The sequence below is a fragment of the Equus quagga genome, chromosome 8 (assembly GCF_021613505.1).
Source record: "Equus quagga isolate Etosha38 chromosome 8, UCLA_HA_Equagga_1.0, whole genome shotgun sequence".
NCBI classification, from domain to species: Eukaryota; Metazoa; Chordata; class Mammalia; order Perissodactyla; family Equidae; genus Equus; species Equus quagga.
Window position 1 is genome coordinate 79,108,801 of NC_060274.1, and position 72,089 is coordinate 79,180,889.

Sequence of the window (72,089 nt, forward strand, 5' to 3'; positions counted from 1 at the left end):
GGTTGAAATGGGGTGAAAAGGAGGACTTGTCAGCCCCATGTATTCCACTCCACTTCTACTTGGCCTCAATACCATTTGAGTACTAGGTTTTTTCAGCGTGTGATCCTAAATCCTTCTTCCAATTCTAACTTCTTGGAGCTCAAGTTCAGACTAGACTTTGTGTAGGAGCCCATGCAAGTCCAGATGGCCAACCCTGGTCATTCATCTATTTAATAAATGTTGGTAGATTCCCTACTGTGTCCCACGACTATACAAATGACTGGTGATATGTTAGTGAATAAGACAGACTGGGCTCCATCTACTCAAAGCGGGCATTTTAAGGGATGACTGAAAGATAAGGTAGCTGAGAGTGCCAAGGTGCCAAGGAGGTTGCCTAGAAGAACAGCTTCTGGGTGTGAAATGGAGCTCACAGCTCTCCCAGTTAAGTCCAGACTAGACTCTGTGGTGTGCCTCAGAGCGCCCCTGTATCCTCAAAGGTCCTTCAGCCTTCCATCAGCCAGAGACTAGACCACATTTCCTGCCATAATCACCTTTTGTAGATAATAAAACCTCACATTTGTATGGTACTCTGAGGAAAGATAATAGCCAGCATCTATTGGTGTCAACCAGGTACCGTGAAGGGCACCCAACAGCATCTCATTCTTACTCATCCTCCCAATTAACTTGGAAGGTGGGGAGCTATTGTCCCTATTTTACAGTTAAAAACCAGAAGCTCACAGAGGTTCAATGATTTGGCACACAGTTAACATAGGGTAGACAGAACTCATATCTGCTTGACTCCAAAACTTATGCATTTTCCTTAAGGCTGCATTGCTACCTATTAAAAATTACAATAAAATGAAATGCCCTGGGGTCAACACTTTTAAAAGTCCATGTCTATTATCTGGTTTTGTCATTATATTTCCTTTTGAGTCAGCAAAGTCAAGTCTTGTTATCCCCATTTTACAGAAGAGAAAATTCAATCTAATTAGACGAGTATAATGGAAGTCATTTAAGACTGCCATGCAGGACTAACTACGTATTCAAAAGTATTTCCCACATTGGCTGCCATTGTACCCAATGTTCTACCATAAGATTTATTTTTTTGGCTAATGATCTGTTTAAGTCTCTCATTGCTTCTTAATGTGGGTACTCTTAAAAGAGTTTTACCCCAAGCAAACTGTTAGGTACCATCTTGTCAGGGACTGTCTGAGAATTGGCAGAGAGGGTTACTGCTTTCAAAGTAAGGCATCCACGGGGAGCATTCTAGGCAGAAACTCTGTCTTCAGGAAACCACCTCGACTGGATCCTAACTGGAGCTGCTGCATGACTGGCAGTGGTCACACAACTATGTTAGCAAGTGAGCCAAGCACACCCAGAACCCCTGGCTTCCTGACTCCAGAGCTTCTGTCTCTATATGACTTGGCCACTGCCCTGAGCTCACTCTAGTCTGAACCCATCATCTTGGCACTCTTGGGGGACCCTTACAGTGCCTGAGAATGTACAGCAAACCAGGACAGACCCAGAGAAATAGCTAGACAGCTCTCAGATTCCATCTGGTACAAGGATTTGTGTTCTTTTGAAGTTTGTTCCCTTACTCTGTAAATACTTGGACTTTAATGTGTGTTACTGGGATGGAATCATTTGCAGTAAATAGGAGAACCACCAACAGAAGCTACTTAAGTCTCTCTGCTAGAAGTCAGAAGCACCAACCAAGAATGTGTTCCAAATCCCTGGGACAGACACATGTGCGGCTTGGGGGGTCCTTTCTTGGTAGTGATACCTAGATGACACTGGATGCAGCCAGCACACTTGCTGAGTGCCACATAACCTAGACTGCTTTGCCCACACACCACGAAGGCCCTGGGAAACCCTGTGTCAGAGCCAAACAGCTGTAACTCTTCAGGCCTTTCAAAGCATTTCTAAAGCCCCAAAGGGCAGTGTATTATCTGTATTTACCCAGCACAACGAAGGCAAAAACCACACTCATGAATATTTTCAGCAGTTGGGACTGTCAGAAGAGCAAGACACACGACTAAATATATCCAGGCGGCTTCCCTGCACTACTAGGCAGGGCTTGTTTTTGCTTCATTTTGTTTCTGTTTTTAAACCCTATTACCTTCAAACAGCAGTCATATTGAAGGAAATAAGCACTATGATGATAAACAACCCTTCTACGCCATGAATTATTATAGAAATTTTATATTTATTTTCTCTAGAATTCCTAAATTCCCCTGGAACACACTTCTAATACCATTTTCAGTTGGTGGGATCTTTTATGAAGATTCAGGGCTGTGGGTCACCAGCTCACATAAGAAAGTAGATGTAATTTCCCACAACCATTAAAGTCCTCTTTATACTTCTTACATATATTAGGTCCTCTAGCTAAACTCATCCATCATCTTCTTTTTCAAAAAGAATAAGGATCATTTAACAACATCTGACATGTATTAAATCCTCATTGCGTTAAGTCTTTACATGTATTATCTCATTGAATTCTCACAACAACCTTGACAGATAAACATCATCATCTCCGTTTTACAGATGAGGACACAAAGTACACAGTATGTTTTAGTAACTAGCCCAAGGTCCACAGCAGGTAACTAACTGTAGAATTGGGAATCAAATCAGAATCCATCTGACTGCAGAGGCAGCAAGCATAACCACTGCACTCTTTAAATTTGCTTCAGAGGTTGACATCACAATAGGCACAGTATCTGACAGCAAATAGGGGCAGTTCCCAACTTTTGGTTCTCCAACTTACTAATAACACGTATATGGACACTCAACTGCAGAACCTCCCTCCACCCTTATTTCCCCTACCCTTGAAGCTTCTGCAAAGGGAGCCCCCATTCCTCCTACCAGAGGATGGCCCCTCTCCTCTGATTCCCCTCCCTCCACCATGCCCCTCTCTCTAACCGCATCCCCGGGGTTGCCCTCTAGCGGCTGGTGAGGGAACTGCTAAAGTGGCGGTCAACTCCTGGATCTGCCCTAGCAGAGAACTGCAATGTTTATTACCAGCGCTGCAGATTACTGACATTAAGGGTCCCATTGTCCATCCTGAAATCTTCTCTCCAACAGTATGATTTTCCATAGAAAAAAAAGTGTTAGTTGCAAACAATCGACCTACAACTGAGCCCTACCCATTCGAACTGTCTGTTTAAGATTGTTTTGCAGCGAAAATTCCTATCTAACCACATCTCTCCAACCCTAATAGTGAAAACTGTGCTTTGAGGTATGTAAGAATGAAGTCAAAATTTCCTGTTTCACTTTTTACTGTACTTATGTAAATCGACCATTAGTGCACTGTTTCCTAATGCCAGATACTATTAGTCATTTCAGTGTTTAATGGCACATTTTGTGAAATCCTCTCCAGTGCAAAACCACACAGCATCTGGGTTATCTGTTCTGTAGTTCCTTCCAAACTTCACTATTTTGAAATGATCTGGTGCTTGTTTTCCACTTCTGTTCTTTATTGGCAGCATTTCCATTCATCCTTTTGTGTTTTTTTTAAAGATTGGCACCTGAGCTAACAACTGTTGCCAATCTTTTCTTTTCATTCTTCTCCCTAAAGCCCCCAAGTACATAGTTGTGTATTCTAGTTGTGAGTGCTTCTGGTTGTGCTATGTGGGACTCTGCCTCAGCGTGGCCTGATGAGCGGTGCCATGTCCATGACCAGGATCCAAACTGGTGAAAGCCTGGGCTGCCGAAGCAGAGTGCATGAACTTAACCACTAGGCCATGGGGCTGGCCCCCAGCATTTTCATTCCTCACCCTTTTCTTGTCCTTATATTCTTTTAGGCTAATCTTTGAAATGTCAGTCTTGGTCCACAGAAACGAAAATTTGAAAAAAGGAAAAAAGGGAACGCTATAATTTCTTTCAAGTTGTAAAAGTAATACACACATAAAAATTACTAACTTTTTTACCAATAAAAAATCATCTTTTGGCCTTCAATCTAACAAACTAATCAGAAAAGAAAATTGCGTCAGTCATTCTGAAAATGCCTTTTTTGCATAAAATGTTCCCCTCTTAGAATAATAATGCAGCAGTTCTCAAACTTGAGCACATTTCAGAATTACCTGGAAGGCTTGTAGAAGCACAAATTACTGGACCTCACCTCTGGAGTTTTTGATTTAATAGGTCTGGGGTGGGGCCCAAGAACTGGCATTTCTGACAAGTCCCCAAGTTGAAGTTGATGCTGCTAGTCATTGGACCAAATTTGAGAACCGCTGGTGAAATATTAGAGCTCAAAAAAAGACTTAAGGATCATTTCTGCCTTATTTAAAGCTCTATTGGTTGCAACTGACAAACTCCCACCTGAGAATAGACTTTATTGGAAGCAGCTGGGGTATCTGCCAGACTCCAAGATAAAGTTGGACAGTCAGGCCAGCCAACAAGCAGATTGAGGAGTGCAGCAACAACAGGGAGGGAGCCTCCTCTGTGTCTCTCCCTGTCTCTCTTTCTCTCCACTCCTCCTCTGTGTCTCTCCCTGTCTCTCTTTCTCTCCACTCCCAAATCGAAGCTTGGGGTTGCTTTGTTCAGATAATCAAGGAAGAGATCTGATTGGCAACTGGCCAGCTAATGAATGGACTCTTCCCATGGGGTCGAAGTTCTCCCCTGCTCAGGCCACAGGTGCAGAGTCTCTTAACCCAAATATGGTACCAGGAGGGAGAAGGGAGCAGTTCTCAGAGAAGAGTGGTGTAGACTTGGCAAAGACTTTAATCAGTGTCTACTGTATCATATGAACAATTTTTCAAAAGAGAGAACTGTGGTTTGGGGAAAGTAAAACACCTGCCAAGGAGCATGTGTCAAAGAAGTGGCAAAGCTGAAGCCCATCTTTTGTTGGAGGGGTGGGCATGTGGACCCAAAGCTGGCCCCGAAGTGGCAAGTAGAGATTTGTTTCTCAGTCAGTAGTAGGCTGGAGCTGCTGGTACCAGCTCCAGAGAGCTGAATGTTAAATATTCAGGAATTTTACCATCAGATCAACCATTGGGAGCTGGAAATTTGCCATAGTTGGAGTATTCACACCATGAAAATTGGCTAATATTACAAACCAGCACTTTTTTTTTTCTTTCCAAAGGGCCAGTTTACTAGCACACCATTGCCTAGAGCCATGTGGGGAGAATTTACGATTAATGTAGATGACACATTTCAGATGAGAGAAAATGTTTGCACTTTTTTCCAGTATTTGCCATTCCTAACCCTACCATTAGCTGATTGTACAGGGGCTGCCAGCTAGAACCCACTTTGCATGTCCAATCCCTTATCCTCTCTCCCATAGTGGCTGGCATTCTTTCTCTCTGATACTCATGTGCAAAATAAACTCACTGTCTCATTGACTTTGTGCCACTCTTGTTCCCAGATTCAAAGCTGGCTCCTTCCTAACTGTTGAACGGTAGAACTTCAATTACAAAAATAAGACAAGCCTGAGCAAGCATATAAGACAGAGAGAAGTGTCTTTAAGAGATTTACTTTAAAAAAAAAACAAAACTAGTAAGGCAGCCAATAAGCAAATGCCCCCAGGGATATTGACTTACTGTGTAGTTATTTAAAGAAGGAAATTCGTGTGCAAATTGCCCAAGACGTCTTTCTCCAGCTCCTGTTGTGTGGCTTGGCTGTCCACTACCTCATTCCCATCAGCAGACAAAGGCTGGGAGAGAAAGAAACCTCCGTGACTGTAAGTGATTCCCCAGGCCCCTGGCCTCTGCCACCTGTCACCGAGCCTGCTGACGCACCTCCACTGTCACATTGGCAGCGCTCCACGCAGCCTCCTGTCCCACATTTCTTAAGAGACACAAATGGCATTTACTTTACTGACCACAAGACAGCACTGGGAGCTGGGGGTGGGGTGGAGTGGTTCCATCCAATAATGCTTCCTGGGCCAGAGAGGCTAAAACAACATAAAGCAAAGCTCTGGCCTTCCAGAGGAATGTTGGGGGGAAAATATTGCTGCAGCGCCCGCTGCAGTGACTACAGCATAATTTCCTGGAACACGATGTCGTCGTGAGATTTCCCATGGCAGACCTGGAGTTACTGGTGTGCTTATTAGAAAAATATGAGGATGCCAAGACAAATTAAGTCCTGGCACTTACATCTATGGAGATGGAAGCACTTTACAAATTTTGATGCTCTATTGCCTTTCTTTCTTTTTCCTTTCTTCCTTCTTCTGTGTCCTCATCCCCCTCCTTTCCCCCACTCAACTGTACCTCTCCTCATTTGCTAAGTAGTCATTGAACCTCCACCGTGAATTTTCACAACATATTAAACTAGGTACTTTGAGAAACATAAATATGTGCATTGAGGTGACAAGAATGCAGTGCATGGATCCAGCCGCCTCCCTCTCTAAGAACAACCTGCCTCATCTTACTCCTTGTTTGCTCAACAATCCATGTTGAGTGCACTGTTCTTAGTGATTGTAAGCATAACATTCTCCCCGCCCCTATCATCTCCTGGAGGAACAGATACTTGGAAAATTAGGGAGAACCTGGAGAAATGCCTGCTACAAAGTGGTACATACAAAGCGCTAAGATCATTGCAGCTAGTTTTGAGTCACAAAGTGCTTTCACTAGTTTAGTGCATTATATAATATAATCTTTACAACAACCCTCAGATGTAGGCAGGGGAAGAACATTATTCGTTTTTTGGTCTATCTGCCCCTCCAGGACTGGGAGCTCCCCGTGGGAGGGACTTTGTTATGGAGTCAGAAAATCCCATAGTTGAAGGAACTATAGAAGAAAGACATCCAGCTCAGCACCTGCCTTATACACGCAAGGAAGCCGAGGTAGGAAGGCAGCATGAGGTAGTGACAAAAGCAGGGAATTTTACCTGGCCAGCTGGGTTCCTGTCCCAGCTCTCAGCCATATGCTAGACACGTGATTTTGCACATGATCTCATTATGCCTTGATATCCTCTTTTGTAAAATGGAATTGACACTATTTCTCTGCCCATCTTAGTGGGCCGTTATGAACATTAAATAAGGTAATGGATGTGAAAACACTTTGTGAAACATTAAACACTATTACAAATATGGTAGTTCTTTGTCCTTCTCTCTCTTAAAGCCTGTGTAACTCTATAACTAACTTACACTTAGTTTAAAATGTGGTTGTGTGGGATCAGAGGGTGAGCTCATTGGAGGCAGGGGACAAGTTGTACTGATGTTTGTATCACCAGCAGTTAGTACAGTGCCTGATAAAATTTGCTTTAAACATATTTGTTAAACAATGATTACTGGGTGGGTGGATAAAATGTAAATACATCTTGCATGAGGGCAGTTTTGAATGTCTCGAGAGTTATTTCAGGGATAACTCATGAACATGCCCTCTAAGGAATTTCTCTTCCATCTCTAATTCAGTTCCTATGATATGACTACATCAGGGCAAGACAATCACCGTGTCCCCACTTCAGCAGAAAGATCACTAGTGTTTCCTACCATAGTGTTAGCGAGGGTGAGAGTGAAGACTTGCCACTCCGAGACCTCACTCTCAAGAGGGCATTTTCCATTTTCCTTTTGTAAATTCCATTCCAATTATGTTGAGTGTTGACCAAAGACCTGAGGCTGGTGTCCTGTAGGCAGTGCCACTGGGATGGATTGACAGTCATGGGAATGGAGCCACGGGGTCTCCAAGAGGTAACAGAGCCACTGAGACAGTCTCTGCTCCAGGTTACGGATCCACTGTTGAGCACACATCCCTGCTCACATCCAGATGCAGATCTACTGGGAATTCTAGCTACTCCTATGAGACGCTCCCCGGAAATGATGTGCTCATCCTCATTAGCTACTTGATTAAATTAATTCAGAAGTGTTTGTCTGTAAAGCGTTTGCTCTGTCCTGTGCTTTAATTACTGATGTAGAAGTTCATCACGAGAGTGAATGCCCTCAGGGAGGGTGTGTGAGTAAACTGGAGTGACAGAGGAAACTTACAGTTGGTAATTGGGGTGAGGAAGAGGAAGTAGAAAAGGGAAAAGAGAGAAAGTGAGAGAAGGAGAGTGAGGGAGTGACAGTGGGAAAGGGACATATCCAATGGGTCATCAAAAAGAACTCTGCTGAAAGACTATTAGATGTGGCAATAAAGAGGTCATTAGTAAGATGTGGGAGAAAAGGTTCAGCTGTGTAGTGAGTCAGAAGAAAGCTAGGGAAGATATAGCTGCCCAGGAAAGTGATGCTGTGCTGGCAGTTCATGTATTCAAGGATGTGGACAGGAAAGAATTATTAATCTGTGATGAGGAAAGGTATAAGGATCAAATAAAGATCTTTTCAATTTGAGCAAATCTCAGCACACTTGATGATAGGAGGAAAAGAGTCAGAAGGGAGGATGTGAAATAATTAAATATCTCTGCCCCTGATTCCTGGCACAGATCTCCTAAAATCCTTGTAATTTCCTAAGTGATAAGAACACTAGGAACATCTTTTGTTTTAATATTTGGTCTTTGAGCCCAGTTCCTGACACAGAGCTCCTAAATCCCTTGGAATTTCCTGGGTGATAGGACTGTCTTTTGTTCTAATGAGGCAACTCTTCGTTGGCTTGTGGAGAGCTTCAGGATGGAGGCGGTCACCAGAAAGACCAAACCATGATAAGAATCTTGGAACATTCCACTCCATCTCCCAACCTCCAGGAAGGGAAGAGGGACTAGAGACCAGGTTAATGATCTATCATGCCTATGTGATGAAGCCTCCATAAAAATCCCAAAAGTATGGAGTCCAGAGAGCTTCCAGGCTGGTGGAAGTGCTAGGAGAGTGGTGTGCCCCTTCCCATTCACCTTGCCCCATGTATCTCTTCACTGGCTGTTCATCTGTATCCATTATTATATTCTTTGGAATAAACTAGGAAACATAAGTAAGCACTCGCCTGAATTCTGTGACCTATTTTAGCAAATTATCAAACCCACGTAAGGGGTTGTGGGAATTCCAATTTAAAGGCTGTTGGTCAGAAGTATAGGTGACAACTTGGAACTTGCAATTGGCATCTGAAGTGGAGGAAGTCTTGTGGGACTGAGCCCTTGACTTGTGGGATCTGTGCTATCTCCAGGTAGATAGAGTCAGAATTGAATTGAATTATAGGACACCCAGCTGGTGTTGTAGAAAATTGTTTGATGTGTGGAAAACCCACACATCTGGTGTCAGAAGTATTGTGAATGTGTGAGTAAAGGAAGACGGGAGAGGTTTTCCTAGACAGAAGGGAAGGTTCCAAAGGAGAGAATGACTAGGAGATCAGGATTTACAGGAAAGGAAAGGATGGGATTCATGTCACAGAGATCAGAAACCTCTTCCTCCTAACCTAAAGGAGTGAAATGAGGGTGCAGATAAAGGGCCAGTGAAGTTACATTATCAAAAGCCAACTCCCCTAAAAGACAACAGAAAAACTTGTTAATCAAGCAAAGCTAGGGGAAAGATACTTACAGAATTTGGATGTCTGAGATCAAATGATTTAAGGTGGGTCTTTTAAGGGGAGATCTGATTGGGACTGAGCAAAATTCATAACATAATAGTTTAGTATTGGTGAAGGTCAAGTCTTGGGTAAGTAAACAGTTGTTTGACAACTGAACTGTTTGCCCAGGTAAACAATGTATTGTCCTGAGAAGAGAGCTGTTGGGCCGGATGAGCAAACTATTTGCCTAGACAAAGCAAATAGGGAAGTTATTTATTGGTTTACAGCTTTTACTTCCTAGACAAGAATTTCCTGGAAAGAATAGTTGTCATGTTGACAAAGATGGTCTTAGGCTCAGTCCTGACATTTAACTTCTGTCAATGCTCAACATTGAAGGCCTCCTTAAGAGTGACCATGAACCAGAAACACTACAGTAGTGGTTCCAAACTCTGCTGAACATTGGAATCACCTGAAGATAAAAAAAAGTAATGATGTAGGGGGCTGGCCCAGTGGCATAATGGTAAAGTTTGCATGCTCCACTTCGGCGGCCCTGGGTTCATAGGTTTGGATCCCAGGCACGGACCTAGCTCTTCTCCTCAAGCCACGCTGTGGCAGCATCCCACATAAAATAGAGGAAGATTGGCACAGATGTTAGCTAAGTGACAATCTTCCTCAAGCACTAAGAGGAAGACTGACAACAGATGTTAGCTCAGGTCCAATCTTCCTCACACACACACACACACACAAATAGTGATGTCTGGTTCCCACCCCTAAACATTCTGATTTAGTTGGTATGTGGTGCAAGTTGGGCAGCAGGACTTCTAAACACCCCCAAGGTGATTTTAAAATGCAAGGCTTGGGAAACACTTCACTAGAGTTAAAGGATAAAAATAGGGATGAAATAATTATTTGAGTGATGCTCTGGGGATTTGAGAAAAGAAGAATCAAAAACTGATAAGCCATAGTATATGACGAGCTGAAATCAGACAGCACTACTCCAGAATAAGCCTGGTCTGTAGCTCCACCACAGAAGAGGTAGAAGGAGGTGATGATGAAGAAATGCCACAGGGGGAAGATCTGGGGCAGAGCTGAGTGTGGCAACCTCAATGGGAGGTTAGATGGAGGGGACTGAGGCCCTGAGCATTCTCTGTGGTGATCAGAGTGGGGAGCATAGACTTGAGCAAAGAGAAGAGCAGACAGCTGGGAGATGTGATGAGAGAGGGAGAAGCCTGAAGTGTGGATTTCAGAAGTGGGGGATTCCATAGGGGTCTTTAGAAGGAGGAGCCCCAGGGTGTGAGGGTGGTGCTTCCCTACTATGTGAAATAAATGTGGAGGCCTGAAGCATCATGGAGAAGAATAGAGTTGTGGAATGATGGAGGATGATGGGTGCCCTGCATGGGGAGAAGAAAGAACACTGTGAAGATGTGTGGAAGTGTCTGTGAGCAGACAGGAGCTACAGTATCTTGGATTTGAAGAGAACATCATGGATAGATGACATGGCATCCAAAAGATAAAATATAATGGAAGACACCTGTATTTTGACAGCCTAGAAATGGTGCCGGGGAATGAGGAAATCCTGCCCAACTCCCTTCACTGCTGAAGAGAAGAAGGGGTCTATGAGGAGGTGAGGACTGCCTGGGAAAGTGCAGCAGGGGACCCAGGAGACTGAGAGCCGGATTAACCATAGGACCAAGAGAGGGAGGGAAAGAAAAGCCTTTGGTTAGAATTAAGGCTTGTCTCTACAAAGCAGCAGTTTCACAGAACACAAAGCACATGGGAGGTGGTGGGAAGGACATGGGTGGGAAGATGTGTGTGAAGTTGGGAGGAGAATTGTAGGAGATAGTGGAGTGAGAGCAGAGAGTCAGAATGCTGGTTGTGGAGAGGAAGGAGCAGGCACAGGACAGCACTGGGCTGACTGACAGCTGCCTTCTCTTCAGGCCAGGAGATCAGTGAACTCAGGCAAGACTGAAGGCATCACCAGGAGCTACCTAGATATTTTTTTATTTCTTAAAAAATTATTTAATTTTCAATAGGCTATCAAGAAGGGTATTAAAAGGGATATAGTCAAAAACCTCCCTTCTACTTCTGCCCGTTAGTCCAGCTCCCACCTCTCCAATAGCTAACCGTTATTATTAGTTTCTCACCTGACATTCACAGAGTAAAGGTTGTATACACATATGTAAGCATTGATGAGTACCTGTTCCCCCTTCTATTTATATACTAATGGCATATTATCAGGGCAGCCATTGTTGCACAACTCTAGGGGCTGCCATTTACATAGAATACAATGTGAACAGTACCCCTGGAGTTGTTCAACATGGAAGAATTCCATGATATATACAGTTTTTTCATCCAGCAGTATGTCTTGGATATCTTTCCACATCAGTCCTGAAAACAAATATTTATCCCTTTCTACAGCCACTACTATGTGTTGGTGTGGATGTACCATAATTTCTTAAACGTTCTACCATGACATTTTGGTCATTCCTAAATTATTTATATGCTTTATAAACAGTGCTCAGAATTTCATTTTGCACATGTCCAAGTACATAAATAAATTGCTCAAACTGTAGTTACTGGTCAAAGGGTTTCTGCTAGAAGTAGATAGGCAAATGTTTTCTGTAAAGGGACAACTAGTAAATATTTTAGGTTTTACAGGCCATATGGTCTCTATCTCAACCTTAACTCTGCCACTGTAGTTGTGAAAGCAGCCATAGAAAATACAGAAATGAATGAGCATAGTTGCATTCCAATGAAACTTTACTCACGGACACTGGAATTTGAATTTCAAATCATTTTCATGTGTTATGAAATACCATTGTTCTCTTGATTTTTGCTTCAACCATTTTAAAATGTAAAAACCATTCTTATCTCATGAGCTATACAAAGATAGACAGCTGCCCATGTGCTTTAGTTTGTCCACTTTTGGCTTATGCAGTAGAAATTTTACGAAGTTCTACTGAATTAACCTTCATATAGGTTACATCACTTCATACTTCCAATAGCAATGCATAAGTTTCTATTTTCCCCTCAGCCTACTGTTCTCATGGTTGAAAATGTAAAGAAAATGTAAAGAAAAGAAAAAAGTATGACTCATAATCTCACTCCCAGGAATACTTACTTCTTTTACATTTATGTGTCTATTTTTTCAGACCATTTTCCAGACATTTGTATACAGACATGGTTTTAGAAAAACATGATTCATTCAACAAATATTTATTATGTTATGAGTATTACAAGGGTCATAGGACATATACCATTTTGTAACTTGCTTTTTTCACTTAACGATGGATCATGGAAATTTTGTTCTTAGCCTGTCAGTTCAGACAGTTGAGTAACAAAGTATAAAATACAATTCAACAAGCAATAATACAGTTTATCTCATCCTCTCTGGGCCACTGCATCTGCCTGTTCTGACAGAGAAGCTGATCGAACCGGTGACATGGATTGACAGAGTAGTGTTACAAAGCTAGATGGACCCCACCTCTTCGCTCAGCTAAACAGATGAAGCCACTTGCCCAACAAGTATTTATTGAGGACCTATTGTGTACCAGACTCTGTTCCAAACACTGGGAAAGTAACAGGAAAAAGGTTGGGCAAGTTCCTTGATCTCATGCGGCTCAGTGAAGGAGACAGGTAATAAGCAAGAGAATCTCAGAGTGAGATACGCGTTATGAAGAAAACAAAAGCCAGTGATGTGACAGAGATCAATGGGGAAGGTGCTTTAGGCTGGGTGGACAGAGAAGGTCGACTAGGGAGGAGACACATGAGTTGAGATCTGATTGACAAGAAGGAGCCAGTCACGTAAAGCTCTGGGGAAGAGAATTCTAGGTCAAGGGAATAGCATGTCCAATCAACTTGACTGGATCTAGGAACAGGAAGGGGGAGAGTGAGACTAGAAGAGTGAGAGAATGGTATGGCTAAGGCTGGAGAGGTAGACAGTGTCAGTCCATGGAAGCCTTGGCAGGCCAACCCATGGAGTTTGGCCTTTATTTAGAAAGCAATGGGAAGTCACTGGTGGATTGATGTGATCTGATCTACATTTTTAAAGAGATGATTCTATTTCAGTGTTGCCAGGTAAAATACAGGATACTCAGTTAAATTTGAATTTCGGGTAAACAATGAATAACTTTTAGTATTAAAAACAATTTTTAATAATATTTTATATAGCTAAAAAATTACTCATTGTTAATCTGAAATTCAGATTTAACTAGGTGTCCTGTATTTTTATTTGCTAAATCTAGCAACCCTATTCTAGCTGTTGCAGAGACATTTGTGAGGGTTGGGGAGATAGGAGCTGAGCAATCCTTAAGAGGCTTTTGAGAAGTCCAGGAAGCTAGAGTAGTGGCCCTGGAAACCGAGGAAAGTGGGTGGATACAGAATCTATTTTGGAGATAGAGCCAAAAGGCCTTACTGACAGATTGCTGTGGGGTAGGAAGGAAGGTGAGGCATCGAGGATGACTCCCAGGTTTTTGATACCTAGGTGGATAATTGCAGAGAGATTGTGATTTTCCCTGTGTTTGTTCTACAAAGTCTGCAGATAATAGAGTAAATGAGGAAACAAAATAAGAAGCAAAGTGGTTTGAAGCAAGAGTAAGGAACTTCTTTGTTAATTGAGAACCACGAACCCTCCTTCTCTGTCTCCCAAAATCAACTGAGATCAATACTCTTAAAGACAGCTCATTTATCCTCTTTGTTTCTTAGAAAGACAGCATTAAAATTTCTACTTGGATTAAGACAAAGAAGGAACATAAAATGTTATTCAATAAGTAGAATGAGTGCTAATTATATTTTGGCTCCATCAAAGCGACAGTTTCCTGCTATAAGTACAGCAAGGAGTAAATGATAGTGAGGAGAAAGGTGTGTGTGGAGTAGAAAGAACCAAGGCATGGTGGAGAGATGCTAAAAGGAACAAGATGACAGCAGAATAGATGAGCGAGTCAATGGGGTTGGCTTCTAAACTGCCTAGTGGAACATTTTCAGTTGGTTAATCCTAAAGTATCTAAATCAGAGGCTTAAATCAGCTCACAATAGCAGTTTACTAATCTAAGGAGTAGGAAAGAAGGACTGTTTCTTGAGCCCTTACTAGATACCAAGTGCTTTACATACGTTTTCTCAATTTTCGTAACAACCTGTGGTTTATAGGTAAGTTTATTCCTGTTTTACAGAAGTTGGTAATTTGCCCAAGGACACAGAGTAAATGGTTATTAGACTCAGATTTGAAGGCAGGTCTGTCAACTGCCTGAATCTCAAGCATGTGGTCTTTCCACTACTCCATCTTCCTTCACATGGTTTAAAGAGTTTGAATAATAATTATAAGAATTTCTTTGTTGGCTCTTTTCTCTTTTACAGATTCTCTAATTCCAGAGACAGCCATTCTTTTTTTTTTTTTTCTTGTCTCATTGAATATAATTAAGGACATTGTATGCAGCAGAGAAGTAAATATTTCAAAATGGTTTTTTTTTCAAACAAAAATCTGCCTACAGATTGTGGCTGTTGCTAAGTGGGAGTAGTAGATTCATCTTAGAGGAAAACACCTCTTTTTGTTAAAAAAAAGCTTTAAAGAAATTGTTGGTTGTCTAAGATAGGGTGTAGGCTAATTTGAAATGGGGAAAATTGTTAGAAAACTTTAACTTTGGCTTAATAAAGTAAAAAAGAGTCTTCCTTAAGCAGAGAGTTGTGGGTTGGGTTTCCAGGGAAGTGATTTTTGTTTTTGTTGCTAGTTTGCTTTAATTTATGGATTTTCATTTTCCTCTGCAGAGTTTGGGACCTGGGATTTGGGAGAAGAGCAAAGATGTGAGTGAAACAATAGTTCCAGCGACCAGCCAGAACCCAAGGAGAAACGGAGAAGAAAGGAGTCATTGTGAAATGGAATCGCTCAAGAGGACCATGATATTTGAGAGCTTCATGTTTTTCTCTGGTGCTTTGTAATTCTCTTTGCTATCTTCATCTTTAGGAAACTGATTAACCACTGCAATTTAGGTTGTGTTAGCAATGCCTTAGGAAATGAAGGAGGAACAATCTTCTTGGAGCAAAGCCAGGAGAGAGAAGCAGAAGCCTTCAGAAGCTGTTACAAGGTGGTAAGAAATCACTCTCTAGAGTCCTCTGCTGAAATACTCTGAAAGAGAAAGGATTTCCTGCCGTTGTGCAGGATGAGGGTTTGAGTAATTTAATTTAGTTATCAAAGGAAGGCTGGAAGATGGGGGGTGATCAGATTATAGCACGTCTGGGAAAATTCTCTTAGCACTATGTGTCCAAGGCAGGAAATTAGATACAAGATAAAATCCAAGAAGGTCCTGTGGTTGGGTTTCTCCCACAGAAAGAAGAGAAAATCCCTGCATCCCTAGTTATGCAAATACTATGCAAATTAGGGCAATTACATATTTGCTTAGAAACTTTCAGTTACCTCATTTTGGCTTTAAGAGGAGTTGGGACACCGAAAGGGAATGTTTGTCAACAGTCCGGAGTTGTTAGATTTCTTTCAGGGGAAAGAAAAGGGTAAATTTCTTATCAAACAAATGCCAAATTTTAAACAAGTTTTTCAAATGCCTTAATGTCTCTCTTCCACAAAGCATACCAAGAAATAGTTATGAAATGATCAGAATGTGAGGCACAAATGGGAAATTCTTTTCTCCCCCATTCATTTTACTGTATGGTACTTTTTCTCCTTTTCCTGGCTCAACAATGTGAAAAAAGGGCTTAAATTTTTCCCTGAAGAGGATTTCTGCTATCATTTCTAGCCGTTTCTCTAAGTCTGAGCTTCAAGTCTGCCACTTAGGAATGCTGTAGAATGCCCATCTGATGTGACGATGTGTGAGGCTGACAGCAACAAACAAACGAACCAGCTGCTTCCATAGCTGGATCTGTGACACACCCAGTGGTGCCCAGGCAGGACGGCAGAGACACACCTAAAAAAAGGTGGATGTCACTGCCCCAGGGGGCTTGGAAAGGAATCAGAACCACTGCCTCTCCAAAGACAATCTAAAATTGGGCAAAATCTGCCTTAGATCTAATTAAAAATCTTTTCTGAACATTAGCTGACCCGATTAGGAGTTAGGCATCCCTCCTTCTTTCAGCAGAAGACTCTAGAATACATCTTCCAGCGACAGGGATATTTTGCCATTTTAGAGTAGGACGTTCTCATAAAGGACACCTATTCTGCTGCCCACAGTCCTCCCAAAAACTACGAGAAAAGGGTCACAGTCAGAACAAACTTAGACGTTGGCCTTCAGTTTCAAAGCATGGTCCTAATAAGGCAACAATTCCAAGACCTGGATTAAGCTAACTAAACTGAGTTAACCAGATTTTTCTGAGTGTCTCCCTACTTCTATTAAAGGCAACACCATCACACCAGCTGCTGGCTTCAAAACCTTCGTATCATCTGTGTCTTCCTTCCCTCTCCTCTTTGCTCTGTCTCTCTGTTTCTCTGGCTCTGCTTCTGTCTAATCTCTTGCTCCTTCTCTGGTCCCTAATCCCTTTTCAACATCTGTCTTTCAACCTTGCTCTTTCCCTTCTTCATTCCTACCCCTGCAACCATCTCAGGTCAAGTGCTATCAGATCTACCCCTGCAGTCTCTCAAATCTTCCCTCTACCTCCACCCCCAGCCCTAGTTCCAGGTCCGGGTATTTCCTTACCCTTCCTGTGCACAATAAAGCTGGTTTTCTTGGCTCACATTTGTAGATTATATTAAATTTCTATTGCACAGAGCTACTCTGGAGCAGTGGTTTTCCAGAGCAGCAGCAGCAGCAGCACCAGAGAACTCCTTAGAAACGCAAATCCTCTGGCCCTACTCCAGACCTACTAGTGAGAAACGCTGGTAGGGCCCAGCAATCTGTATTTAACAAGCTCTCCAGGTGATCCTGATTCACACTGAAGTCTGAGTGCCACTGCTGAGGAATGTAATCTCCAAAAGATGGAAAATGAGATCTGGAGCACAATAGGATTTCCATAAATTTTGTTTAATGATTTAATCTCGATGGTACCTTTTAAGCTCAAAATTCTTCTGTAAGTCTGTCAGTCAATCAATGAGTAATAAAGTAAATAATAATATTTGCTCCTAACTGTGCAGAAACAGCTTGCCGACAACTTCGAAAGTTGCTACTACCAGGCAGGAAGAATTGCAAGTCATTATCAGGACATCTTTAAAAATTCCCAGAGGAAATGTAATGAATATAATAGATATGCCAGAAGCAAGAGACAGTCAGACATGAAATCAATGTAGAGAAAAATAAAAACATGCTAATTTATAATATAAAACAGCTCCGGGTGCTAAACCAGGCTGACTGTCCAAGATGCTTTGCAGTGGAGAAACTGGAGCTGAACACTTGCCTCCTCCCATACTTGTGCCTTGTTGGACAAAGATGGCCACAGCCTCAGTCCCTCTTGGACAGCCACCAACATGTCTTGATCACCTGGGATTTCTCTGGTACAGCTCTCAAGAGCCTGTAGTCCTTGCATATCTCAAATTGACCTGTTTAGGCATCCTGAAATTCACCACAAGAGTTTATCCCTCATAGCACGACATGCCATTATAAAGATTCATTAATTCATGACTGTGCTTGAAGAACACTACCATAACATATGCCAGTCACATGACAAAGCATATCTTACAGAAGTGCGAGTGATGATTAGAATGGAGCAGGAGGAAAACTGTTACAGCCAACTTGCTTTGGACACCCTCTAAGTGAAATAATGTTCACCCAGCAGTCTCTTAGGAACTGATACTATGCTTAACATATTTTGTGGTTTTATAAATATCATCTGCGTACTTATTAAATGTAATTCATGCCAATTTTTAAAAAAATTAAACAATACAGAAGTGGATAAAGTAGGATGAGAAAGTTCTCTTCCCTGATTCAATTCCATCCCTAAACTATTCTGGATTTGAAAATACAGATATTGATATTGATACATACAAGTAGATATACTTTTTACATGAGATCATATGAGCATCCAATTTTGTAACTTGCCTTTTTCACTCATCAGTATATTGTGGACACTTTCAATGTCATATGTGTAGATTTTCCTTTTTCCATTTAATAGTTGCACAGGATTCTATTGTATGAATAGTTTATTTAACCATAGTTTATTTTAACAGTAGTATCTGAAACATAGAAAGCTCTCAACAAATGTTTGCTATTATTACTTATATTCATACAAATTTTTCCATATCTCCTTATTTATACTTTCTCATTCCTAAAATTATTTATTTGTATTTTCTCTTCTTATTTTAATGTAAAAATTTCCAGAAATACGTATATTTTAAAGAATAAACTCTGGCTTTTATTTATCAAGCCAACATTTTAATTTTTGTCTTTATTACTATGTTCTATTTTCTTTGGTTTAATTTTGATGTTCTTAGTGCCTCCCTAGTGCAGTAGGCAGGACTTCAGTCTGTAATTTTGATGCTCTTCTTGTACCTTCTTAAGTATATAGTTATGTTTATTTTTTCTCCTGTTTTCTAAAAAGGCATTCTAAAACCATCTAAGGAAAGTATTTGAATGTGGCTTTGGCTGCATCCCTGTGTTTTAATACATAGTAGCCTCACTATCAGTTTATTTAAATAAATCTTAATTTCAGTTTTGAGTTTCTTTTAATTCAAGAATTATTTAGAATAGCGTTTTTATATTTCCAAATATAAATATTTTTTATTGTTATTGCTAAGTTCGAGTTTTATTGCATTGTGTTTGGGGAATGTGGACCATATGCTTTCTATTTTTAAGAAACCTCTGAGATTTTCTTTGTCATAGAAGGGGCATTTCTTCTACCACATGTGTTTTCATTGTGCTGATGAGATATAATGCAACCCATTAATCAGAGAACATGATGCAGTACACTCTGCTGTTATTTATAATGAGTTTGCCATCTGGAAGAGGCTCTGTGCATACAGGAAATGAACCATTGCTTGCTCCATGCTGGAATGCACACCTCCTTTGCTAGGTGAGTTGCTCAGCTAGAATCATAATCCAATGTTTACTGTTAATGTTCGCAAACTGTGATACCAGCAAACTGCAAGGTCAATAACAAAGATGATAGCTGTGACTGAGAAATTCCCACTGTGTAAACTGAAGGGCAAATGAGAACATGCCATGCTTTTTGGGCCAATTTTGATCAACCAAATTATTACTTTTTGCTAGCAATGATATCCTCAGCTGATCACCCTGCCTTATATCCTAGAGCTGTATGCCAATATAGTAGCCACTAGACATATATGGCTATTTAAATTTAAATTAATTAAAATTAAATAAAATTCAAAATTCAGTTCCTCAATTGCACTAGGCACCGTGTTCAACAGCCATATGTGCCTAGTGGTTGTTGTATTAGACAATGCAGCTATAAAATATTTCCATTGTGACAAAATTTTCTATTAGATAGCACAGCTCTAGAGGTAAAAATAGATAGTATGATGGCCTTTTCATGTGTGCACTTGGCTAGGCTACAGTCCTCAGCTGTTCAATCAAATACTAACCTAGGGGTTGCTATGAAGGTATTTAGTAGATGTGATTAAAATCCATAATCAGTTGACTTTTGCTAAGGGAGATTATCCTAGATATTTTGGGTGGGCTGATACAATCAGTAGGAAAGCCTTAAGAATAGAACTGAGGTTTGCTTGATTAAGAAGAAATTCTTCCCGTGGATGTTTCAGCCCATGCCCGAGAGTTCCTACTAGCCCTTCCCCATGGCCTGCCCTACAGATTTTGGAGTTGTTCTACATATATAAATACATATAAAATCTATTGAATCTGCTTCTCTGGTTGAACCCTGACTAACACAGATGGGAACTCTCTCATCTGCACAATCTAAAACTACATACAGACCTGCCCCCAAATCATCTTCACCTGTTCTCCTGTCTCAAAACACAGGAAATATCCTTCGTCCTTTATCAGCCTGTCTTTGCACAGTACTCTGAGTCCCACCTCCTCTCACCTTCTCAGCGGCCTTGCTCCATCAGTTCTCCCTTCCCTCTTCTGTGTCTTCATCTTTCCTTTTCTACTGGATCCTTCCCGCCGTGCTCTAGTATGAGTCGAAAGCTCGCATACAGGTAGGTGGTTTATCTAGCAGTGATCCTAGCACGGGGAAGAGAGGCAAAAGAGGGAAAGAAGTAAAGCCAATACATAGATGCAGATTTTCTTTTACCACCTTTAAAGGCACCTGATGTTCGTCCAATGGGTTCTTCTGAATAGACTTATGAAGTGTCTCAAAATCATCCACCCGAAGGAGGAAAGGTGAAAGTGTTTATCCATCAGCTCCCATTGCCCTCTCATCAAGGTTCGTCTTTGGATGTTATCTCCCCTGGTTTCTGAGTGGTACAGGCATGAGTGCTCAAAAAGTTCCCTCAGGTGTTCCCAGCCACAAAGCAAGGAAGCCCCAAAGTAGGGAAGTGCCCAAGGTAGGCACTGTCAAGTTAAACCTTTGGGAAGCTAATTGACTGCTGATCAGAGCTTATCAAGGCAGTGGCTGGCGTAAAAAGTGGAGCCAAGATTTAAAGTGACAGACAAGAGGTGTCTAATACAGTCCCTCTCCTTATGCTAACTTATCTTCCCATGTTCCCTCATAGTCACACTTCTTGGAAGATTTGTGTGCATATGTTACCTCCAGTCCTTCATCTTCTATTCACAATTAATTACCGTAAACTAGCTTTGTCCCTCCTTTCTCTCCCAAACTATATTCTCAAGGTCATAATGATCTTCATGTTGCCAAATCAATGGACCTTTCTCAGGCTTATTTTACTCAATATCTCAGCATCATTCAACACAGTTAGCAACCACTTTCTTCTCAAAACATTCTCTTCTCTTGACTTTAATGGCACCACACTTCTAGGATTTTCTCCTAGACTCTCCTTCTCAGTGTCCTTTTCTGGCTCTTCCTTTTCTAATGTTGAATGTCCGCAGGGTTTCATCCTGGTGCCTTTTCTCTTCCTACTATATACTCTCCCTCTTGGTTAATTCATTAGTTCTAATGAATTTAAATACGCTTTCTGTTCTTTATATTCCCACATTTGCTTGTCCAATCTTGATTGCTCTTTCACCTTGAGACCCATAGAACCAACCGTACACAATTACACAGGAATCTTTACATGTCCAAATGGGACTCCTGATCTTTTCTTGAAAATGTCATCTTCTGCCAGCCTGTCCCATTCAGTAAATGGTACCAACATTCACCTAGTTGCTCAAGGCAGAAACCTAGGAGTAATCCTTGATTTCACCTTTCTCTCATCATATCTAACATAACACCAAGTTCTTTTTATTCTACCACTAAAATATCTCTCAAATCCACCCACTTCTCTCCATTTCTACTGCCATTCCCTTGTTCAAGCCACCTCTCACTGAAATTCCTGAAAAATCTCTTAATGGTTCTTCCTGCATCCATTCTTGTTCCTATTCCAATCCTTTCTCCTTATAGCAGTCAAGGACATAGACTTATAATGTCAATCAAATCATTTTATTCTCTGGCTCAAAACTCTTCAACAAGGGTCAGCCCCCTGGCCAAGTGGTTAAGTTCGTGCACTCCACTTTGGTGGCCTGAGGTTTCGCAGGTTTGGATTCTGGGCACAGACATGGCACTGCTCGTCAGTCCATGCTGAGGTGGCATCCCACATAGCACAACCAGAGGCACTCACAACTAGAATATACAACTATGTACTAGAGGGCTTTGGGGAGAAGAAAAAAAAACAAGAAGATTGGCAACAGTTGTTAGCTCTGGTGCCAATCTTTAAAAAAAAAAAAAAACTCTTCAACAGATTCCATGGTCTGTGGGTTAACATCTAAGATTAGTAACAATACCTAAAGGGCCTATAATGGCTTGGCCTCCATGTGTTTCTCCAGTCCCATGTTGTACCCCAGTCCCCTTCCCTCATACGTCCACCCATATCAACCTCCTTTCATTTTCTCATAGATACCAGGCCCTTTTTTGCTATGGGTCTGTTGTACATGCTATTCCTGTACACTGAAATGCTCTTTTCCCAGCTTCCCCTGGGGAAATACGATTCTTTAGGTCTCAACTCAATTTGTTACTTTGTCAAAGAAGGCTGCCCTGGTCTACCTCTTTATAATTTAGTAACTTGCATTTTTTCTTCAAGGAATTCATCACAGTTAGTACCCATATATTTATTCATGTGCTTATTTGTTCTCGTCTGTCTCCCCATTCCACTGGAGGAGGAACAACATCTATGCTGTTCTTTACAGTGTCTTCGGTGCCCCAGCTCAGTGGCTGAGACTCAAAAAACGCTAACTGAATGAGTGAAGGGAAGGAAAGAGGGAAGAAGGAAGGAATAAATTACTGTATTAAAATCTTGTAAGGAAATTAAATTTTATTGTGAGTCTGAAATACTCTAGCTTCAACCCCATCTTCCCCATTGAAATACCTGTGTACTGAACACTGTTCTTGCCGTGTGGACATCCAGTCTCTTCCTTCCAACTTCTGTGTCCACCACATTTTGCCTTCCATTCTCCAGCAATGGATACTCAGATTGCTTCCAACTCTCTCATCATCATAAACAATAACCAAGGTTTAAAATGCTACTTTTGAAATGCCTCAATATGCTTTTAATAAACTTGAGTTAGAGTGAGTCATAAACTATCAGAGAGTTTTTAAGGATATCTTTCATAATGACTTAAGCACCTAAATTTGGTATTTCCTGCAATCCCCAAAATATGATATTTACAGGCCTTTAGAAAAAATACAAGCATAAAAAAAGGTATATCATCTCCAATATGGTGGATAACAAAAGAAATTGATTAAATAATGTAGGCTGAATCAGGAACTTGAACAATTGAAGCAAAACCATAAGCAGGATGGATCCTTCTCATTTAATAATCTATTCTCAAAGAGAAATAGAGGAGACAGCATAGGTAGTCACATTAAACATTTACCTAATTTCTCAAGCCAGAAACCTAGGAGTTATCCTTGATTCATATATAATATTATTTCATCATCTGGGGAAAATTCCAGCCATTTAACATTTTTTTCCTGATGTTATTACTACTCAATTCATACAACCTCTGAACTATGATGATTGGCAGGTTCAAAATGAAACTAGCCATAAAACTATCAGAGAATTTTGGCTTTCTGCCAGTTCTACAGATATGTGGGCATTTCACAACAGTTGTTTCCAGATTTCCTTTAATGTGTCCCTCATTTTGCCCACATCCTCCTCAATCCCTTCCAATTAATTTTTACACAGCAGCCAGAATGATCATTTTAAAACTTGAATTTGATTCTGTTACACTATAGCTTAAAAAGCCCTAGATGGCCTCTCAGACAAAATCTGTAACCTGCTCACAAGGGCCAGCCCTGCCTGCTGTCTCGTCTGCCTCCTACCCTGCTCCTCATCCATCTCTGCTCTCCCATGGCACACTAGATTTCCAGTTCCTCAAATGCACTGGAGCCCAGCATGCCCTGCTCTCTGCCTGGAAGCTTCTTCTTGATTTCTCCTCCCTGACACCCCCACTCTTAGCCTTCTGCTCTCAGAGCAAGCATCAGTTCCTCTGGGAAAGACTCCCCTGGCCTCCCATTAACTGTGCTCATAGACCCTCCCACCTCTTCTTTGGAGCACTTAAAACAATTGTAAATTACATACAGCTGTGTGAGGCCTTTTAATTAGTTTCCCATCATCCTTGAGAGACCAGAGGATCCAAGATCAGGGACTTTCTAATGTTGCTCACCATTGGGCTCATGGCCCCCAGAAGAAACCAGCAGAGAATCAGTACTCAGAAAATATTTTAAGTGAATAAATAAATGAATAATTAGGTAATTCATATTTTTAAGTAAACTGTCCTATTCACTGTGACCAAAGCTCAATTCCAGTTAAAAAATCTTTGTGAACTACTTGTAATGATGCCCTGAGCTTTACGTTTTCCGATTGGTTGGGTTCTCTTTCTCTTTACACAGAGATTTGGGTTTGTAAGATTGTTACTGGATGTGTGGTGTCAGGAGAGGATAGTGAGGGATTGGTGATAACAGCCAAACTGGAGGACCCAGAGACTCTTGTCTTGGTGAGAGTGAATCTCCTGAACAGTGGATGTTAGAGGGGAGATGAGAATTTCAGTCACAACTGTGTTCATCCAAGTGGGTCTATTGTCCAAAAGTCAGAAACCAGGACTGGACTGATATTTCAGGGTACAACTATTTGGGTTGCTGTGTAGTTTATGAACACTGACCTGAAGCGGTCTTGTCTGCATAATGCAATGCCACACCTCTATCCAGAGCTGACTGACCCACAGTTAGATCTGAGTTGGTCAAATTCTCTCTCCTGGGAATTTGAAATCAGAGATAGAAAAAAAGGAGATTGGGAATTACTGGTATTAAGTTCATGTATTGTTGGTGGACCCTAGAGCCATTTCTGGTCATGATAGTTCAACTCTTGATTCTGTGAGATATCTCTGTGAACTTCTAATAAATTTCCCCTTCTTTTTTGCATCCAGTCAGAGCTGGTTTCTGTTATTAGTAACTCAAAGAACCCCTTAACTACAAATATAGAGAAGATACCTCTGCACAGGTGGTAGCTGAAACTACGGCTGTGGTGAAGTCATTTTACAAATTACAGCAGAGAGAATAGGAGGGAGAAAGGGACACTGCATGTGAGAACGTGAGAATGAAAGAAAGAAAGAGGGAGAAAACGTGAGTAAATAAGAGAGAAGGGGCAAGGGCTAGATGAGAGTGAGAGCTGGAGTGTGAAAGGTGCGAAGAGCAAGCAGAGCAAGACAGAGACAGAGACTGAGACAGACAGAAAGACAGGGACATGAAGGGAGTGGGTGGAGGAGACTGGAGATTAGAATAAGAGAAAAGTACTGGGATTTGGGGATATCTAGCAAGGGCGGAGACTGAAAAGTGAAGTTCTGCTGGGAAAGTCACATAAAGGCCCAAACTTAGGAAATAAGTCAGGCTAAATAAATAAAATCAAACATTTAGTAGAAAAAAATCAATTAAAAATGGGGAGAAAATCAGCCTGTGTTAATACTGACACAGTTAGCAACCTCAGTTCCTATCTTGAGGAACTGAGAATGGGAAAACATCGAATGTGCTTCCTGAGGGGGTTGGGATTTATTTTTTCTGATGGGGTTTTATATTTTTTTTCCCCACTTTGGCTTAACCTAGCTTATGAAAGGACTTGCAGGGAAATGGGGGGTAGGGGAAGACAGAGGTGAGGAGGAAACACCTTTGTGACCACAGACGCGAATAAATTTGTTTGAAGACTAAGATGACAGAGGCTTCATCAATCCTGTGAAGCATGGCACAGGCGCATAAGTGCTCATTTGCTCATTTTCGGAGAGAGATGACGTCTGGTCTAGCGATTTCTTCACTGAAAAGTCTACTGGATTTACAGGAAGAGATGGCTTTGGTCATGTTTATAGTGTAGATTTATTGGGCCACTTTTGACTTCCCAAGCCTGACTAAATATCCATAGCAGCTTTATGCAAAGAAATTTTTTAAAATTATTTTATTAATAATCATATATTAAAGAATTTCATGGGTAGTGCTTAAAAAAACCTTCTTACTTACTTAGGCTGAATAGATAAGCAACTCCTTACAAGTCTGATATAACGATAGAAATGAGCAATGCCGGACTGAGTAGGGCAGAGCTTACAGAATGATGGTGTCTTATTTCCTGCAAGGCACTGCTCACTTGCCCATCTCTTCTTGAACCGGCTCTCATCACACTCTGCACTCCCACCACACTGGGGTTCTTCCGTCTCCTCAAGCCCTTAGGAAGTGTGTCACCTGTTCTCTCTGCTGGGACCCTGCTGTGTCCCAGACCTCTATCCTCTCCTTCCTCAGCTTCCCTTATTTCATGTTTTCATAGTGGGGGGTTTACTTCCTTCAGAGCATCCCCCTCAGGTTATAATGCACGTTCATTGGTGTGATTTATTTGATAGATGCATCTCTAAAGCATCTAGACTAAAGTCTCTGTGAGGGCAAGGACTGGGTCCTTTTTTCATGAAATGTCATATCCCCATGGTCTAGCAAAATGTCTGGCACATAGTAGGTACTCAATAAACATAAGTTAGTGAGTGGACATGGCTAAATAATAACTCCTGCTCCCTTTTCACCTTAATATGCCATTTCTAAGAAGAGCAGACAGGCATTTCTTTATTCTGGCCTATGAACACTTGGGCGGGTGGAGTCACCGGCTCTTCCCCTTTCTTCCTGCTACAGCTACTCAGGACGAAATCTCGTCAATGCTGCTTCTGTAATGTCTCTCACATCTTCCCACTCCTCTCCTCTCTCAGGGTCACTGTCCCAGTAACAACATCACATGGGCAACTGCGAAACCTATTCATTCATTTTCTTGTTCCCCCCACTTGAATCCCACCTCCGTGGAGTTACTCTGTTCAAATTCAGCCTGGGTTTCCAGTTTAAAATCGTGCCCCACTAGTCCCTACTGCAGCTTCTTCCAACCACTAACTAAAACCTTGTATACCCTGGAATCACCCATGGAGCTTTGTAGATTATACGAGTTCTAATCCAGACACAGATGGATGGAGAATAGCCTACCTGGTTTTACACCAACTTATTTCATTTATCTGAGTAAAGACAGGGAGGTACTTCAAATTTGTTCCCCCCCGTAGACCACTGACTCAGAGAGCCAGCCATGAACCCACAAGGAAGCACATCAGTCATCCCCTGGCCCACTGGTGTCACTCTCTGGGACGACCACTGTTCCTCAGTCCATGTCACCATCTGGCAGACATGGAAAACCCCAGAAAACAACAGGGCCAGAAGTAAAGTGGGAGGTGTGTTCTGGCATTAGTGTCTAACCTCCTGAGAAAAGAGGTCCCCACAAGGAAAGCCCTACGGGTGGATGACGGAGAAAAACAGCATGGTAAGAGTGAATCTTGGGAAAGTTTAAGTACATTGTGTCCAATTGGCGTGTGAGAAGGCCAGGCAAATAGGGGTGGAAGATATTTCCTCATAAAGCAACACAACGTGAAGAGGAAGGCTTCTAGACTTTTGGAACTGGACTGACAGATGGGAATGTTTACAACTGTACTGCAGAGGGGATTTGAGAAAAGTAACCATCTGTCATCTTCCTTGCCTGAGAGTGGGGCCAATGAGATCAGTTTTGCCTTATTTGAGATGAGTAAAATGAAGAAAGCATGTACACACAAAACCACAATAACAACCACAAGAATAAGGGTCTGACAAAAAATGCTACAGAAAAAAGGGAAAGAGAGTATCATTCTGGAGATATAGAAGAAAAGCAAGCCTCCAAAAATGATCTCCTGCAAAATATAAAAGAAAATTTCAGAAAACTGTTTTATAAGTTGTAAAATGACTCCCCTCCATAGTGAAAGAGGGGAAAGCTGTAAGAAGAGATCAGCTGGCATAAAGAGACCACACAATAAGATAACAGGGAGATGACAGGTGAGAAAGGATGGCAAAATATCTAAAAATATGAAAGCAAAATTTTAATCCACATTGATAGGAATAAAGAACAAACTTGACACTGCTGTAAACTGACAGTGCAGTTGGCAAACCCGAGAATTTCTCACACGAAGCAGAAAAAGTGTGTTGATGCCCAAGCTCCATTCCCAGAAATTCTGATTTAATTTACCTAGAGGAGAGCTCAAGTGTATTTGTTGTTGTTGTTTTGCTTTTAATCCTGATATTTAATCCTGATATTAAGGCCACATCTCCGACCAATTATATCAGAATCGCTGGGGATGTGACCCAGGCATCAGTATTTTTCAAATCTCCCAGGAGATGACATTGTGCATGTAAGCTTGAGAACAATTGCTCTAGAGGTTTGGGGGCAAAAATTATCAGCCTGAGGATTTCAAAGCTATTTCTCATTCATGAAGAGAACTGGAGACATAGTCAGGCAAGCAAGTACCTACAACATATCAATATGTCTTCTAGAAAAAACAACTTGAAGTCTTCCTTCAACTGACCAGAACATGAAGCAAAAAAGGGAACAAAAACTAGTAAAATCATGGTATAAAACGTGTGGATCTAGTTTAAAATGTCAATATTGCTCTTGAAAAAGAATAATGTAATTTAAAAGCATAATTAAAAAAATAATAAGTCCCTATATTGTATTAATAATGACTGAAAAGAGAGGGTAGAACAAAAATATAGTTATTATATACATACATACATATACATATATACATACACATATATGTATTTGTACATATATATGTGAAAAAGACAATATAAGTAAGATAAAATTATTATTAAGGTATTCATAAAACTTCTTCATATTCAAAATGCCACAGCTCTGAATCAGTTTTGTACCCAGTAGCCTGGTCATACTGCCAGAAATAACAGTGTAATAAGTATGCTTCCCTCTGTGAAAAAGAGAACAAATTTATTTAATTTTCTGTGTCAAATTTAATCTTGTTTAAATACCACCCACAAAAATGGGGGATCTTCTTTCCTACCTTTGGATCACACAAGAGTTTATATCCTGGAAAATGAAAGAGTCTCGGCCTTCAGTTAATTTTGATTACTACTAGCTATGGTTATTGCTGCAAGCTTACATGGTCCATTCAAAAGCTACCGTTCATTTTACCAACTTTCCTCCCCACGTCAAGTCTAGCAATAGCTCCCAAGTCTGTGCTACTTATTGGTCAGTGCCTCTGCAACTGAGAGCCCAAGTCCGGACCACCAACGGAAACGTCCACCCCCTGGAATCCAAGCACTGGAGGCAGGCTATGGCCCTTTTCAGTTCTTGAAGTTGTAACCATACTGGGGGGCCTTTACCCTCAAAACACGAGGATTAGCATACTTCTATTCCTAAGTATAATGTAGTAGGTCATGGCAGACTAGAATTCCCATTGCAACAACTAGAAAGAGCCAGACAGATTACAAAAGTTACATTTTTAAGGGTCTCAGAAAATGAGGAAGAAATGTGGACTACATAAATTACCAGTTTTTTCCTTCTATGGGGACATTTGACAATTCTGGGCATGGACTGAAAATTAAACATGTTTTGTAAAGAATTTTCTTGGGGAAAGAGAAACCAGAGAGGTTTTTGATAGTCACATGGGGTGGTGAGAGAAACTAGAAACTTGAGAAGTACTAAACACACAGCTGGTTTTCCCCATGGGACATCTTCTAAGTTCAGGGGCTATGCAAAGAAGTCTGGGAAGTTTGCCTGAAGGCTTCCAAAAGGCATAATACAATCTCCTCTAGTTTCAGAGTGCTAAGGAGAAGAATTCTAACTAGAGAAAGGGGTCCTGCCATTCAAACACATAGCCAGGCACCCGTCTGGACATCTTCCATATTTTGAAGTTGTGATGGGGCAAGAAGTGGAAGGATAAAGAACCAAGTTTAAAATCTCTAAAGTACAGCACTAAATTCCCCAGTGTTTCAGGAGTGAGAAGACAGAGATCTTGCAGGCTCTAATTAAAAGCTTAGTAGAGCTATTTTGAAAAACATGAAAAACCAGAAGTAGACTAAAGCCTTACTAAAGCTTCACTGTAACCCCTACCCATCTCAAAGATAAATCCCTCACCCTGTTTCCTAATAGGGAAAGTGGAAACCCTCTTGAGCGTAAGGCATCATCTGGAGCCTCTGCAGTGCTTTTGTATACAATGTCTGACAAACAATAAAAAAAAAATACTAGACTTGCTGAGAAACAGGAAAATGTGACTGATATTCATAATCAAGAGAAAAGATAAACAATAGAATCAGACCTATAGATAATCCAGGTACTGAAGCTAGCAGACAAGGACTTTAACTGATTAATATATCACAGGAAATAGAAGAAAAGAGGAAAAAATAGATGAAAAGATAAGGAATATCAACAGAGAACTGAAATCTTCATAAAAAATCAAATGGACATTCTCTAAATGAAAAATACAATATCTGAAGATAAGAACACATTGGATGCATTTAACAGCAGACTTGACAGAGAAAACAAGATCATTAGACTCTAAGCTATGGCAACAGAAAATATACAAATTCAAGCACAGACAGAAAGAACATATAAAAATAAAACAGAGAATTGGATACATATGGGACAAAGTTAAAAAGTCTATCATATTTCATTGGAATTCCAGAAGAAGAAGAGAAATAAATTAGAACAAAAACAAATTTGAAGAAATAATGGCCAAAACTTTTCCAAAGTTGATAAGACATCACCCCACAAATTCAAGAAGCTCAGCAAATTCTGAGCAGGATAAATAAAAAGAAAACCACACTTGGATATATTTTTGTCAAACTTCGAATAATCAAGAATTGAGAGAAAAACTTAAAAGCAGTCAGAGAAAAAAGATACATTAACTTCAAAGGAGCAGCAATAAAACTAATGGTTGACTTCTCAACATGTTATGGAAGCCTGGAGGTAACGGAATAACATCTTCAAAGTGCTAAAATAAAAGATTGCCAACCTAGAATTCTATACTCCTTTAAAATATCATTCAAAAATGAAGGCAAAATAAAGAAATTTTCAGAAAAATAAAATGAGAGAAGTTTTCACCAGCAGACCCATACTACCAAAACAATGAAAGAAATGATCATATGAAAGCATGGAACTAAAAGAAGGAATGAAGAGCATCAGAAAATGAAAAATATGTGGGTAAAAATAAAATACTATTGATTATTTCATGTAACAATAATAATTTCTTGTGGAATTTATAACATATATAAATAAAATATATGACAACAACAGCACAAAGGTTAAAATGGACTGTATTAAATCAAGGATACAAATTATAATCTCCAGAGAAATCCTGAAAGAAAAATACAATCATTTATAATTAACTATCTATTAATGGGGTAGAGAAATGAAATCATAAAAACACTTGATTAATCAGAAAGAAGGAATAAATGAACAAAGAACAGAGGAACAAATAAAAAAATAAATAGCAAGATGGTGGACTTAAACCCAACTATATCAGTTATTCCATTTAACATAAATGAGCCAAACAATCACACTTTTTAAAAAAAGATTACTAGGTTAAATAAATTGTTTAAAAACCCAACTATATCCTGTTGACAACAGAATCACTTTAAATATAGAGATACAGAAAGAGTGAAAAGGAAAGGATAGTAAAAGACATGTCATGTAGACATTAACTGAAAGAGAGCTGATGTCATTATGTTAATAGTAGACATTAACAAAATACACTCTATGCTAGCCTTAAGGAAAGTCTTAAATTGTTTTCAAAGGATTCAAATCATATGGAAGATGTTCTTTGACTACAATGGAATTAAGATATAAACCAATAATATGAGATAATTAGAAAATTCTCCAATATTTGGAAATTATGTAATACACTTCTAAATGACTCAAGGACCAAGAAATCAAATAAAATTAGAAAATATTATGAACTGAATTATAATGAAAGTGACATATTAAACAGTGATGCCAAAAAGGAAATTTATAGTTCCAAATATATATTGGGGTGGGGTAGGGGAGAAATATTGAAAAACAATAAACTTAATTACCATTTCAGACAAATCAAATCTAAAGAAAATAGAAGAAAGGAAATATTAATGAGCAGAAATCAAGAAACACAAAAGAGAAAAGTTAAAAAGTCAAAAGTTGGTTCTTTGAAAATATTAACACAATTGATAAACCTTTGGTAAAATTGATAAAAAAATAAAAAGAGAAGCAAAACAAAAATGACCAATATCAGGTATAAAAAGTGATCATTACAGGATCTGCCCTATGCGTAGTGATTAAGTTTGGTGCACTCTGCTTCAGTGGCCTGGGTTCATGGGTTCAGATCCCAGGTGTGGGCATATACCACTCGTCCTCCATGCTGTGGCAGTGACCCATATACAAAATAGAGGAAGACTGGAACTGATGTTAGCTCGGGGGCAATCTTCCTCAAGCAAAAAAAAAGAGTCTTCCTCAGCAAAAAAAAAAAAAAAAAAGTGATAATTACAGACATTTACTAGATAGAAGAACATTATAAACAACCTTATGTCACTTTATTTAAAAATTTTAGATAAAATGAATAGTCTTTTTTAAAAAACTTACCAAAATAGACACACGAGCAAATAAAAAATCTCACTATTTCTATATCTATTAAAGAAATTAAATCTTCTATATGTTGAGTTGTTCTGTGTCTAAGAGATTGAATAGTTCCATAACTTCTAAAAAAATTGAAAGAATTTAAAAATCTTTTTACAAAGACTTAAATGGTAAATCACAAATATTTATGGAAGAAATGATATCAATATTACACAAACTCTTCTACCTCACTTTACTATATTTCTTTATGCTTGGCTAGACAATTTAGGAATTTAGTCTAAAAGAAAAAAAAATGTAGACAAATGTTCTTAGGGCTATCACCAAAGTGATCTACAACCTTTCAGCAAATTTTCTCACTTGATCAGAAATAGCACATTTTAAAGAAGGTTTACTTCCATGGGGGCAAGGAGGGTTCATGTATTTATAATCCTATTTTTTATTTCTGTGCATTGGGGGTAAAGGGTGAAGAGAAAGAGATGCTTTTTTGTTCATTGTAAATATACAGCTGAAAAAATTGAAAGATACAAGTGAACTTTTTCAATAAGTTCATCAGCTCCATGGTAATACAAAGTGCTTTGGACAGTACCTAGTGCATAGCAGTTATTCAATTCATGTTTCTTTAGTTCCATTCTCATTTTAGCTTTCAAATGCATATATTAGTGACTGGTAGTAGATACTTCTTTTTTTGCCCCTAGCTTCCACTCTATCTTCTTGGGCAATAGTCCTGCAATTTTCCTATGGAAAGACTATCTTACCCTATTTATAACACATATATAAAGGACCCTATGCTTGGACTTCAGAGGTGCAAAAAGCAGCATGGGCCAATGAAGGGCATGAGAGTGTGATGGTTAATTTTGTGTGTCAACTTGACTGGACCATGGGAGGCCCAGATATTTGGTCAAATATTATTTTGGGTGTTTTGGTGATGATATTTTTGGATGAGATTAACATTTAAATCAGCAGACTGAGCAAAGCAGATTGTCCTTCCTAATGTGGCTGGTCTTCATCCAAACAGTTGACAGTCTGAATAGAACAAAAAGGCTAATGCTACCCTGAGTAAGAAAGAATTTCTCCTGCCTGATTGCCTTCAAACTGACACATCAGCTCTTGTTGGTCTGGAGCCTGCCGGCCTTCTGACTGGAACTACACCATCCGTTCTCCTGGGTCTTGAGCTTGCTGACTCATCCTGCAGATCTTGAGACTCATCAGGCTCCACAATTGTGTGAGTCAGTTCATTGTAATAATCTCTTTATCTTATATTGTTTCATGAGATTATGAAGGCTGATAAGTCTCAATTTCAAGATGAGGCAGGTGGTTCTGAAGGAACTGAGCTTACTTGACTGAGTTTTATGACAATGTGTGCTTAATGCTGCTGACGTGGAATTAGGAGTCCATAGGCAGAGCTAAAAGTGGAGCCAGCTCAGAGGATGGAGAGCAGAGAGAGGGATCCTGGAGGCACTGGCTAAGCCCTCAGTTAGGCTGCTCCTGGAGTTCCCCTGTACCTTTCAACTTTTCAGCATACCTTAGCTAATATTTTCCTTTTCTCTTCTGTTGATTTGGGTTGAGTTTTTGTCACTTAGAACCAAAAGAATGTTTTCCTAACGAATACACACACACACACACACACGCTCTTGTTTTTTCTCTTTATTTTTGTTGTCTGATTAAAATATGCTTTACTTAATAAAGAGAATACTTTGTTTTCTTCTTTAAGACCCATATTAACCAGTTAAACTATCTGCAAGGATGGAAATGTTTTATATCTTCACTGTCCAGTAAAGTCCCGGGACTAGATACAATGGTTTAGGAAGAGAATCTGGACAGAGATACTAAGAGGCCAAGGATAGGGGCTGGTGGAGGGGGAAGAATTAGCAGATGAGAAAGGGCCAGTAGAGCAGGAAGAGCCCAGATAAATGTGTAGCACAGAAGCCTAGAGAAGAACATGTCTGAAGAAGGAGGAAATGGTCAACCACATCAAGTGCAGCTGAGAAAGCAAATACAATGGAGCTAGAGGACTGTTGATCCTGATAGGAGCCCATTCAGTGGTGTGGTGGAGACGAAAGCCCGTGGGAATGGACTGAAGAGAGAATGAGAGATGAAGAAACCTAGACCATGAGGTTAGCTAACTCTTTCAAAGAATTTCTCAGTGAAGGGAAATAGGGAACAGAGCAGTAACTAAAGGGGATATGGAATTTTTTTTTTTTTACATTAGGTGATATTAAGTCATTTTTATATACTGCTGGGAAAGATCTGGTAGTAAAGGAGAAGTCAGTGATGCACCAGAGGAAGGAGACAACTGCGGACTGACATCCTAGAGAAGGTGAGAGGGGACGGGACTCAGAACATATAAAACTTCTCTGCAAGTTAGACCCTTTGTATTTAATACAGAACTGACTCAGCAAATAAACTGAAACTTGAAAAGGTGGAAACAGAAAGCAATAGTGTTCTTTCCCACCACCATCTCATGAAACTAACTCTCTCATCATTACTTCCCTGCTCCTGGGTAAAACCTCCAGAACATCTCATGGCTTTTACGGTTACTCTCAAATAGCAACAACAAAAAGATCCATTGATGTGTTTAGCATGCAGTCTATTACGAAAACTCCAAAATTTATTTAACTGTAGGTATCTCCCATTCCCCAGCTCTGGCCTACCCCACACTAGGAAATTATCAGTGGCAGAGGGAGAAGGAGAAATTGTTTCTCCCTTCCTGCTTGCTCCACCTCACCTACCAGTCTGATCTGCTGGGTTTTGGCCCTTCCAGGGTTGGAGCCTGATAGGGAGGAAAACGAAGGGGAAGAAAGGCCTTATTTGATTGGTGAGTTGTAGTTTGGCATCAATGCCCTTATAGGGTACAGAATTTAACTGCTAATTCTCTCTCTTCAGAAGTATTTTTATGGACTCTTCCAAGACTTCCATAGGTAAGAATCTCCCAAAGACAGCAGCTGGACTCTTGCCCCAGCTGCTTCTGGGGCAGTGGTTTCTGATAAGTCACCTCCATCTGTTGGGGGTCACCTTTCCCCTCCAGGCAGTCCTTTTGGATAGAGTCCATTATTTTTCTCTTCCACGGGGTCCTCATCTGACCGAGGGGAAACATTCTTGCCCCACCAAACTCTGGAACTACAGCTCATGACCAATGAAACTCTCTACTCCATGGCTCTAGAGCAGCACGCTAGAGACAATCTCTCCTCTGCACTTTTTCGGTGTTCCCTCACATGCCAGAAGACAAATGACAACTTTTCTGTGAGCTTCTCCTACAGACTACCTTAATTAGCTTGAAATGGCAGAAACATTCCCTCTCCAACTCTCCCCACCTCCCCACTGACAACTCTCCCAAAGAAACTCTCAATCCTGGCATCTCATCACTTTCATTACATCACTCAGAGGTGGGCTGTGGACTAATGCCAGCAGAACAGAAGTCATAGTTTCTAAGCACATTCTGCATAGGTGGTCTAATACCTCTCTTTAGGATGCTGGAATATTTGGTTCTCAGACTTGGGTCCTCTGCCAAAACTCTGAGAGTGAAAGAGTTCCATTTTAACATTTTGTAGGAATTACATAAAAAGGAGGATGAGTGCATAAAGAGTCAGTGCAGCTGTCGTGACCAGACTCAGCACAATACTGCATTTGACTTTCATAAATTATTTCTTCCAGCACTTACCCATATCCTTCTTCCTAACTGTTCATCTTTCCTTTAGAGCAGAAGAAGTAGGAGGAAGCAGGGGTACCACATACCATTACAAAGGCTGTAGAGTGCACAAGGGCACCTGGCTGAGAGGGCAAGCAATGAGTGAAATATAAACCATGTTTCATCAGGGGCCCGAACTTGGGGCTGTGTTATCCCTGAGGGGCACTTGTTTTATTTAATTCGCTGAAAGGTGACTCATGGGTTAGCAGAGGCCCTTGGAAAGAAGTTACAAAAGCATAAGCGTTATCACTAGTACAAAGAGGATTATAATGACTCTGGGGTAAAAGAGAGAGCACTACAAAAATACCGAGATTTTTATCTTTATTCAACTTGATGATGTGACCTAATAGAGAATATCCAGAAGCAACACTGACTAGAGTGTGGAGAGAAGGGGCGAGCAAAAGCAGGGTCAAATAAGAAGGAATGAGCAGTATTTGAACTAAATTAAAAAGTTAATTAGCTGCAGCCAGTTTAATTCAAATACCAAAGATAAGCCATATAAAATTATTTTCTCTAATTTTGAAATATTATTTTGCCTTGGTCTATTTTTTAAATGTTTAAATATGTTACAGAAATGCTTCCAAGCTCTTTTGCGCTCACAGGATTCCAGACCCTGCCCACAGGTTTAGCAATGAGATTTGAGTACACCTCCCTCCCTCTCCTTTGCCTGGAATCTTTGACCTTCTGCGGTCAGCCAAAAGACCTGGCTCGGGAGATGGCTCAGGAATGACTTACATCTGTGTACATGAGTGGTGGATGATGGTTGCTTGCCTCTCCCTTAGGTTAATACTCAGAAAGGAATATAAATCTTAGGAAGGGAGTTTCTGATTGTGTAGTAATGGTAAACTACTATGGTTAGGTGTTTTCTAAGTGTGTCTGGACTGGTAAAAGAGAGAGAGAGAGTGGGAGGGAGGGACAGAAAAGAAAAGAGAACAGAACAGAAGAGAAGAAAAGAGATATTATGACATTTAGTCTCCTGAAAAATTCTTAGCTGCAGTATTGTCTTCTCTTGGATGTAACACGAAACAAGTTATCCCAAGTGAACATAGAATTTTTTTGATTCTCATTGTAGATTTTTTAAGTTGAGATAAAATTGACATATAACATTGTGAAAATGTGCTAATTTGATATATTTATATATTGCAATATGATTCATTGTAGCGTTAGCTAACATCTCTATCATGAACCTAGAATTTAAAAAATTCTAATCCATAAGAGATCAAAATAAAACACTAAGGTTAATTACTTTATTTATTAAAGAGTAAAAGTAGATCTGGAAATAGGTGCATTCTCTCCCAAGTCTGCATGGCATTTAGTGTTCCCAATAACCCATCATTTATGAAGTTACCCAGTGGCATCTTGGCATTAACCAAACCACTCAGACATCATCACATCATTTTCCTGGGAATTGCTCAGCTTCTTCCAGCCCCTCCCCTGTCAGCAGAAGTAGGGAGGTGCTGCCTCAAATCCAGCACAAAGGGGACATGTTTTTCCCCTCCAAGTTTCATCCTATTCCATATCCACATGGGATCCTGACAATTGAGGACAAAACCAGATGGCCTTTGGACAGATGAACTTTTGATGGGCTTGTCCCTAAAAATTTATTCAAGTTGTAGAGACCCAAATCAACTATAACGGAGGAGGGATCTGCCTCATAAGCAGAAAACAGAAGTTACTCTCACCCTAGACATAGGTTCTCAGCACTGCAGGGACAAAAACCATGAAGGGGTTGGGCTCCTTGCCTGATTCGAGAATTCCTCCGCAACATCCCTGTCAAGTTTTCGTCTACGGTCAGAAGAAGAACTGCAGGGCAGGAGGGAAAGCACATTAATATCTTTGAGAGATATTATCAAATTTCCCTCCAAAGAGGTTATGAGAATTACTCCTCCCATCAATGAGACTGTTTTCTCCTACTCTTACCAACATCAGACCTTCGACATCATCAGATTTAGTTTTGTCAACTCTGATTTGCAAAAAAAAAAAGGATGAGCGTATTTGTACATCGATATCTATACAGATAAATTGGTGTTTTAATTTACATTTTTATATTAGCAGATTTACTGCTTATTAGTGTTTCTTCTCTAATTGGGCTTTTCTTTTTTCTTATTTTTTGGACAATAGACATATAAACCTTTTGATCTGCTATATGTGTTGCACATTTTCTCCCCACCTTTCATTTGTCCTTTAACTTTGTTCAGGGCATATTTTGCCAGGTAGATCTTTTAAGTTTTCATGTGGTCAAATCTGTTGCTCTTTTGTTTTAGGACCCCTTGGCTTTATGTTATACTTATGCCTTTCCCATCTCGCCATGATAAAATACTCATCCTTTTGGGTTGCTGTTTTTGTTTGACTTTCATCATCTGGAATTTGCTTAGCACAGTAAAGGGTGAATACAGGGATCTAACTTTTTTCTTTTCAAATATTTTAGAAGAGCTCTTACATCTCCCTTCTGAAATCTAAATGACTGAATGAATGAGTAAATGAAAAACAGGATTGGCAATTGGTCAAATAGTCTCTCATTTTTACTTCTCTGGATCCAGGGCAAAGAGAAGGGATTGCAGACGTTACACTCCCCTCCTATTTTTTGTCACATCTTCTCTGAGTCCAAATAATGATCAGTTAGCAAAACAGCCTATTTGGAAAAATAACATCTCTCAGAGACCTGCCATACTATCTCAAGTATGTGCTGACTAAGGTTTTATCATAATTTTGTTAAGGAGTAGCTTTCTTCCCAATCTGGATTCCAGACCAATGATGTGATCTTTGGCAATCTACTCTGGAAGAAATAAAGTAACATTCCATTCCTAGCTGTATTTTGTTGAGGGCCTATGGAGTGTGGGTGTATTTGGGGCAATACAGAAGAAGGCAAGCCATGTAAGAATTATATCTGCTTAAAAAATGGATACATTTCAATTCCTGCAGATTCCAAGCACTGTTTTAAGGTATCTAAAAAATCATAAAAATATTTTATCCACATACCCCCAAACACTCTATCTTACTGTAGCCCTCTTGGACTTATACCAAAATGCTTGAGGATTACTTCCTGAACTTCTGCCAAATGTTCTAATAACACTTCAGCTTGGATTAATTCAAATTCCAAGGAAAATACTCAAGCAATTTGTGACAAGGAAAAAGAGACATATTTTAACTAAAAACATAGTCAATAGTAATTTATAAACTGAAGATAATTTTATGTCAATACTCAATTTGGGAAAAGCAACTCTGGCAGGAATTTCCCTTCTCTCCCCCAAGATACAAATAACCAGCCTGTTCATATGGACTGCGCCACTTTCTGTAAATGGAAGACCTTGCATTTCACTTCTTAAAATAGGTAAGATATTCTGTAAAAGGAAATGTATCTCACACCAAATAGTCCCTTTTACTTTTTAAAAGTTATTTATATTTTATATTTTACCGTATAGACAATAATTATTTATGAGGTTAAAAAAAATGATGCATGAGTCACTAAACTTGGTTGGAACTGATCTGGAGTTAGACCTTGACTGAAAATTCCAAAATTCTAATCTATTTGAAAATGTCAAAACACCAAGTCAGCTTTTACCTTTGTAAGAATATTATTTTGTTGTTCACTGTGGTGAAAAATTAAAGCTCCTGTGTTCTTTTACTCACAGAAAAAAATGGCCACTTCAAAACACAATGGCAAACTTGGCACACTTTGACAGATTTTATTAGGCACTGTTTTTTCACCCAAGAGCATATATTTTTAAAATATTCACTCCTATTTTACCCAAGTAGTTAAATTCTTAGTGAGTTTTGTGCCCAAAATTTGCACACACAAAAAAAATACAGGAAGACAGTGTATAATGGGAGAAAGGGAGGAGTAGGTTAAAGCTTAGAAATTAGAAAGAACAGTTCTGTTAAAACAAGCAAAAGCTTTAAAGCCACCATGTTCCTACAGTGGGAGGGTTGTGATACTGAATGAAAGGATTGTTTGGGCTATAACTGTACAAATCAGCTGGACTTGTCACTATCTGAAAATAGATTCCAAGCAAAAGAATAAAACTCCCTTTTCTGGAATTATTATCTATTCCAAATATTAGTTGTATTAGGCAGAATAATGGCCTCCCAAAGATGTCCAGGTCCTACTACCTGGGATGTGTGAATGTATTGCTTTCCACGGCAAAAGGAACTTTGCAGATGTGATTAAGCTGAAGATCCTGAGATGTTGATATTATCCTGAATTCACTGGGTGGACCCAACATAATCACAAGCGACTTATAATAAAAGAGAGGCAGGAAGGTCCAAATGAGCATAGAAAATGTGGTGATGGAAGCAGAGAGAGATTTAAAGATGCTACACTACCAGCTTTGAAGATAGAGGAAGGAGCTTTAAGGCAAGGAATGAAGGCAGCCTCTAGAAGCTGGAAGGAAATGGACTCTCTCCTGGAGCCTCCAGAGGGAACGGAGTCCTGCCAACACCCTGATTTTAGCCCAGTGAAACTGACTTTGAACTTCTGACCTCGAGAACTATATGATAATAAATCTGTGTTTTTTATGTCACTAAATTTGTGATAATTTGTTACAGCAGCAGTAGGAAACTAATACATTAGTTTAGCCCAAATCAAGTGTGAAATGCATAAATTTTCATTCATTTAAAAAGGAGATCTCCGTGTGGGCCTCCCCTCTCTGGCTGAGGAGCTTTGTGTATGGAATTCTGGACAGGTGAATGCATGGGCCTCGCAGCCTGGAGTAAGTGTGGAAGGAAAAGAGCTGAGGAACACCTGATGGGCATGAGGGACCATATTTGCAGTAGAATAGACTCAAGGTAAGGAGGTGGGGGTCGCTGTGGGATATCAGTTCCTCCTGCAATGGAGGTTTCAAGGTGAAGGACATTAACTCCAGCAGACAGCTAGGTGGAGACCCTAATCCCTGACACTCATTTTAAAATTTTTTTCTCTTTCCTGACCAGCCAACAGCAAAAAATGTAAACAGATTTGCCCCACTTAGAAATGTCTCTAGAAATATGTACCGCATAATTTTAAAATGTGCCTGGGGGTGGTTTTCTGAGGGGTAAGACAAGCCCCATTAGTCTTCTTCTCGCTTCTTAGTGAGATGACCGCAGTGGATCCCCAAGGGAGGGCTGGTGACAGTAAAGCTGCTCTCCTTGGAAGTTATTTAACACTCAGTGAGGGCCAGTACTACCGTCTGGGCCCAAGCAGGACCCAGGACCATGAGAGGAAAGCATGATGGCAGCTGCCTGGAACTGTGGGAAAGGAGGGAGCTTACCCACCCATGTGCTGGTCAGGCTGCCACAGAGTGCAGGAATCAAGGGCCACCTGACCTCTCGCTGCTCCTGCCTCCACATGCTCGTCCTTCCTGCCCACTGAAGTCACACAGGCCTTAGGGTGGCCACCTCCTGGTATCCCAGGCTCAGCTGTGTGTGGAATCCGTGGAAGCTGCTCCTCAGCTCAGGTGCACAGGGTGCCACAGTCCAGCCTCCTTTCTCCATGGCTGGTCTTTCCTGAAATTCCCTAGTTTGCCACACGGAATGTGGTAAAACTTATTTTAGCGAGATTTTGTATGTTAGACAGCTAAGGAGATTTCAGAGGCATGAAGAGGGGAGTTGTCTTGAAATGGGGCTCTGCTGCCAGGCTGCTTGGCGTCAACTTCTTACTGTGTGGCCTTGAGCAAATCACCAATCATCTGAGGGCCTCACCTCTTTCATTAGTAAAAGGGGACCAATTGCTACTACGATTAGCATCTAATTCAATCTAATTCATGTGATTGTTGTGAAGTTCTTAGCCTGGAACATTTTAAGGGCTCAATTAATGTTAGTTGCTATCATTATCGTCATTGTCGTTGTTGTTACAGCTTTCCTGGGCTTTACTTTATCCATTCAGCAGAAATATATCGAATGCTCACTTACGTGCAGACACCAGGAACACAAAGGTAAATAAGTTCCCTCCCAGCCCAAGAAGAACTCACGTTTAGAAGAAGAGACACACATAAGTACACAATGATAGGCTGGCCACACCACCATCACAGAAGTACGGAAAAGGAAGTCTAAGTAACCTGCAAATTGGTTACAGTTCTTTTGATTCAACCTTATAGATCACAACTGCAAACCGGGACTCACTGTCATATTGTGTGCAGTTTACTCCACTCAATGGTTTTTAAAAAATTACTTATTATAGGGGCCAGCCCAGAGGCATAGTGGTTAAGATCATGTGCTCTGCTTTGGTGACCCAGGATTCGTGGGTTTGGATCTCGGGTGTGGCCCTACATGCCGCTCATCAAGCCATGCTGTGGCAGCATCGCACACACAAAATAGGGGAAGATTGGCACAGACATTAGCTCAGCAACAATCTTCCTCAAGTAAAAACAGAGAGATTGGCTAAGGGCCAATCTTCCTCACACACATACACACACACACACACACACGTACACACACAAACGAATAAATTACTTATTATAAAATGTTTTCAACCTACAGGCAAATACAAGGAATAGCATAACAAGCACACATATATCCAGCAACCAGATTAAATCATTGTTAACTTTTTACAGTGTATGTAGAGAGAGAAATAGAACAAAAGGAATTTTTAAGTAAATCACAGACATCATTACACTTCATGCTTAAATATCTCAGCATGCATCTCTCAAAAAATTTAAGAACTTCGCTTATATATTCACAATATCATCACACCCAGGTAAGCTAACTAGAAACTCCTAATATTATCTAATATCCAGCACATACTCAAATTTCCACAACTGTCCCCAAAATGTCTATTATAGGCGATTTTTTTCAAACCAGGCTCCAAAGACACTCATTGCATTTGGTTGTGAGGTCTGGTAAGTCTCTTTTAATCTTTCTCATTTACAACAGTCCTCCAGCCCTAGTCTTTTTTTGTTTTTTTTTAAATAACTTTGACTTATTAAAGGAACCAGGATGGTGTGTCTCGTAGGACAACCCATATTCTAGTTTGTTTCCTTTCAGTATACCCAATATATATAGAAAATACACTTTTGAATTAGTAGCCTACATTTAGAATTCAGGTAATTTTGCATAAAATTCTGGATTTCTGGCTTCTTTTGAAAAACATCAAAAGACCTTACAGTACTAGGCCTGTGCTACTGGCTGGTTACAATTTGTGGCACTATGCCTGAGCTACTGCCTTTGAGAAGACACCCACGCTGTCTTCCAATTAACCCCCAGCACACTTCATCCATCTGTGTGTTCCCTGAGGGCACTTGAGTTTATGACTGCATCAGTTAAGTTTCTCCAGAGAAACAGAACCAATAAGATAGTTACAAAGAGATTGATTGATTGATTGATTGATTGATTTTGAGGAAGATTAGCCTTGAGCTAATATCTGCCGCCAGTCCTCTTCTTTTTACTGAGGAAGACTGGCCCTGAGCTAACATCCGTGCCCATCTTCCTCTACTTTATATGTGAGACGCCTGCCACAGCATGGCTTGACAACAGGTACGTGGGTCCACACCCAGGAACCGAACCGGCAAACTCGGCGCCACAGGGGCCGAATGTGCAAACTTAACTGCTGCACCACTGGACTGGCTCCAGAAGAGATTTATTTTAAGGAATTGGCTCATGTGATTGTGGGGGCTGGCAAGTCTGAAATCCATATGGCAGGCTGGGATGCTGGAAACTCAGGCAGGATTTCGATGTTATAGTCTTTCAGAATTCCTTCTTCTCCAAGAAACCTCAGTTTTTCTCTTAAGGCCTTCAACTGATTGGATGAGGCCCACTCACATTATGGAGGGTAATCTCCTTTACCTAAACTCAATGGATGGCAAATATAACATCTACAAAACACCTTCACAACAACATCTAGACTAGGGTTTGACCAAACAACTGGGCACCCTAGTCTAGCCAAGTTGGCACATATAATTAACCATCACAATAACTTCGTTCTAAAACCAAACATAGGAATATGGGTTTTACTTAGCTTCCTTCTCCAAAAGCCTTTTTCCTCCTTCATATTAGTTTGCCACTGCTGTGTGAAGTAGAAAGTGTATGCCACAAACTTAGTGGATTAAAATAATACAGATTTATTATCTCACAATTTCTGTAGGTCAGAACTCTGGATACGGCTTGATTCTCACCTCAGGGTCTCAAGGTGTCAGGTGGGGCTGCATTCTCATCTAGAGTCCTTTTCCAAGCTCCCTTTTTTTTTTTTTTTTTTTTTGGCAGAAGTCACTTCTTTACAGTTGTGGGGATAAGGTCTGTCAGCTGGAAACCATGTTCAGCTCTTAGAGGTTGCCCACATTCCTTACCATGTGGCCCCCTCCATCCTCAGGTCAGCAACAAGACATCAAATTCTTCTCCTGCTTCGTATCTCTGCCTTCTTCCTCTGTGACCAGCTGGAGAAAACTCTCTGCTTTTAAATGGCTCATGTGATTAAGTCAGGCCCACCGGATAATTTCCCTTAATGTCAACTGTGCCATATACCATAACTACAGGAGTAAAACCCATCATATTCATAGTCCTGCATATTCATTATGCAGGGCATCTACATGGAAGGGAGAGGTGTAGAATCTTGGGGCCCATCTTAGAATTCTGCCTGCCTCATGCTTCTTCAAGTTATTTGCAAAATTTATTATTTTCCATATTTAGAGAAAACAGAATGACAGTGAGATGCTCAAAAATCAACTAGTGAGCAAAGACAATTTCCTACTGAGTACAAGAAGGTAGCTAGTAGCTGAACCATTCTTTTCCACATAGGACCAGGAGAACTTTTAAATAAAGCCTCGCTAAATCGTGCAGTCTCATAAAGTGTAAAGGGGCTCTCCCTTTCTACCTTTCCACAAACCCTGCCTTCAGAGCAAGAGTTTACTCATCTTTTCCCATTCTGGGCTTTATTGGTAGCTTCTTGTAAAACCAGTCTCAGTTGCACCCAGCCAAGCAGGCATAAAAGGTCTATGAAAGCAAAACCAGAGACCAAACAAAGAGCTGCCCAGGCTCTTTTGGCATTGCATTTTTAAATAATCACAAAAGGAGGAGGAAGGAAACAGTTCAAAATGCACCCACCATGCACGCATTGGTTTCAAAGTAGCTCATGGTATAAATCGTTTCTTGCACTCATTTCCTTGTACGTTGCTTTTTGGTGTATAGGGGAAGCAGGGTGAAAAGTAAAAAAAGGTAACCTTGAAGAACGGATGCAAAGACAAAATTCCAGACTAATAGAAATGGTGACTGGGCTACAGAATGTGCAGTCATGCTTATGGGCTTTATCTTTTCATAACTCCTTCTTGTGTTTACACCAGATCATTCTATAAGGAGAAGTCATGCATTTGTCTGACAAAAAATACATGAGCAGTGGCAGGAGCAGTGGCAGCAGCAGCAGCAGCAGCAATACACATTTGTCGAATTTCTACTTATGTAGATCTCTGCACTGGCCACACTGGCATTCCGTCCTTGCCCCCAGATATATTCCTGAAAACCTTTACAGGAAAGTTGAAAAAGAGAGAAAGCAGTGCTTTAATTCCTTTATTTGGTTTTTCTTCTTCTGGAAAACCTAGAAAAAGAACTTAGGCACCCCTGGGTGAGAAGGACTAATTTTTCTATGGGCTAAATTTATAATCCTATGCAACAGAGAGGGACCTAAAGCAAAAAAAAATTGTTCATGAGTATTGCTAATATACATATTTTAGCCCGTTTTATGATGCCCTGTGTTTGACCATAGACTCAGAGATCTCCTGAAATGAACTGTTGGAAGTCCCCCTCAGAAGAACTTTTCCTTCAGTGAGGAGCCACAAATGATACCTCTCTTGAAGTAACTGTGATTAAAAGAGTTTACAAGGAACTGAAATATTCTCATGAATTTAATGTTTGACTTAAGCTTTTCTTCCCCAAATGAAATCTAAACAGAAACCTTGCCAAATACCTCTGGTATCCAGGAGAACTAAGAACGCAATCTCCTGCCAAGTGCTTGGAGAGGTTGAGAATAATGCTGTCCATCTCAAGAAGGTTTTTCTTTTTTTTTTGAGGAATATTAGCCCTGAGCTAACATCTGCTGCCAATCCTCCTCTTTTTGCTGAGGAAGACTGGCCCTGAGCTAACATCTGTGCCCATCTTCCTCTGTTTTATATGTGGGATGCCTGCCTCAGCATGGCTTGATAAGCAGTGCATAGGTCTGTACCCGCGATCTGAACCAGCAAACCCTGGGCGGCTGAAGCGAAGCGTGTGAACTTAACCCCTATGTCACTGGGCCAGCCTCTCAAGAGAGTTTTTAGGTCATGAATTTTCCCTCCAATCTCAACTTTTTGGGGAGCTTTCAATTTTGTATGTCTAGGATATTTCTTATTATATTTACATAATGATGGAGAGGAGAGGGGAGGTTAAAAAAAAAAATAACAACTTGGCTTTCTTGCATGTTGCAACCTAAAGAGAAAGACAGACATGAGATGATGAGGGCTAACATTGGGATCATAGCCCAACAGAGGCTGGGAGGAGTCACCAACAGCATTTAGCCAACCATCATCCCTATCCATAGAAAACCCCGAGTAGGGGTCTGGAATGAGAGTCTGTGATATTTTTGGATGTTGGAGCTCAGAGGCCATGGAACCAATTTTCTTGCTTTACCTATAAATTAAAGCGACTTTCATCACCCAGACTTTATTTCAAGAGAAAGTAAGAATGAGGATATTATAAACACAAGTCTTCCTGACAACATAAATTACAGTTCCCAGAAGTTTCCTTCATGTGTTCCAATGTTATCATTACCACTATTTACCACAATCTCAAGAAGCTCCCCCAGAGACATCTAGGAGATGAATTATTTAAATCAACACCTCCTACAAAGTAAATAACTTCTCAGCTCTCAGTTTTCATCCATTCAACAGTTCTTTCTGTATTGTACTCTCTCCTCTCCCTCTGGACTAAGGAAAATTAGATTCTCTTCTCTGACTTAGCATTAGTTTTGCATATGTGCTCACATCCTTTTCTTTTTCCCCCATGACAGCTCCATATCCAATAGGATCTCTTTTATGAGGGCAATTCTCTTTGACTGAAAGATGGAAATGTTTATTCAATGTCTACTATGTGTCTATGGCATTGGGTTAGAGACCAAGGCAGGGTTTCTCAACCATGACTGAAATTTTGAACTAGATAACCCATTTTTGTGGGGGCTGTCCTGTGCATTGTGGAATGTTCAGTGGCATTCCTGATCTCTATTCACTAGATGCCAGTGGTTCCCCCTTCCCTCATTGTGACAACCAAAAATATCTCCAAGCGTTGTTAAATGCTCCCTGGGGAGCTAAATTGTCCCTGGCTGAGAACCATTAGACTAAGGGAATTACAAGAGAAATATAAGACAGAGTCCCTTTCTTTGAGGAGTTCAAAATCTTATGGAGACATAGAGAGTTAGATATAGAAGCATCCTTAGAAATAATCTTGACCAATACATTTTTTTTTAAAATAAACTGGGCGAGGCACAGAGACATTAAATGAGTTGCTCAGTCAGTTGTACAATAGAAATATTTAGGAAAAAGCCGGATATAATCAACCCTAAATTGTGTTTGTATAGACTGCAGACATTATGAAAACCTAAAGAAGGGAGAGAATAATGTTAGCTAGCAGTGGCATGGAGGAGGTAGGACTGAGCCTCAAAGGATGAGCACTTGAAGGATGAGATGGGCAGAAAGAAGAGGGAAAGGGATGCTGGGCCTGATCATGCATGACCCACAGCATGAGCAAAAACTTAAAGGTAAGAGTAGAATATGGAACATGAGAGGAATGAGGCAGAGACTAACCTAGAATGGCAAGAGATAAGATTAGAGAGGTTGAGTGGGCCCAAATTCTGGAGGCCTCTGATTTCCTAGATCAAGTAATAGCTTTAGTTCAGAGACCTCCAAAAAAATGATTTCTGACATCCTCTTGGGGAAGGCAGAAAAATGAAAACACACAAAATGGGAGTCAAGAGATCTGAGTTCTAGTCTCAGCAATTCACTGACAGCTGTATCACTTTCACAAACCCCTTCATTTCCCTAGGTCTCAGTTCCTGAATCTGTAAAATGAGGGGGTAGAACTAGCTGATCCCCAAGGTCCTTTCCAGCTCTCACATTGTTTGATTCAGTGAATGCTCACCCCTAAAAATCCCCCCCATGATGTTAGACATACCTGCTCTCACTTGCACTGCTGGCAAAAGAGCTGTTTGTCACTTGCCCTCACATGTCTCAGCTGGTTCCTTAAGGGTGCCGTGAGGTGAGGGGAATGTAACATCTGGCCCCACCGCACAACATTACATCCACATGCAAACAGCCTGACTGCAAGGAAATGTGTTGAAGTCCCAAATGTTCCTGATTAGTTATAATGTTTTCTGTTACAGAATAACACTTGCCATTTCCGGCAAAAAAGCATGACTTTTGTTAAACACATGATTGCACGGTTGACTGGGTTGAGAAAAAAATAATGTAGAACAGCTGAAGGACAAGTGAACAGAGAACAAGTTGTCTAACACGACATTGTCATATCATCTAGTAAACTCTGGCAAAGCCTGTAAAAGATGTTAGTACAGTTTGGCATGAATGAGGGAAAACAGAGAAGAAATGCAACAAATTAAGGATTTCTGTTCAATGAGGGACACTATGGACAAGGTTGAAGGGCAGCTGAGAAAAATGGGGAAAGATATTTGCAATGTCTAAAGCCAATGAGGGATTAACAGGTAGAATATATTTGGAATTCCTGAAGGTCAGTAAGGAAAAGAAAGCAGTCCCAGCAGGAAAGTCAGCAAAGATGATGAACAGGCAATTTCCAAAAGAGAAAGCCCAAAGAGTGAATAAGCATACCATGAGATACTCAAAATAAGAGATAATCAGGGAAATGGAAAATTAAAGAAATGATGAGATATTGCTTTATATCTATTAAGCTAGTTAAAATTAGAAAGCTGGACAATGCCAAATGTCGGCAGGGATGAAGGAACTTCTATGTACTCTTGTTGGGAGTGTAAGCTGATGCCATGAGCATGGAGAGAACCCCGGCAGATAATTAGTCAAATGAAGTACACTAATACCTATGACCTTCCCTGAGCAAACATCTTTATTAGGTTCTTAAGGCTGCCTTAGCAAATACCACAAACATGGTAGCTGAAAACAACAGAAATTTATTCTCTCCACAGTTCTGGAGGTCAGCAGTCTGAAATCAAGATATCAACAGGATCTCGCTCCCTCCAAAGGCTCTAGAGGAGAATTCTTCTTGTCTCTTTCAGATTCTGGTAGTTCCAGGTGTTCTTGGCTGCATAATTCCAATCTCTGCTTCTATCTCCACATGAACTTCTCCTCTTTTTCTGTGTCTTCTCCTCTTCTGCCTCTTTTAAAGACACCAGTCTTGGATTTAAAGCCCACCCTAATCCAGTAAGACCTCATCTTAACTTGATTACATTTTCAAATACTCTATTTCCAAATACAGTCACATTAATGGATTCCAGATAGATATGATTTTGGGAGGACGTTGTTCAATCTAGTACAGTCTACCCTCTGGTCCACTAAAATTTATATCCTTCCCACATGCAACATATATTCACTTAATGGCAACATCCCCCCAAATTTTAACCATTCCAGCATCAACTCTAAGTTCAAAATCTCATCTAAGTATCTTCAACTCAAAAAGTTCCAAATCTCATCATCTAAATCAGGTATATGTGAGACTTGAGGTATGGTCCCTCCTTGGGCAAAATTCCTCTTTATCTGTGGATCTGTGAAACTAAAACACAGGTTATCTGCTTCCAACATACAATGGTGGGACAGTTATAGGATAGACATTCCCATTCCAAAAGAGGAAAAATAAAAGAAATAAAGGGGCCACTGGTCCCAAGAAAGTCAAACCTAACAGGGCAAATTTCATTAGTTTCAAGGCCTGAGAAGAATCCTGTGACTCGATGCACCATCTAGGCCCATGGCAGCCCTGCCTCTGGGCCTGCAATGGTCCCTCCCTCTGGGCCCGTGATGGCTCCACCCTTTGGGCCTACAGTGGAACCTCAAAGTCATTCTTGCTTTTTCTTGAAATGTTGCAAACATTTGCAGTTGAGTGGTTCTATTGGCCAATTTCCTGTCTGTAGAATTTTGGAAGTCTCTCATTTTATCCTGTTTCTGTCCTATTTAGCCCAAGTTGGCATCGTTTCTGCTGATATAACATTCTCAAAAACCTTGCAGGTCTTTTGCATATGTCACAAGGGTCCATGCCGTTAGACAAGAGGGTCCTCCGCAGATCTTTCCTACATAACTCTATCTCTATTCCTAGTTTCTGTTGAGACAGTTGAGTGGAGCCATGAGTCACATGCTTGATTTCTTCAGCAAAAGGTTATCCAGTCACGCTCTCAGGCTTCTCTCTAGAGCACCTTTCCCAACAGTGATTTTTCTAATTTTAGCATTCTTTATAATCTGAGTAGACTGAGAACTTCCCCAATCAAAGTGCTGGTTTCTTTTTATTTAATAGTTCCTTCCTCAATTTATCTTTCCTCTTACATTTTACTATAAGCAGCAAGGAGAAACCAGGCTGCGCTTTCAACATCTTGCTTAGAAATCTCTTCAGCTAAATATCCAAGCTCATAGCTTACAAGTTCTGCTTTCCATGCAACAAAGAAAACACAATTTAGCCAAGTTTTCTACCACTATATAATGAGGATAAACTTCCCTCCAGGTTCCAATAACAAGTTTCACATGTCCTTCTGAGCTCTTGCCTGAAGCACCTTTAATGTTCATTTTTCTAACAACATTCTATGCATGGTAACATATGTATTCTCTAAGACCGTAGAGGGTTTCTCCACTGTGCTCCTCACTTTGTTATGAGTCCTCACCAGAATCTAGACTTTTTCTATAATGAGCCTCAAAATTCTTCTGTCCTCTGCCCATTACCCACCTCCACAGCCATTCCCACGGTTTTAGGTATGTGTTACAGCAGCACCCTTCTTCCAGGGAGCAAAATCTGTGTTAGGTTCCTAGGGCTGCCTTAACAAAGTACCACAAAACCGGTGACTTAAAACAATGAGATTTATTCTCTCCTAGTTTTGGAGGCCAGAAGTCTAAAATCAAGTCTGTGTTCCTCTGAAGGTTCTAGGGGAGAATCCTTCCTTGTCTCTTCCAGCTTCTTGTGGCTCCAGGTGTTCCTTGGATGTGATTGCATAACTCCAATCTCTGCCTCCATCTTCACATGGCCTTCTTCTCCTTGTCTATGTCTTCTCCTCTTCTGTGTCTTATAAGGACACTTGTCATTGGACTTAGGACCCACCTGTATAATCCAGGCTGATCTCATCTGGAGATCTTTAGTAATTATATTTGCAAAGACAGTTTTCCCAAATAAGGTTACATTTACAGGTTCTAGGGCTTAGGATGTGGACATATCTTTTTGGGAGCCCCCTTGAACCCACTACAACATCCCAGAGAAATTCTCATCTAGGTTCATGCAGGTATAAGCCAAAGGTATTCACTGCAGCATTGTTTGTGGTGGTGGGAAGTGGGATGCCCGCCACTTGGATAGTATATAGATAAAATATAGTGGATGCTTACTATATCAGAGATATTTACAGCTCACTGACCACCCATGTGCTCTCTACATTTCTCAGTTACCACACAGTTGGTCAGGGACATGTAACAGTTTTGGTCAATGTGCTATGAATGGCAGTGACTTGTCTTACTTCTAGTCTGAAGAAAGTAAGAGTGGGTATGAATTCTCCATGCTCTCTCCTTCCCTGCCTCAACAACCCTGAAAGTCATAGGTTCCCAGCAGTATAGCTATGAAACACAAGTGATGAGTTTCCCTGAATCACAATTTAGAAAGGAGCTGCCCTAAAGAACTGCCAGACCTACAGAGAATTCTGTGTGAATGAGAAATAAATTTTTATGTGTTAAGTCACTGTGATTTTGGGGTTGTTTGTTACTTGAGCATAGCCCAGCCTACCTTCAATAATATGTACACCATGAAATATTGTCATTTGTTAGGGGCAACAGATTAGAAATACATAGCCCCCAGGATAGATCTTAAAAACATAATGTTTAAAGAAAAATCAGAAAAGAGAACAGGATATACTAAAATGAATGCACAGAAATAAAAATTGACATTTCACAGGAACAGATCCAAATAAAAAAATACATTAAAATGGAAGTAGGGGAGAGTAATGAGAATGGGGTAATAAGGAAATCAACCCTTCTATCAAGTGAGAAAAGTGGCAGCTCTAATTATAATAATGTGCTAAGACCTGAGGAGGATGGTTAACCAGACACTCTGCTCCTCAAGGCCAAATAGGAAGCTGGAGTATGCTGGCCTACGGTAGCATCCCTGGAAGAGACAGGAGAAAAGTTTGGAGTCTGCTGAGAGTTAAGGGTTGAGGAGGAGAAAGGGAAGAACCAGCTAAGGAGCCTGAGGAGGAGGATGAGTCATAAAAGCTGGGAAGGTAAACAGTCCAGATGAAATGTATCAGGATCTTGACAAAGAATGTGGCTAGGAGAGTGGAAAGGAAGGTGTGGATAAAAGAGCTGGACTAAATAAAACACAATAAATCCAACACCTTTACCCTACAAATCCAACGTGATATAGCTCCCTTCATCTCTCCTTGACCCACTACTCTCCAGACAGTGTCTCTTAGATTTTAAACAGTGTCAGGTCCCAGACACTTGCAGCCCCCTTTTTCCTAAACAATCACCACTCTTTCCATAGCCCTTCTCCTTATTCAAGCAGCCCCTCTGAGAGGCTCTCTCTGATCACACTTTCTAAAGTAGCATTTCCCTTCACTGTCTCTCCCATTCCTTTACTTTATTCATAGCACTACTCACTATCTGAAAATATAATAATGTCTTTACTGTCTGTTCTCTCTCTCCCCATGTAAGCTCCATGAGAGCAGGCCCTTGTCTGGCTTACTCATCACTGTATGTACAGTGGTTGGAACAATGCGTGGTACATAGTATAGGTGCTCAATAAATATTTCCTCCAAGAATGGCCTGTGGAGAAGACTAAGTGGAATCTGATATGTTCAGCCCAAGTGATGGAAGGTATAGAGCTACTGTTAACAACTGAGATAGGAATGGAGAAAAGAAGAATGCTTTGAGAAATAGATGAGTTCAGTTTTGTAAATGTTTGTCTTTCAGGGAGCCAATGAGATATCCAGGTGGACATTTTTAAGATGTCATGAGTCAAAAACTGGACAAGACCAATAGACTTGAGAGCTGTTGGCAGGTTCTATTTGAAACTGTTGGGGAATAAAAAAACTTATTCTTCTACCCTCTTAAGTTCATTTACTGGGGTCCTGAAGATTAGACTGACAAAAGACAGATTAACAGGAGAAAAGGCATACAAATTTTGTTTATGCTAATTTTTATGTCACATGAGGGCCTTCCTGGAAAAGAAGTGAAGATTCAAAGAAGCAGATAGGCCTGAGACTTAGACACCAATTAACAAAGAATCATAAATTGTAGAGACGTAACAAGACAAAGAAGGGTTTTTAGGCTTCTAGGGGCTGCAAAATACGGGAAAGCAAATATAGGAAGAAAATTAATGGAAGATAAGGGTTATCTTAGTAAGGTTTGTTTGTGCAGGTCCATCTTGGTGACAAATTTCCATCTTCTTCATGGCCATAAAACTTTCCTAGGAGAGAGGATTTATGGCAGTGCTTGTTTCTCAGGAATTTCTACTTTTAGTCAGAAAAAGGAAGCTCCAGACAGGCTTCTTTCTGTTTCTGTTGAATCTCAAATGTCTTTAGCTCAAAATAATTCTTAAGCCAAATTGGCATATTTCGGGGTGGCATATTCTGATCCTCTTTAAAACCTTGAGGAGAGATGAGGTGGTAGAAGAGAGAAAATACCACAGTTGAATGAGGTCATAGTATGCAATGCTTGAGCCCCACTGTGGAGCCTAATCTCAGGGTCCATGAGATCTGGCTCTGAATTCCACTCCCAAGCAAAAAAGACAGCAGCAAGATTCCAGCACATTTGCTCATTGTCTGGCAAAGTGAGACAGACACAATCCCTGGCATCCAGGAAGCATAGGCTTAGCTAAAACATTCCATGTTTGCTGAATTTAAGGGAAGCCTGTCCCTGGAACACCAGCTTAAAGCCCCTGCTACCTAAAAAACCATTGTTCTGTCTTGGAGTCTCCGCAACACAGCCATCAGTCACCTGGGGCTGAAACATTGCAGTAGCCTGGGAACACATCATTTTTGAACAGACAGTGAACAGTTCTGTCCAGATCAAGATGGCCTTTAAATAATCCATATCCACCACAGGCTTTTTATGGAGCAGTTCTGGACCAGGGCAAATTGCCATGGACACACTGAAAGAAGAAGAGAATTGCTGAGCTGAAGTGCTAAACCAGTTCTCACCTCTGCTTGCACATAAGAATCATCAGGGGAACTTTAAAAACAAACGCACTGCCTGAGTCCTACTCCACACCCCAATTAAAGCAGAACCTCTGGGGGTATTTTCTTAAAACACTGTAGGTGGCTCTACTGTACAGCCACAGATGAGAAAAATGGTTTCAAACTAGAAAAATGCGTCACTGGAAAATCTTCCTTTCTCCCTCCTCTTCTCTCTTTCCTGGAAATAAATAGAGGACATAAAAATGATCTCAGGTATACGTATACCTCACCCAGGTTGGACATTGGCCATCATCTCCTCTTGGAGCTTTGCCTAATTGTGGCAACTAAATGAATCAGTTGTGTCTCCGTTCCCAAAGAGCCAGTGGGAGAAAACGGTCCACTGAGGAATCTAGAGGGAAGGAGGGAGAGTAGATCAGGCCCCAGGGACAGCGGGACAGCTTTGGCAGCTGCTGACTCGTCCTGTTGGTATTTCCCTTCCCTCCTCCTTTGCCATTAAGGATGATCTTAAATACTCTATATACCATCAGTAAGGAGTCAGGTTCAGGGTTAGTTTTCAGACTTCTTCAAAGCAATGCATGCATTAAAATCCCATAAGTGGGAAACATGCTGGCCTTAAATACTGTGTTGAATGACAATTGAACGAAAGCATTTGACACAACCCCACACTACATCCTTCTTAAAGCCACCTTCCTAGTGACAGGACACTTTCCTGGCTGTTCTCCTATCTTTCTAAATAATGACTCCTTCTCCATTGCCTTCATGGCTCCTCTTCCTCCTCATACTAGCCTCACACTTTTCCTGGGTGGGTCTCTGAAGCATCTCTGTAGAGCTATAGCTTTCTCAGGACAGCTGGAAACATGATCCAGCCCTACTCCCTCATTTTACAGGACTGGAAATTGAAGTCCAAAGAGGGTGAGTGATTTGCCCAAAGTCACAGAGCTAATTAGTGACAGGGTTGGGACAGGACACAGGTTTCCAGATCTCCAACTGTGTTCACTGCTCAACTCACCCTACCACTGACTTGGACACAGGAGGAAAAATACCAAAGCATGTTGATCTGTATGAAGCTCTTTCTTTCCAGTCTTCTAAATCCTTGCTATTCAAAATATAGTCCGTGGAACAACAGTGTAGGCATCACCTAGGAACTTGTTAGAATCTCAGGCACCACTCAGACTTACTGAATGAATCAGAATATGCATTTTAACCAGATCAGTAGGTGATTCTAATGCACATTAAAATTTGAGAAGCACTTTTCTAAATTACCATTTAGATATTCATTTATGCATAGATGCAAGTGTTTATTTAATACACACTGTGTAAAGCAGGAAGATAGGCATTAAGAAGGTTATACTACCAGAAAAAATATATATAAACAGAACTTAAAAATTTTAGAAATAATGGCAAATTAAGATATTTAGTTGGATAGCACTGATATATGTGGGTATGATAGCCTGATTTCTATAACAAAATAATTTTATATTTAAATATTACAATAACTTAAGATAAAAATAAAAATCTAAACATCCATTATCCCACTATCAAGTGCATTTGTCCATTTCCAATGTTGCAAAACCACTTTTCATTGCTATCCAAAGCCTTTGCTTGAATCATAACCACCATGACGTATGGTTGACTCTGTCCAAGCCAAGGACTGAGCACCAGTTCCATTCTCATTATTGTAAAACTCCTAGCACAGAATAATTTTACTACCCTAGTCATTGTTGCACCCTTCCCAATCTCCTTGATCTTCTTGGTGTTGTCAAAAAATCTTTTCCAGTGTAGATTTAAGCAGGTCCAAAGCACCTGATGTCTACCCTTCCTTACCCGCTTTTTTTATTAACACTGAGTTTCACATCAAGAGCTTTGGCCTTTCCTTGTTTCTTGGCAACAAAGCTCCCAGAGGAAGTGCAAGAGCAAGGGCAGGGCATACACAAAGACTGCAACAGAACAAAGGCAGAGAGGATAAACACACACAAAGTGAAACACAAAACCTATGAATGTGAAAACAATGGGCCCCTTTGGTAAAATGAGAAAAGATTTATCCAACCCCAGGTGTCACAGCTCCTCTGCTCTCTGCTCTAGTGCTTCTTTGTGTGCTCAAATAACAGCATTTATAACATTCTAGTTGATGATTCTAACTGACTGCTGATTGTGAACAAGATCAAGTCCTAACTCTTGGAAATGAAAGTCTTTGGAATAAATATACTTGGGGAGGAAAGTAATACATGGACAAAACAGTAATGTCAATGCAAGCCAGGATGTCACAGAGTAACCAAATGAGGGACAAAGATGAAATGTGTAACAGGTGTTCAAGGGAAAGGCCCAGACTGGAGGCAAGGAGAAAATTGTCCTTCTTGCTCTGCAGACTGGTCTTTTTTGCTTATCCATTTTCTTGGTGGGCAAAAGATGGCTACTCCACAGCTCTCAAGTTTACACATTATAGATGGAACTACAGCAAATGCTTGTTTCTCATGGTCAAGACTACAAATTCCCAACAGAGAAAGCAACTGGTCTGGTTTGGGGCTAGTCCTGTACCAATCAGCTATGGCCAGGATCTGTCAGCAATCCATGATTGCCTGTGGACCATTTGGGTGAGGGGGATCAATTCCTAGAATAGAGGATTTATTGGCTTGTGAGCTGGACAGATACCCCAAAATGTGCTTACCTGTGAGATATAGAGATGCAGTGACAACCCAAGTGTCAGCCAACAGCAGCACCAAGTCCAGGAGTGGCTGCCTGAGCTGGATGGGACCTTACTGTCAGAGTTGCCTACAGACAGGGTGGCAACGTTTTATAAGAATTCAGGTGGAACAGTTTCCCAAGGCTAAAACACTGGAACCCTCTCAGATGCCTTCCTTCACCTCTCAAGTCTGCTTTATATTTCATACCTGGTCATTTCCTATCACTTCAGTGCCTTCTTCTCCTGAAACTTACTCTGTCCCCCCCTTCACTGGGGCCACTACTCTTATAGTGCAGGTACCCATCTTTTGGTGCAAGTACATCTAGACCAGTGTCAGGAACAAGAAGCTGTCTAGCCTTTGGTCAGCTCTCTATTTCCTCATTCCAGTCCCTTCCTGGGGGTTATTTTCTAAAGGAAGAACAAACAAGGGATTAATCAAGTAAGGACTGAATGTTAAAGTGGAAGTTTCCCTGTGGTTCTAAGCAGGTGAGGCCTGAAGTGAATGTGGGTCATGCCCCAGACCAATTCTGATATTTTGATAAAGACATCACACAATAAACATGCTAACTTATGTAAATTATATGCTGATTATAGGTAATAAATTATATTGGCAATTCAATACCTTACACACTATGCTTTAATGGCCCTAATCAGTTGGCATAACTATGTGAGTTATGATAGGTGCTTTTGACTGCAAGTAAACAGAAAACAACCAAATGTAGTTCAAGTAATGAGAATAGTTATTATATCATATAACAAGGAATTACCTTGGTTGCAATTGGGTCTAGGGTTTCTGGAATTGGCGTTCTAATCTGATTAGATTTAAAGATGCTAGAGATTCCATTTCCAGAAGTAAATAGAGCACTGATAAATAGTAAACTCCATTTCCAGAAGTAAATAGGCATGAACTGTTTGTAGAGATACGTAAAATATCTGCATTGGATATGCCTAATCAACCACTTATAAGAAACAATGAGGTACTCTGTATATGACACTTTCAAACATTTTTTGAAAAACTAATGAATATAATGACACTGGTTGGTTGCTCCTAAAGTTACTGGCTTTTCTTTTCATGAAAGAAAAGCATGAGCTCAAGGATTTGAATTCCCAGCTCAAGTACCATGTAAATGACCTAAGAGCTTTTATGTGTGCCCTAAAGGAAACACTAGTTCCTGTAGCTGCAATGCTGAAATTACTTAAAATCAAACACAGAACCTCATCCTGCAACTGGTTGAATTACAACACAAGTTAAACCCTCAGACTCACAGGGAGTCTACTGTTAAAGGGAGGGCATTGATTGGGAAAGAATGGGATCCTGTAAATTGGGATGGGGACATGTGGGAAGACCTTGATGAAGCTGGGACAATTGAGTCCCTAAATTCTGATGAATCTTCTTTGCCAATGGAAGAGGTCTCCCCATCCTCAGTGGAATTGGCCTCACTCCCTTCAGTGGCAGCAGCATCTCCACCCATAGTGGTATAGGCCTTTGCACCGGAATCTAGGGGGATTAACCGCATTGCCCAAGGAAATTATAAAGGCCTCCTCTGAGGCAGTTGCCATACAAGACCATACTACTTCTCCTCAGGACCCACCTCCACCACTCTTCTTTGCTTCCAGACCAAGACCTAGACGCAAGTCCCAACAGGCCCCTAAAGATGACATACAAAATGTGACCCATGAGGAAGTACACCACACTCCAAAAGAACTACTAGAGTTTTCTAATTTATACAGATGGAAATGAAGGGAACATTTAGTAGGAATAGATACTAAGGGTGTGGGAGAATGGTGGAAGGAACACAAAGGTGTATCAGGCCGAATTTATGGATTTGGGCTCACCAAGCAGAGATTCTGCATTTAATATTGCAACTTGGGGAGTTAGAAAGGGCTCTAAAAGTTTGTTTGGTGGTTGGCTGAAACATGGACCAAAAGATGGCTCACAGTGAGTGAACTAGAAATGCCTGACCTGCTTTATGTAATGAAGAGGAAGGTATTCAAGGCTTGGAGAGACTGAAATGTTAGAGTGGATTAGTATTTAAGACCTATTCACTCACACTGAGAAGGTGCAGAAGACATACCTTCCATCAAGACTGAGAGAAATAAGTTTATGAGGGGAGCCCCAGCATCCTTGAAGGGCTCCATGATTGCTCTTCTCTGCAGGCCAGACCTGAGGGTGGGAACGGCAGCCACTCCACTGGGAAACCTAAATTCAGTGAGAGTAATTGGAGCCTGAGGTAGCAGGGGCCAAGTGGCAGCACTCAACAGCCAAAGGCAAGATGGGCATGATTACCATAACAGACAAAAGAATCAAAGCAGTATTCAGAATAGTCTGACTCACAGTGACCTATGGCACTGGTTAGTTCATCATGGTGTTCTTACAAGTGAAATACACAGAAAGCCTTCAAAATTCTTACTCAATCTGTATAAGCAGAAAAGTTGTAAGCCAAGTGACTAAAAATTTAACCTGAACTATAAAAACAGAGTCACAGTCCCTCAATCAATTCCCAGATTTGAGCCCATTTACAGACCTAGAAGTCCTTAAATGAAGGGAAGGCTGGGTTCCCTTGAGAAAGGACCAGGTACACTACCAAAATTTTACACTGTTAATCTTTCTCTCAGCCTTCCCCAAAGGGACCTATGGACTTTTACCAGGGTGACTGTGCATTGGGGAAAAGAAAATCATCAGAACTTTCAGGGACGGCTGGACACTGGCTCTGGATTGCCACTAATTCCAGGATACCCCAAATGTCACTGTGGCCCACCGGTCAGAGTAGGGGTTTATGGAAGTTGGGTCATCCATAGAGTTTTAACTCAGGTCCCTCTCACAGTTGGTCCCATGGGTCCCCAAACCATCCTGTGATTATTTCCCCAGTTCCAGAATGCATAATTGGAATACATATACTCAGCAGCTGGTAGAATCCCCACATTGGTTCCCTGACCTGTGGAGAGAGGGCTATTATGGTGGGAAAGGCCAGATAGAAGACATTAGAACTTCCTCTACCTAAGAAAATAGTAAAATAGTAAATCAAAAGCAATACTGCATTTCTGGAGGGATTACAAAAATTAGTGCCACCATCAGGGACTCGAAGTATGCAGGGGTGGTGATTCCCACCACATCCCCATTCAACTGCCTATTTGACCTGTGCAGAAGACAGATGGATCTTGGAGAATGACAGTAGATTATTGTAAGCTGAACCAGGTGTTGACTCAAATTACAGTTGTTGTACCAGATGTGGTTTCATTCCTTGAGCAAATTAACACATCCCCTGGTACCTGGTATGCAGCTATTGATCTGGGAAATGCCTTTTTCTCCATCCCTGTCTACCAGGTCCACACAAAGCAATTTGCTTTCAGCTGACAAGGCTGGCAATACACCTACCTACTTCAGAGGTATATGAACTCTGCAGCCCTATGTCATAATTTAGTTCTCCAAGATCCTGATTCTCTTTCCCTTCCACTAGACATCACACTGATCCATTACACTGATGACATTGTGCTGATTGGACCTACTGAGCGAGAAGAACCAACTACTCTAGACTTCTTCGTAAGACATCTACATACCACGGGGTGGGAAATAAGTCTGACTAAAATTCAGGAACCTTCTACCTCAGTTAAATTTGTAGGGATCCAGTGGCATGGGTCAAGTTGAGACTACCCTTTTATTGTTATTGTTGAGGAAGATATGCCCTTAGCTAACATCTGTGCCAATCTTCCTCTACTTTGTATGTGGGTGACTGCCACAACATGGTCATCAACGAGTGATGTAGGTCTGCACCTGGGAACCAAACCCGGACCACTAAAGTGGAGCACACTAAACTTAGCCAATAGGCCATGGGGCTGGCCCCAAGAGACATCCCTTTTAATGTGAAGGATAAGTTGTCACATCTGGCTCCTCCTACAACCAAGAAAGAAGCATAATGCTTAGTGGGCTTCTTTGAAGGCAACATATTCCTCATTTGGATGTGTTACTCCAGCCCAATTACCAAGTGACCTGAAAAGCTTCAATTTTGAGGGGCCCAGAACAAGGGAAGGCTCTGCAACAGGTCCAGCCTGCTGTACAAGCTGTTCGGTCACTTGGACCATATGATCAGGCAGATCCAATGGTGTTTGAAGTGTCAGTGCAGATAGGGATGCTGTTTTGAGCCTTTGCCAGGCCCCTATAGGTAAATAGCAACACAGACTCTTAGGATTTTGGAGCAAAGTCCAGCCACCATCTTCAGATAACTTCTCTCTTTTTGAGAAACAGCTCTTGGCCTTCTACTGGGCCTTAGTAGAGACTGAACCCTTAACCATGGACCACCAAGTTTCCATCATGAAGTGGGGGTTATCTGGCTAAGCAAGTCATAAAGTTGGGTGTGCACAGCAGCACTCCATCAAATAGAAGTGGTATATATGTGATCAGGCCTGTAGGCCCTGAAGGCACAAGTATGTGATGTGAAGTACTGGCCCAAATGTACACTGTCCCCACTCCTGCTACATTACCTTCTCTCTCCCAGCCTGCACCTATGGTCTCAGGTGAGTTCCCTATGATCAGTTGACAGAGAGAGAAAACTCAGGCCTGGTTTACAGATTATTCTGAACAAAATGTAAGCACCACTTGAAAGTGGACAGCTACAGCACTATCATCCCTTTCTGGGACATACCTGAAGAACAGTGGTGAAGGGAAATCCTCCAATGGGCAGAAGTTTGGGCAGTGCACCTGGTTGTTCACTTTGCTAGGAAGGAGAAATGACCAAAACATGTGATTATATATTGATTCATGGGTTGTGGCCAATGGTTTGGCTGGATGATAAGGATCTGATCAAGGAACTCACTTCACAGCAAAAGAAGTGTGGCAATGGGTCCATGCTCATGGAATTCACTGGTCTTACCACGTTGCTCACCATCCTAAAGCCTCTGGCTTGATAGAACATTGGAATTGCCTTTTGAAGACTTAATTACAGTGCCAGCTGGGTGACAATACCTTGCAGGGCTGGAGCAAGGTTCCTCAGAAGGCTGTATATGCTCTCCATCAGCATCCAATACATGGTGCTGTTTCTCACAGAGCCAGGATTCATGGGTTCAGGAATCAAGGGGTGGAAATGGGAGTGGCACTACTTACTATTACCCTGAGTGATCCACTATCAAAATTTTTGCTTGTTGTTCCCACAACCTTAGGCTCTGTTGGCCTAGAGATGTTAGTTCCAAAGAGAGGAACACTCCATCAGGAGACACAACAATGATTTAATCGAACTAGAAAGTGCCGCCTGGCCAATTTGGACTCCTCACGCCTCTGAATCAACAGGCAAAGAAGGGGGTTACTGTTTTGGTTGGGGTGATTGATCTGGACTGTGAAGGGGAAATTGGACTACTACTCTACAATGGAAGTAAGGAAGAATATGTCCAGAATACAGAAGATCCCCTAGGGGATCTCTTAGTATTACCATGTCCTGTGGTTAAGGTTAACGGAAAACTACAACAACCCAATCCAGGCAAAACTACTAATGGCCCAGACCTTTCAGGAATGAAGGTTTGGCTCACCCACCCCACCCTAGCTAAGAAAATATGATCAGCTGAGGTACTTGCTGAAGGTAAAGGGAGTACAGAATGGGTAGTAGAAGAAGGAAGTTACAAATAACAGCCATGACCACATGGTCCGTTACAGAAACAATGACTGTCATTATCATGAGTATTTCCTCCTTATTTTGTTATGAATGCATTTGTGTTTGTGTACGTGTGTATCTTTGTTCTCTTTCCTCTTATATAAAATAAGATATATTGACTTTGTATCAGTATTTGAGTATTGTTAATTTTACGTCATAGTGTTTAAGTTATGGGAGATCAAAAGTAAACATCATTTACTCTTTTAAGAGACTTTACCTCCTCTTCTAGGGAAGGGGTAAGTTTGGTTTTGGTTTTATGCAAGATAATTATATCATATTAGGCAGAATTATGATCTTGTTATTGTCTTTATTTGGACATTAAATATGTTTTAAGGAGATGCGTGTCGGTGCCAACCTGACAAGAGTGGACTTGTGATGGTTATTTTTTTATGTCAACGTGACTGGATTACACAGTGCCCAGATATTTGGTGTAAACATTATTTCTGGGTGTGTCTGTGAGGTGTTTCTGGACAAAATTAGCATTTGAACCAGTGGGCTCAGTAAAGCAGTTTGCCTGCCCCAGTGTGGGTGAGCATCATCCAATCATTCCGGGCCTGAACAGAACAAAAAGGTAGAGAAAGGAAGAATTTGACTCTTCTTGCCCAATTGCTTGAGCTGGGACATTGATCTTCTCCCACCCTCAGCACTCCTTGTTCTCAGACCTTGAAACCTGGATTGGAATCTACATCATTGGTTCGCCTGGTTCTGAGGCTTTTGGACTCAGACTGAATTATACCACTGGCTTCCCTGGGTCTCCAGCTCACAGAAAGCAGATTATGGGACTTCTCAGCCTCCATAATTGCATAAGCAATTCCTTATAATAAATCTTTTCCTATATGTATATCCTATTGGTCTGTTTCTCTAGAGAACCCTAATAATACCTGTTAGCTGGCTTTCTTCATGACCCCAAGATGGCTGTTCCCCTCATGAGCCTAAGACAGCTGCCACAGTCCTACAAGTTAAGTATAGGCAACATCCCCAGGATAGTTCCTCAGGAGAATTTCTTTTTATCAATGAGGAAAATATTTCCCAGAAGCCTCCAGCAAATTTCCCCTTATCTCACTGGCCAGAATTATATTATGTGCCCATGCTTAAATTAATCACAGGCGAGAGGGATAGAACCACCACGATTGGCTTAGGCCAATTAGAATTCACTCCCATAGTGGCCATCCTCTGTAGGACGAGGCTGATAGTAGTAGATGTTATACAGAAGTGGACTCATTGATAGCAACAGGGATGGTAGGATCTTGAAAAGAGGCCAGGTAGCCAAGTTGCTTCTTAACCATCAGAAGCAATTTGGTCACAATTGCCGTAATTCATGAGGTAGTTAATAGAACACAGAATTTCTGCCAATAATGGTAATAATGTTCAATCTAAACAAACAAAAGAAAGTAAGGTGGGTGATCAAGAGACTAGGGACAACCCAATAAAAAGTCATGATCCCAAGCCCAATTTCTAGATTTGAGCCAGTGTTCTGACCTGGAACCTTTTGACTGAAACAGAGGTAAGGTCCCTAGGAAGGAGGATCCTATAACATCATGGTAAGTATATATAGTAATGATTACCTCAATCCTTCCCAAAGGGATCTATCTATGGTCATTTACTCAAGTAATTGGGTACTTGGAAAAGGGGAAATTATAAATATTTTGAGGACTGTTGGATATAGGATACAGGTTGATATTGAAACCCAGGGATCCAAAGAAACATTATACCCCCTATTAGAGTGGGAGCGTATAGGGGTCAATTAATAAACGGGGTCCTGACTCAAGTCTGGCTCACAGTGGGTACACTGGTTCCTCAGACCCATATAGGAGTCATTTTCACTATATATATATATATATATAACTACATATATATATAACTACAATATATATGTAACTACATATATATATAACTACAATATATATACTTGGTTTTGGCAGAACCCCCATATATCATAGTGGGAAAGCCAAATTGAAGCCTCTGAAACTGCTCTTCCCCATTCCAGCCGAGATCGTAAATCGGAAACAGCATTATATCCTGAGAGGAATGTCAAGTCTAAAGAATTCAGGGGTGATGATCCCCATCACATTGCCATTTAATTCATCAATGTGGCCTCTGCAAAAACCAGGTGGATCCTGGAGAATGACTTTGGACTGGTGCAAACTCAATTAAGCACTAGCCCCAATTGCAGCAACTATGCCAGATTAATATCTTGGCTAGAGCAGATTAACATTGCCACAGGTACATAGTTTTCAGTCATGGATCTGACACATAAATTTTTTTCAATCTCTATAAGAAAGGAAGATCAAAAACAGTTCTCTTCCACTTGGGACAGACAACAGCATACATTAACAGCCTTGCCCCAAGGCCGTGTAAACTTCCCCACCCTCTGTCCAAATATAGTCCTAAGAAACCTGGGCCACCTGGACATCCTGCAGAACATCATATTGGTCCACTCTGTTGATGACAGTATGTTCTTTGGACCTGAGGAGCAAGAAGTAGCAAGTGTGTTGGAGGCCTTAGTAATATACGTGCCTTTCAGATGGGAGGAAAAAAACACTACAAAGATTCAGTGGCTCACAGTATTCTTGGTTGCCTACTTCTACAAGAGGACACAGTAAGTTTCCCATTAAATGATAAGGTGTGGCTGCCACCTGGTTACTTCATGTTCCTCATACCAAGGGAACAGCAGACAGGGAAAGGAGTCACATTCTGGCATGAGTAGCTGATCCTGAAAATCAGGAAGTGATAGGGCTGATCTTACAACTGGGGAGCAGGGAAGACTGTGTTTGGCACCCAGGTAATCCACTTGGGTGACTTAGTGGAAAATAGATAAGTACAGCAGCCACAGCCTAGTCTGCACCCACCGAGTAAGCCACTTGGCCCAGATAAGAGTAAGGAGAAGCTAGAATGGGTAGTAAAGAAGGAAGAAAATGAGTATCAGTTGCAACCTCAAGAGCAGCTACTGTGGTGTAGGCTCTAGTTCATTCCATTCACCTTCCTCTTACAAGTTTCTCCAGGAAAAGAAATCAACCAGAATCCTGGAGGAGCTGTTCTCAGAACTTACTGTAATGAAGCAAGTGAAGCTGAGGTGCAAAAAGTGGACTGAAGCAGACCCGTGGTGCATCACCCAGATTTATCGCCTCTTTCAGGACTCAAACACTCATTCCCCTCACCTGCTGGGAGTGTGGGCAGCTGAAAGCTGTCAGCTGAATCCCTCTACAGGAACTGCCTTCTGCTGAAGAGTTTCTTTGCCCCAGATCACAGACCCTTCCTGGAGACAGCCACATTCATTGACTGGTCAGCGTGGGAATATAAGACTGACGCTCTTTTTCTCAATTTAGGATAACTCTGAAGGACTATTGCAGCTGCACAGCCACTCATAGAGCTAGTGAGGAGTTTCTTACAACTGCATCAAGGTTCGCCTTCTTCCTCTGCCCAATAATGCTATCTTCATTTTCCCAAAGTTATTGATCCCAAAATGATTCCTCAATAACCTTCCTATATCCAAACCTCCATCTCATAATCTGTGTCCCAAGGAACCCAACTTGCAACACAGACATTATCTCATTTGTTCCTCATCACAACTTTATCAGTTTTACTACTATGCCTATTTGGAAGGCCTATTTCCTCAAGCCCTAAGAGCTTTAAGAAACTTGCGCACTCCCTGGTTCTAGAGCCTACAGTCTTTTAACAAAAATGGATAAGCAAACTCTGATCTAGAATTAGGCTGTGCTAGAATCAGGCAAATATCCTCCTAGATGAGACTCTGGGTGCAGACAGTCAGGCACTAACTCTTAGACTGTCTCTTCCCATCATGTGTTTGTGTGTTCCCTGGGATCTGCCTTGAAGCTGCAGAGGAAAAAGGGAGAGAAATTCTGTAAGCTGGCTCCTCTCTCCAGGCTCTGTAAACCTTCTCACTTTATTCCTGTAGATTCCAGGTGTTGTCTCATGAATTCAGAGCTCTCTGTTGTGCTTGTGATGCTGTGCAGAGGAGTCCCCATGACATGACCAGCTGCCACTCTCAGGCCTGTGGGTCCCAGATCTCAAGGTAACTGAAGTGACCCAAACACACAATGATCTTGGTCGTATGAATTCAGTGGTTTAATAAGTGATTTGTGACTGGAAAGTTATATAACTGTAGAGATCATTCAGGTCTGCATCAGGTCTCTCTTCCCTCCCCAGCCCCAAGCTCTCAGTCCCTCCCTTGAGTAAGGTGTCAGCGCCAGATGTAGGAAATGCTTGATGGGAATGTGGCTGAAACTGTCTGCACTATGATGGAGGGACAGATTGTCATCAACTGCTGCAGGTAAAGCAGAAGCCCTTTATCTCTTAGAACAACTCTATTCTCATTTGATTCTCTGGGCAATCTCATAGATAATGTCTGGACTCCCATCAACTTCTGCACACATGCAACGGTTATAAGTAACCAGGCAGGGCAATGGAGCGTGTTTAGTCATTTTGCATAAGAACTTCCCTTGCACAGCTTCTACATATAACTCATTTGGCAACCCCCTTTTCTACCCATTGAGGCACCAGTGCAGAACATATTCTTAGGAGCACTCACAGCCCTTCCACCAGGTGCTCCCCAAGGCAATGGAAAGAAAATTCCAGGTGTTACTTTTCCCCTACCCTTATATCCACATCCCAATGTCTCCTAGACTTGTCTCTCATTATTCCCAACCATGTGGTTCTTCTGCTTGGGTAGGTCTGTCTCCTTCCCCTGACCCACATGTTCAGCTCACTCTTGCCCTTGTTCTCCTCCCATGTCCTTTTCCACCCTTCTCCCTGCAGCAGGGTCTCCTTTGACTCCTTCAATAATCCACATGTGCTGCATCCTTCTCCAAGATACCATCCCTGAGGAGCCGCATTCCACCCTGATCATTCACGAGGATTTGTCAGCATGCACTTGTACAGATATTAGACTGTAACTGCCAGTTTTCAATAGAATCGATACAGTTTTAGACTGAGAATATTATTTGTAAGTTCACATTCTGTCATTTACTGGTGATCCTAGCTAAGTCCCTCAACTACTCCAAACTTCACTGTCCTCATTTGTAAAATGCAGATAGTGAAGCCTACACAATGTGTTTGTAGAGAAAATTAATGAGGGAAAGTAATGGGAAATGACTTCTATTTTTTCAAGTTGTGTGAATGTTAGTTATCATTATTATTGTTTCTCCCCCAGGAGATCTCTGAGGCCACATCTTTTACTTCCTTTCTAACTCTCCCCGGGGTCACGTACGATGCCAGCAATGCTGTAGGCTAATAGTAGTTGCAGAGTTAAGAATGAATAAAAGAAAACCACTTACCCAATGAGTTAAGGCAAAACCGCAACCATATTAAATCTATTATAGACATTTGTTCCACAGAGTGAATTGAGAACCTTCTCTACAAGGAAACATCCTGAAAAGGGAAGAAAATTTATTTGCAGCCCACTCTTGCAAATCTATGCTGAGAGGAAGAGAAATAGCATCAAGTCACCCTGATTTCTCATTCTAACATGGGACAAACATTGCTAACAAGGGACAAATTAGCCTCTGGAACCCTTGTTAGCTTTCCCCATAAAGGTTGCTACCTTTAAATAACCACCTTTTTTAAACACCCCTTGAAGAGATCATTTTATCTCCATGCTAAGATCAGTTCCTCTTCAACATCTGATGCAACCCCTAGTGTTTTCCATTGCTTTCTAGCTGTGTCAGATTTCCCTAGAAGACAGAAATGAAAGTGATGACTAAGAATATTGCACTTAAAATTCAAATTTTTGACCTACACATTGATTCCCCCACCCACCCCTCCCATTCCTGTCTCCTTGCCTTCCAAAGGGGGAAATTACCATTTTTACACAGCGTAAAATCTTCAGCGTGCACCATTACATGTAGACTTGCAGTGTTTAAACGGAAATTTAGTTCATTTAGTTGGAACTATACAAAGCAGAACCTACTCAGAGAATTCAGACTTTTTTGCTATTTCACTGACAATCTTCTAAAGAGACAGAAAGGGTTACATGCCAGGAGTGTACCAGTTACGGTCTATTTCCCCTCTGTCATTTAGAAACAATTAGGCATTGACCTATTCCCTCCACATTGGCCTTTATTCTATATTCCAATCTTACCCGCAAGTCAAATTATTTAAAGCACCATGTCTGGAATAGAGAAAGACATTGGAAAAAAGAAAAATAGCATGAGGGAGAAAAACAACAACAATATGGAGCCTTTCTGCAGGTAATCTCAACATACTCTCACAGAACATTTACCTCACAGAAACAAGATGAGATTTCTCAATTGGGTTTTTTTTTCAATGACCCAAACTTGAGTAATATAGCCAGTAGTTTGATGGATATCTAAGATAATTAAATGGTTATGGTGACGTGTTAATGTGGCTCATTTTCCAGTGCAGTCTGTTCCAGATGCTCACTAATAAATCAAAACCACCTAGAGTTTAGCAAGCATTTTAGTCCCACTCTCAACCAAAAGGCAGATTCTCTAGTCTGGTAAGCTAGCAAAAAATAGATCACTCAATGGATCAAGCTGTCACTGAGGGATCTTTTGCAAGAATGAAAGGTATCTCGGGTAGTTCAGAACATCCTGCAGGAACTCTACACTTCCTCAATATACTTACTGAAAGCCCAGTGCCAGAACTACAAAACTCATCAAAACCATCCCTAAACAGAAGTTCATGGTCTCAGACTGACCTATTAGCAGATAATTTTAATACAAGTCAGGTAATAACAGATACACAGGGCCAGGGGCTGAGGGTAGGAGAGGGGTGTAGGGAAGGAATTGCCTGACCATATCTTAAAGGATAAGGAGGAATTAGACAGGAAAAGGGAAGAAAAAAGGCCAGTCCAGACAAGGAGAGCACCATGAACAAAGAATTAAGACAACAAGAGAATGCCCCATGCAGAGAATCAGCAAACATTTTTATCCCATACATGTTTTTTATGTGCAGCTACCATTTTGTGGGGTGAAGCCTGCCATTTTGTTCCTCCCTTGTTCTGGAGCCCCCTGGAGAGGGTAGCCTGTGAAGTGCTGTCTCTAACCCCCACTTTGCGGCCACCTCCTTCAAGGTACTACTGCCTCAATGACCCTTCAACATCACTCCTAGGAAACTCAGAGGTGCCAACACTGTCCAGTGATCTGAGATGAGCTAAGGAAGGAGGCTGTCCCCCTTACCATGCCTGCTATGATGGAGGGGGTCCCCAAGCAGTGCTCAATATCTTTCACAATATTCAAAGAAACAGCCCTTTACTGTTTCCTCAGGCTTTACCTCAGCCAACTGGGTTCCCTCCAAACCAAAGGACTCAGAAACGACTCCATGGGTGGGCTCTGCCATGAGAGTCAAGGAAATCACTTCTTCCTCAGAATCTCTCTTTCCCCCCACTAAGCCTAAAAGCTTTGATGTGGGGCCAAGCTCCTTCTCCCTTAGGCACTTCTCTCTCCCAGATGCTTCCTCACTCCACCCGCCCTCTGACTTCTGGTCAGCTGCCCTATCAGTTTGCCAGACAGCCCAGATGTGTCTCAATTCTGACAGAGGACACAGCTGAGGCCAGAGCTGGGGTTCCCACTGCATCATTTCTTTCTCCTTAAGCACAAATGAGAACGTAAATCTCCAAACATCATTTTCAACACCAGAAACTATTAACAGCAGTTGCCTTTGGAGAGGGGAAGAGAGCAGCTAGGGGACAGTGTAGAGGGAGATTGACTTTTTCACACACTCTTTCATGGTTGTGAGGTTGTACTGTGCATATGGATTGCCTATTCAAGAAGATTTTCTAGAAAATTACTTTAGAAAGAAAAGTAATTTTTTGAAACCCAGAATTTTCAGAATATTTTCTAGAATGCAATATCGAGGCCTTACCTTTGTACTCAAATGGCTTAATAATCTTATAGGTAAAAATTCAGTAGGTAAAAAAAAAATGCTGTGATTAAGAAGACAGATCTCAGATACTAAACCTGCTGTGAGACCCTTAATTGAGTTTCTTTACCCCTCTATGCCTCAGTTTCCACATCTGTAAAATGGGAATAATTATGATACCTATCTCATGTATTTATCGTGAGATTAAATGAACTAGTGTATGTGAAGCACTTGGTGTCTGCTACATAGTAAATGCTGTGTAATCGATTGCTAACAGTCATTATCCTTATCGGTTGCTGCTCATCTCTGTCACCTTCCACTACAGCATATGGTAAGAAGAAAACATTCCAGGTAAGGAAAGCATACCTCTGAGAAGGACAGCATATAGACTAAATATTAAAAATGAAATCTGAGTGCTTTCAAAACCCTTGTCACACTTCGCTATATGTGTCCCGCCTGCTAGAGAAACACTTCCTTTCACGTGAGCCACCTGTGGTACACAGTATGTGATCTGAGTCAGGGACCCAAGTTCAAGCTATTGTTTCTCCACTAACCTGCCGTGTGACTCTTGGGCAAACCACAAGGTCTCTAGTCTTAATTTTTTCATAGGAGTGTCATGGGGCCAAGCAAACTAGCGTATGTGAAAAGGCTCTGTCCCTACCAAAACCCTGCAACTGAGATGCGTTATTTTGAAAATACACACTTGATGGCCTATTAAATAGAACAGCTGAGTTAAACAGAATGAGTGTCCGAGAACTGGAACCACCCAGAAGTTTCTACACTACCATGAGAAAAGTTTACTTTTTGGTAAAACTCTCCAGTGGTTAAATCAACTGTTGAAGGAATAGCCCCCTCCAAGAATGCTCTCCCGGTGGGATTGCTGGTACCCCCTCTGCCACCACCACCCCAGAGTAGAAAAACCCTAAGACTCTGAGGGGTTCCATTTCTCTTCCAGACATTTCCTCTGGGGTCCACACTCTGGGTCCTTTCACTTATCTGGAAGTAACTTGTCCCCTTCAAATCCAAGGCACCAAAACATACTGCAGCTTCTTATAGTTCAACCCATAACTACTTTTAATCAGTTCAAAGGAATCTCAGAGACTCAAGTTCATGAGTTCTGTGACTTTGAAGTCAGTCAGTTAATCTCTCTGGCCACAGCTTCCTTACCAGGAAAACTATATTTCAGATTCTAAGAGTCACAAGAGCTTGGCACAAGTGTAAATTTAGTTTCCACTGTTTCCTATCTCTGTCCCTTCTGCTTAGTTCCATAAACTTCCACCTGTAGACCTGGGCTGAAATCCACCTCACTCTCAGCTTCCCTTGGCTTCCGAGGAAGGTGAGTCTTGACTTGTTTGAGTTCTCAGGTATGAAAAGTTGCTCTCCTCCCAGCCAGGCCCACGTGGCCAGGGTTCTCACATAGCTGTGGTTTAGTAAATTCCTGCTCAGTAAAGAGACAAAGGAAAGAATGTATGGATGAATGGATTAACTTGTTCATTCATTTAACAAATATTTACTCAGTGTCTATTATATACCACAAAGAGTAGTTCAGTAATAACCTGACCCATCTGTTACGTGGAGGTAGAGATGACAGGGTTGGGGAGGCTTCCTTACAGAAGTGAAGTTTGAGATCTGAAAGAAGAGTAGGAGGTAACTACTAGCAGCACTCATGAGACCAAAGGCCCTTCAGTGGGA

The 72,089-nt window shown here is 41.0% G+C and overlaps 1 long non-coding RNA gene across 1 annotated transcript; it reads right to left on the reverse strand.

Moving 5' to 3' along the window:
• Positions 1-5,515: 5,515 nt before the first annotated feature.
• LOC124244004 (uncharacterized) lies at positions 5,516-48,172 on the reverse strand. Its single transcript, XR_006889830.1, has 3 exons — positions 48,056-48,172; positions 20,271-20,410; positions 5,516-5,629 (listed from the first exon to the last, which is right to left on the reverse strand). It is a non-coding gene; the product is annotated as an uncharacterized LOC124244004 (long non-coding RNA).
• Positions 48,173-72,089: the final 23,917 nt, after the last annotated feature.